The sequence below is a fragment of the Triticum dicoccoides genome, chromosome 3A (genome assembly GCF_002162155.2).
Source record: "Triticum dicoccoides isolate Atlit2015 ecotype Zavitan chromosome 3A, WEW_v2.0, whole genome shotgun sequence".
Taxonomy (NCBI): Eukaryota; Viridiplantae; Streptophyta; class Magnoliopsida; order Poales; family Poaceae; genus Triticum; species Triticum dicoccoides.
This window is the reverse complement of record NC_041384.1, coordinates 261967871-262039959: the sequence shown is the minus strand read 5'-3', so window position 1 is coordinate 262039959 and position 72089 is coordinate 261967871.

Here is a 72089-nt window from a genome sequence, read left to right as displayed (position 1 = left end):
AGAAGAACCTTCAGGAAGAAGCTCGAGGCTTGCGGCAGGGGCTGGCTCGACGAGGTCCAGTCCATACAGTGGTCCACCCGCCCCACCGCCACCAAGCCGACAGGCGAGACTCCATTCTTCCTCGTCTATGGAGCCGAGGTGGTTCTCCCTCATGAGGTCAAGCATCGCTCCATGCGGGTCTTGCCATTTGACAAGGCACACCAGGATGCCACGCAGGGGATGGACCTCGTGCTGGGGGAGGAACGTCACCGACAAGCTTCGCTCCGGGTAGCAAGTTACCAATAGGAGCTGCGGCGGTACCACTGCCGCAGCGTCCGCTCCAGGACTCTCGACGTGGGTGATCTCGTCCTACGGCGGGTGCTCTCTAGGGAAGGGCTGCATAAGCTCTCACCCATGAGGGAGGCCCCGTTTAGGGTCGCCGGCGTCTCCAGGCCTGGCACCGCACGTCTGGAGACGCAAGACGGCATCCCCATCCAGAACACCTGGAACATCCAGCACCTCCAGAAGTTCTACCCAAGAAGCAAGGCCTAGTGCCTGTGAAGGTCTCTGCTAGTGACACTCTCACGTAATAATGAGTGGGGTTGTACATGCCCAGGAGTCTCCAGAGAGCCGCCCTCTGGCCTCGGGGGCTCCCTCCCACGTCCTAGTGGCAGCACTTAGCACCGGGCTAGTGAGAAGACTAGACTAGGTGCTAGATGCGGCTGTTCATTTGCTTTCTTTCTGTAGTTGGTCTGCAACCTTTTAATGGAATTTGGAGTTCTCGCATTTATGTTCGCCGAGTTGGATTTCCCCTTTGTCTCTCTCTTGCCTTTTGGTCTTAGCCCAGGAGGAGCGGCAGTTGCCTGTCGCTCTTCCTGGCGCGTCTCGCGCACGGGGCTCCGTAGGTGTCGGCGTGCACATCAGGTCTGCCCCGTTCCGCGAACACACCTTGCCACAGCCCTATCCCCCAGGGCCACGACTTTTTCTATCCTCACGAGACGCTCTCGACCGAGCTTGTGGTTGGCGAATCTTCTTAAGTCCATGCCCCCCCCCAGGTACCGCGACGCGATGCACTAAGCCGCGACTAGCTCGCGCTTGAGGACTCACGCAAGGGAGAACAGGATACCCGACAAAAATTTCTTACAAGTCTGCAGCTTCACGATGCCCCCCCCCCGAGGCCACTAGAAAGGTGGTCTCATGAGACGCCGGAGGGCGCGCTGTCACAAGGCGCAAGGCTATCGCAAGTACATCAAGCTAAGATCCTATCACACCTACCTAGGGCATGAACTTCACGGCATATGTCAGAACGATAAACATAGCATAATGGCACAAGCACCATGGTTCATTACACGCCCCAGTAGGGCCCTCTACTTATTCAAAACGCAGGAGAAAGGAAAGGCTAAACAAAAGTGGCACAGGCGATGCTTAAGACACCCAGATAGATCCATGACATTGATGAAGGTGTCGCTAAAGGAGACGAAGATCCTGAGGCTGGGGTCCAGGGACCCCCGGGCTCAGCCCGAGCCTTCCTCCCGCTTCATCGAGGCATGGCGACAAGACGATCCGCCACCATCCTCGAAGCGACCCCAGCGGCAGGGTGGCTGGTCATAGCCACCATTGCTTGAGCAATCATCAGAGGAGGGGACACCACCACTTGGAGAGGCGCGGTCGTAGCCAAGGGCGAGCCCGAACTCATCTTCATCAGGTCATTGCCAAGGCCAGGCTCGTCGTCGCTGGTATCATCCTCGGGGCAGCACCCCGCGTGGCGGCCGTCCATCTTGAACATCCTCACATAGAGGGTGGCGGTGCCATTGTACCTGAAGTGGAGGGAGCACCTCCCGCTCAGGCCTCATGCGCAGGTGAACGCATGCCAACCACAGGTCAAGGTTACGCTGCCTCCGGCAATGATCTTGACCGCGACCAATGAAGCCTTGTTGCAGCAGCTGTCAGCCTGCAGCCAGAAGCCATCGAGCCTCGTGGCCGATAGCTCACCCATAAGGAAGCGGGGGAGTGGGAGGCAGGTGTTGGCCGGCCTGTCCGACCACACGACGAACTCCAAGAGCCCCTTTGCCGAGTTGAAGCGCGACCGAGGGGGCCAGGAAACCATAGCACGCCTCCCCTTGTTGTAGGGGCTGCCTCTCCCCTAGCGGCTCCTGCCACAGGAAGAAGCACCGCCACGGCCAGCAGTGGCACTCCCGCGCCCCTGGGGCACCGCCGGAGGAGTCACAACATGCTTGCGGGGGCGGCCTCGCCCTCTCTTGGGAGGTGGCGAGCCACGTCCCTCCTTGGGGGCCTTCCCCTTTTTGGCGGTAGAGAATCCCTCGTCGGCCCCATGCAAGCTACAACAAGGCCACAAGACAAGGAAGAAGAAGTAAGAGCGGGCGACGAGAAAAAGGAGATGGAGCAAAGGGGGCTCCGCCCCTCCTCTTATTTATAGCAAAGAGGAGGCCAACCGCCGTCCTCCACGATCACGCGTAATGATGGTTTTTCTTTGCATGCAGCAGAGTCTCGTCAAGTCAAACGGTTGCCGAGGCAGCATGGGGAATTGGAGGCGCCCACGTCCTATAAATCACCACACATCGACCAAGGCCATAGGCGGTTGGGGCCCGCGGTGCTCTGCACTTACCCTTTGGCTTTGCCTCGAAGCCAAGTTCGAGCGCGCCTTAGGCCCAGGGGCTACTGTCGGTTCCTTGGAACAGGGGTGCCCCTAGACTTGCCTGCCTGCGGCCCATGGCGTGGCTCCCTCAATGGCCTAGTACGCCCCTACTTCTGCAACAATGACCCTAGACCCTCGCCAGGCGGATGACATCAAGACCTCCTCAGGGGGGGGGGAGGCCTCACCAGGATGGCTCCCGAGGGGCGGAGTTATCAAAGTAAGATGCACCTCGCGAGGTTCTCATGACGTGAGCCATGACGACCAAGGCCAGGCGGGCACCAACGAGCGCATAGTACCAGTTTCCCCTTTGGTGCCAAGGAGGAAAGCGCAGGTGCAGAGTCCCGATGAATCAAGCAAAGGTTTCCATCGGTGCAACAAGACCAAGACCGCCAGGACGATGGGATGGAGGTCACCGTGGAGCCCACCACAGCGTCACCACTAGAGCCTTTTGTAGGTGAAGACTACTGTTTTTAGGATAACTTGTACTAGTTGTGTCCCTTCAAATTTGGTTACTGTGGGATCCCTTCCCGCCTACGTTTGGGAGGAGGACCAAGGCCACTATAAATAGGACCTAGCCACCACCATAGAGGGGGATCGGATCCATTCCACCCTAACCACCTCACTAGCTCATCGAGCTCAAGAACACCTCACCTTCTCAGGCTATTTATCGACTATACTAGTTCATCGTCAGCCCCTCGAGGCAATCCACCACAAAGCTGGAGTAGTGTATTACACCGCAAGGTGGCCCGAACCAGAACAAACTGATGTGTTCCTTGTCCCCTGGGTTTGTCAAGGTAGGCTATGGGATCATCGAGCAGGTAAATTGGGAAGAGGGAGTTCTTCGCACGCACCCTAGAGTTCGAACCTCTCAAGGGTCTGTGGAACCTCGAATCTGACACAAACCACGGCCATCTATAGGGCCATCAACCCCTTGTGATTCGACAGCGGGGATGAGCACATTGCACAAAGAGCGGAGAATTGTAGCACAGCATTGCAGAGATCACACGGGCAATTTTACCCAGGTTCGGGCCGCCGGGAGGCGTAAAACCCTACTCCTGCTTTGGTGGATTGATGGTGGATTGTGGTGGAAACGCAACGCTCTAGCCTATCAGGATTGCCTCGGGGTGAGGGCAGCTACGCGTGTATGAGTATACAAGGGTCTGAATCGTTTCTATGGTTGCCACGGGCCTCCTTTTATAGATCAAGGGCTCACCACAGTGTCAAATCAGTCGTTGTGCACTAATTAGATAGCAAATAGTGCTACCATACCTAACTCTGCAAACAGGGTAGGGCGCATTTAATGCGTCGCTTAGTGTCACATCATGGCATGCCCGACAAGCCTTCCCGGGCTGTTCAGCCAGCTTCTCTCCTGCCTGCATGACACGTCTCTGGACGGGTGCCATTTGTGGTGATTTCCATAAGAAGTGGATGCCATGTGGCAAGAAACAACCACTTAGTCACTTGGGGGCTTGATACCGCACCGATCAATAACTTGCATTGCTGTGAGGTGGTGGTGAAGCCTTGGCGGGGTAGTTCGCCCTTGGTGTCCCTGGCAAGCCTACCGGCACAATCTTGAGACTTGTCATTGAAGCAACCTCGACCTCGCCCGGCTCGCCTGCCCAGCAAGGGAGGCTTTCCATGAGTGCCATCTTGCTTCCTTTGGCTTGACTTGGTCTTCTTGATTTGCCCTCTAATTTCGCAAAGATTCTTTTGCTTGGTCAGGTCTTGGATGTCGCAACCTTGCTCTCTAGGCCTGTGGACGGTCTGGGTAATAGACACAGGGTTTGTTGGATCGACAGGGATCCGACACCTAACTGTTTATTCTTGGTAGCCTTCTTTATGGGGAAATGTCTCCTAGTGCTTCCACCGGAACACATGGATTGATCGACATGTGTCCTTCTTTGCTCCCGTGTCTATTGCTATGGGGAATGTCACGCGGTGTTTATCAGAGTATGATAGCTTGCTACCGCCCTGTTACACTCGCTACTAGCCGACATGTGCATTGCTGGGTTATGTATGCCTATCCCTGCAAGTTTGTGCCACCTTGGGTTTACTACTAGTAATGTCGACCCGGATTCTCTGGCATATGGTTGCTAGCGACACAATCATATATGTGAACCAAAAGGCATAAACTGTACCGGCCTACACTAGTACAGTCAGGTGCTATACAAACGGTTTTTAACCCCTTTCCGTGATGACATTTGGAACCGTCGCCAAGCGAGTGTGGGTGATAGGGGGTCCTTCCCATACGACCCAGAAACCGTTGTGGATAGGGATCCTTGATTCATATAGTTGTCCCTATATAACCATTTCTGATGTCTCGAGTATCCAAAACGTTTAATCCTTACTACTCGTTCATGCTCACATTGCCATCGTAGTCGGAGTTTTGTAGTTTTACCTAAAACCAGGCACATTCCAGGCACGGGAGTTTTCCAGGCATGTATTAAACTGGCTCTACATTTAGGATGCCTGGCACATCACAAACAGTTCATGATTGTAAACCGTGTATGATAGGTAGATAATCACACACATTTAGTTTGCCCGCACCATTTGTGATAGCCTCTCACATCACACACGCTTTGCAAACGATGACTATGTGCATTGTTACACACGTTTCCTCTTTGTCGTGGATTTTTCACGGCATATTTCCTCGTGAAAAGGACTTAGTCGTGAGGCCAATGCATCTAATTGGTAGCTTGAGAGGGGTTGAGCATGACGAGAGACGCAAGATTTTACCCAGGTAAAAGCATACATCCTGCTTGATTCCTGAAGATGATGACGATGTCGGTTACACGGGCGAGGTTTCGTTACCTTTATCTTGGGAGCATCTACTTTGACCTTGTCTAAGACCTGTCTTGTGGCACCCCGGCCTGCTCAGAGCAACCGGTTTACCTTGCATTGCCAGCCCAGAGATCAAGTCTTCTGGCAACACACAACATCTTGGTACCGAAAACAACCGCTTTATTGATACTAGCGGAACATAGTTCGGTGTTACAACAAGTAATGAGGCCAAGCGGCACACACGTTGCGTCTGAACAATATGTACATTATTTAGTGAACATAAAGGGGCCCTCGATCACGACAACTACGCGGTAGCGGAACGACAACGAAGCGGAACTCCATAGCACAGGGACACCGATGTGGACACGAGCTAGACACCGGCATCATTCGATTCAGTAAGACTTTCCTGAAATTTGGCATGACACACAAGGTCAGTACGTTGAATGTATTTGCAAGCTCACAACAAGCATAAACATAATGGCAAACAATATCATGATATTTAATCAAATTAAATGCAATGCAAAGGCACCCTACTGATGAAGTTAAAACAACTTGTGCAACAAGTCCCTCGGACTTTCTTACCGAACGGGTTACCTCGTAACCAAACGGTGATCTTACCTAGGTCACAAACGAAATCAACACGTTGGTTCCCACAACCATCATGATCTCTCATCAATCATCTCTCAACCAATGCCAAGTATATATATATTAGTTTGCATGATTAATAATAATGTTGATCCATGGTGTGACCCACTCACGAGTTCTTTTCGTAACCGAAGATGCGGCTATCGATAGACTAAATAACAGTTTGAAGAGGTTAGCACACTGTACCCACATCGTGGAATCCATGGCCTCGCATTCCCATGTGGGTGGACCAATGACATTCCGACAGAACCCTCCCATTGCCATGACACTCTCCCGGCCACTCCGACTAACTCCCCACTGGGCTAAGTCATGGGTGGCCCCATGCCTACCAGAGACATCAACGGCAACTGTCGTGGAAAAACATAAACGGTCCTAAATAGGGACAAGGTACCATAACACAAAATAGGTCAGGGTACCGCAGGCCCATAACCTTCCCTCGTTGGAGGTAGCGACTAGAGGCATGACAACGGACCGAATAAAGGCCTTCCCATAAAGGAAAATGTGGTTGCACTAGGAAAAACTCGATTTAGTGGCACCATGACTTGATCAACCTTGTGTTTGATTTGAATTACCATCAGTTTTAATTTGAAACAAAAATAACTTGAGTCACGATATGCCATGAATATGCAACCATCTGACATGCATCACATAACACTAAGAGTAACTGGATCAACATCATCAAGTTTTTCTACTGGCACTAGGCATCACCAAACCTCACTGATTCTACTTCACTACTTTTTAACACTCATCATTTTTAGTCATGACACTAGCTCATGAAAATTAATTTCTCGTATATGAAAATAATACCAATACTAGTCATGTGATGACCATATCATAAACACACAATCAGAATTACTTCTACTAACTCATACTTGCTTAGATATTCTAACACTACTATAAATTAAACATTTCAACCATAACAAAGTAACTACCATGAGAAATATTCATTTAAATAATTAAATGCATGAAATAACTCATGTTCAAGTTGGAAAATCATAAATATTGAAATGGCACCATGCAAATGTTGGTGTGGCTTGCCTTAGTGTAGAGGAGGTTCACACTCCTCCTGGTTATCTTCAAGACAAGATTCTCCTTCTGAAAATATTTAAAAACAGAAAAAATACCAAGAATCATTCTAAAAATCACCAGAAATTCTAGACAGTAGAGAATAATCTCCATTTTTGTGTGCTGCTAGAACTCTTCAAAACAAACACAATGCAAGAATAATCAATTCATTTGGACTTATGGTTTAAAATTTATGTTTAGTCAAAGTTTCTGGTCAAGATTTGAACTAAATTCAAATAGAAAGAAAATCTAGGGGGTGATATCGCAGGCGTATTTCAGGGAGGCGCCTTCACTTATACCTCTTCGGGTGCGGCCGTGAGGCTGACAGTGGGCCCCACTGTCAGGTTTAGAGAGAAGGAGAGAGAAACACAGAAGAGGCGGCGATGCATCGGCGTCTCTCTGGTGAGAAGAGGTCGGGCTCTACGGTGGATGGAGGGAATGGATGCGCAAGACCTCAAGGAGTCCGTACGTACCCGAAACGTGGCTACGGATGGACGGAAGGGCTCGGAATCTTCTTCTCCAATGGTTGCTACGGTCGGGGTTCGCCCGAGAGGAAGAAGACGGTGTGATGCATGATATGTCCATTTTGCATCATGTTTTCTTACTGTTATTTATAATGTTTTTATCCATAATAATGCTTTTTGGAGTAATTCTAATGCCTTTTCTCTCATAATTTGCAAGGAACACACCAAGAGAAATCTGGACCTGAAAAAGCTACGTCAGGTTACCTATTCTGCACAACTCCAAATAAGCTGAAACTTCACGGAGATTTTTTATGGAATATTTAATAAATACTGGAGCCAATAACCACCAGAAGGGGCGACCAGGTGGGCACAACCTACCTGGGCGCGCCAGGCCCCCAAGTCGCGCGCTGGTGGGTTGTGGCCTCCTCGGCCAACCTCCGATGCCTAGCCTTTGGTATGTAAGTGATTTTGACTTCGAAAAAATAAGCAGAGGAATTTCGGGACGAAGCGCCGCCGCCTCAAGGTGGAACTTGGGCAGCAGCACTTTTGCCCTCCGGCGGAGCGATTCCACCGGGGGAACTTGCTTCCTAGAGGGGGAAATCATCGTCATCATCATCAGTAACAACTTCCCATCTTAGGGAGGGCAATCTCAATCAACATCTTCAAAAATACCATCTCCTCTCAAACCCTAGTTCATCTCTTGTGTTCAATCTTGTTACCGGAACTATAGATTGGCGTGGGTGACTAGTAGTGTTGATTACATCTTGTAGTTGATTACTATATGGTTTATTTGGTGGAAGATTATATGGTCAGATCCATTATGCTATTTAATACCCCTCTGTTCTTGAGCATGATTATTATTTGTGAGTAATTAACTTTGTCCTTGAGGCCATGGGAGAAATCATGTTGCAAGTAATCATGTGAACTTGATATGTAGTCGATATTTTGATAGTATGTACGTTGTTATTCCCTTAGTGGTGTCATGCGAACGTCGACTACATGACACTTCACCATATTCGGGCCTAATGGAACACATTGTGGAGTAGCAATTAGATGGTGGGTTGCGAAAGTGATAGAAGCTTAAACCCCAGTTTATGCGCTATTCCGTAAGGGACCGATTGGATCCAAAAGTTTATTGGTATGGTTAGAATTTATTCTTAATACTTTTCTCACAGTTGCCAATGCTAGTGGGAGGGTTAATCATAAGTAGGAGGTTTTTTCAAGTAAGAACATCACCTAAGCACCGGTCCACCCACATACCAAATTATCAAAGTAGCGAACACAAACTGAACCAACATGATGAAAGTAACTAGATGAAATTCCCGCGTACCCTAAAGAACACTTTGCTTATCATAAGAGACCGTTTTGGCCTGTCCTTTGCCTCAAAAGGATAGGGCTACCTTGCTGCACTTCTGTTACTATTATCATTACTTGCTCGTTACAAATTATCTTGCTATCAAACTACTCTGCCACTTACAATTTCAGCACTTGCAGACAATACCTTACCGGAAACTACTTGTCATTTCCTTGTGCTCCTCGTTGGGTTTGACACTCTTACTTATCGAAAAGAGCTACAATTGATCCCCTATACTTGTGGGTCATCAAGGCTATTTTCTAGCGCCGTTGCCGGGGAGTGAAGCGCCTTTGGTTAGTGGAATTTGGTAAGGAAACATTCATATAGTGTGCTGAAATTTATTTTCACTTGTTACTATGGAAAACAATCCTTTGAGGGGTTTGTTTGGGGTATCTTCACCTTGTCTGGAACCACAATTAGCCACCCCTCAACCTACTGCGCCTACTTAAAATATTGAATATCAAATTCTTTTGGGTATGATCGAACAACTGCTAGCTAATCCTTATGTAGGAGATGGAACCGAACATCCTCATATGCACTTGATATTTGTGGAACAAATTTGTGGATTGTTTAAGATTGCAGGTTTACGCAGGGATGAATTGATCAAAAAGGTTTTCCCTTTATCTTTCAAGGGAAAAGCATTGGCATGGTATAGGCTATGTGATGATACTGGATCATGGAATTGGAATCGTTTGAAATTGGTGTTCCACCAAAAAATTTATCCTATGCATCTAGTTCATCGTGATTGGAATTTCATATATAATTTTTGGCCTCGTGAAGGAGAAAGTATCTCTCTAGCTTGGGGAAGGCTTAAGTCAATGTTATATTCATGCCCCAATCATGAGCTCTCAAGAGAAATTATTATTTAGAATTTTTATGCTCGGCTTTCTCGTAATGATCAAACCATGCTTGATATTTCTTGTGTTGGTTCATTTATGAAGAAGACTATTGAATTCTGGTGGGATCTTTTGGAAAGAATTAAACGCAACTCTGAAGATTGGGAACTCGACAAAGGTAAAGAGTCAGGTAATGAACTTGAGCATGATTGTGTTAAATGTTTTATGGATACCGATGTTTTTCAAAAGTTTAGCACTAAATATGGACTTGACTCCGAGAAGTAGCCTCCTTTTGTGAATCATTTGCTACTCATGTTGAAATCCCTAAGGAGAAGTGGCTTAAATATCACCCACTATTAAAGAACAAATTAAAAACCCAGTGCTAGTTAAATAAGAAACTATACTTTATAATGTTGACCCAGTTGTTCCCTCTGCTTTTATTGAGAAACCACCTTTCCCTGTTAGGATAAAGGAACATGCTAAAGTTTCAACTATGGTTAACAAAACTTATATTAGAACACCTAAACCTGATGAACAAATTAAAGTTGAACCTAGTATTGCTATGTTTAAAGATCTCTTGGAAGAAGATATGGATGGGCATGGTATTTACTTCTGTGAAAAAGCTGCTAGAATTGCTAAAACTGACAAAAGAGTTAAACATAGACCTGTAGTTGGCATGCCTGTTATTCCAGTTAAAATAGGAGATCAATGTTATCATGGTTTTGCTAGTGTGAGTGCTATTCCTTACACTTTATATGAAGAAATCATGAAAGACATAACACCTGCTGAGATAGAAGAGATAGATGTTACTATTAAACTTGCCAATAGAGACACCATATCACCAATTGAGATTATTAGAGATGTTGAAGTCTTGTGTGGGAAAATTAAATACCCTACTGATTTTCTTGTTCTTGGTTCCCCTCAAGATGACTTTTGTCCCATCATCTTTGGTAGACCTTCCTTGAACACAGTAAATGCTATGATGGATTGTAAGAAACAAACTGTTGGTGTTAGCTTTGGTGATGAGTCTCATGAGTTTAATTTTTCCATGTTTAGTAGAAATCATCATGAAAAAGAATTGCCTAGTAAGGATGAATTAATTGGTCTTGCTTCTATTGCTGTTCCACCTACTGATACTTTAGAACAATATTTGCTAGACCGTGAAAATGATTGGCATATGCATGAAAGAAATGAAATAGATAAGATTTTCTTTGAATAACGTCCTCTACTTAAACACAATTTGCCTATTTAAACTGTAGGAGGTCCTCCTCCACCTAAAGGTGATCCTGTGTTTGAATTAAAACAATTGCCAGACACTTTGAAATATGATTATCTTGATGAAAAGAAAATATATCATGTTATTATTAGTGCTAACCTTTCAGAACATGAAGAGGAAAGATTATTGAAAGTTCTAAGAAAGCATCGAGCTGCTATTGGATATACTCATGATGATTTAAAGGGCATTAGTCCCACTCTATGTCAGCACAAAAATAAATATGGAACCTGATGCTAAACCCATTGTTGATCACCAACGTCGGTTAAATATGAAGATGAAAGAAGTGGTAAGAATGGAAATATTAAAGCTTCTTAAAGCAGCTATAATATATCCCATAGCTGATAGTAGATGGGTAATTCCTGTTCACTGTGTCCCCAAGAAAGGAGGTATAACTGTTGTTCCTAATGATAAGAATGAGCTTATTCCACAAAGAATAGTTACAGGCTATAGAATGGTAATTGATTATAGAAAATTAAATAAAGAAACTAGAAAAGATCATTACCCTTTTCCTTTTATTGATCAAATGCTTGAAAGATTATCTAAGCACACACACTTTTGCTTCCTAGATGGATACTCTGGTTTTTCACAAATACCTGTTTCTCAACCTAATCAAGAAAAGGCTACTTTTACTTGTCCCTTTGGAACTTATGCTTATAGACGTATGCCTTTTGGTTTATGTAATGCACCTGCTATCTTTTCAAAGATGTATGACTGCTATATTCTCTGATTTTTGTGAAAAGATTGTTGAAGTTTTCATGGATGACTTTTCGGTTTATGGGAAGTATTTTGATGATTGTTTAAGCAATCTTGAGCGAGTTTTGCAGAGATGTGAACTAACAAATCTTGTCTTGAATTGGGAGAATGCCACTATGGTTAATGAAGGCATTGTCTTGGGTCATAAAATTTCTGAAAGAGGTATTGAAGTGGACAAAGCTAAGGTTGATGCCATTGTGAAAATGCCATGTCCTAAAGATATCAAAGGCATTCGTAGTTTCCTAGGTCATTCTAGTTTCTATTGGAGATTTATCAAAGACTTTTCTAAAATTTCTAGGCATGTTACTAATATTTTGCAAAAGGATATTCATTTTGTTTTTTATGATGATTGTCTTGAAGCCTTTGAAACTCTCAAGAAAGCCTTAATATCTGCACCTATTGTTCAAGCACCTGATTGGAACTTGCCTTTTTAAATTATGTGTGATGCTAGTGATTATGCTATTGGTGCTATTCTAGGACAAAGAGTTGATAGGAAACTTAATGTTATTCATTATGCTGGTAAAACTCAAGATAGTGCTCAAAGAAATTATGCTACTACTGAAAAATAATTCTTAGCAATGGTGTTTGCTTGTGATAAATTAGACATTATATTGTTGATTCCGAAGTAACTGTTCACACACACCATGCTGCTATTAAATATCTTATGGAAAACAAAGATGCTAAACCTAGACTTATTCGTTGGGTTCTCTTATTACAATAATTTGATTTACACATCATTGATAGAAAAGGAGCTGAGAACCCAGTAGCTGATAACTTGTCTAGGCTTGAAAATGTGCTTGATGACCCACATCTTTATAAAGAAGGATTAGATGGTATTATTAGACGTTGTGTACCTGCATGAATAGGGACAAATCATACGGAAATGTCACTCTGAAGCTTATGGAGGGCACCATGCTGGAGATAAAACTGCTCACAAGGTAGTGCAATCTGGATTTTATTGGCCTACTCTCTTCAAGGATGCCCATAAGTTCATCTCTTTTTGTGATGAATGTCAAAAGAATAGGTAATATCAGTAAGCGTCAGCAAATGCCTATGAATTATTCACTTGTTGTTGAACCATTTGATGTTTGGGGATTTGATTACATGGGGCCTTTTCCTTCCTCTAATGGGTATACACATATTTCGGTTGTTGTTGATTATGTTACTAAATGGTTAGAAGCCATCCCAACTAGTAGTGCTGATCACAACACCTCTATTAAAATGCTTAAGGAAGCTATTATGCCAAGGTTTGGAGTCCCTAGATATTTAACGACTAATGGTGGTTCACAATTTATTCATGTTGCTTCACGTAGAATGCTTGCCAAGTATTATGTTAACCATAGAATTGCATCACCCTATCATCCTCAGTCTAGTGGTCAAGTGGAACTTAGCAATAGAGAAATAAGATTAATATTGCAAAATACTGTCAGTAGGTCAAGGAAGAATTGGTCTAAGAAATTATATGATGTTCTTTGGGCTTATAGAACAGCTTATAAAAATCCTATGGGTATGTCTCCTTATAAAATGGTTTATGAGTTAGAACATAAAGCATATTGGGAAGTTAAAGAAATCAATTATGATTTCAAACTAGCTGGTGAAAAGAGGTTATTTGATATTAGCTCTTTAGATGAATGGAGAACTCGAGATTATGAAAATGCAAAGTTGTTTAAAGAAAAAGTTAAAAGATGGCATGACAAAATAGTCCTAAGCGTGAGTTTAAAGTTAGAGAATATGTTCTTTTCTACAAATCTCATTTTAGATTTTTTGCAGGAAAGCTCCTCTCAAAATGGGAAGGCCCATATGTCATCGAGGAGGTTTACCAGTGTGGAGCCATCAAAATAAATAACTCCGAAGATACTAACCTGAAGGCTGTCAATGGGCAATGAACAAAGCATTATATCTCAGGTACATCTATTAATGTTGAAAGTAATATTATGCAAACCACGACACCGGAAGAAAACATAAAAGAGTCCTTCCAAAACACTCCAGAATCGTGAAAATAAGGAGGTACGTGATACAGTCAGTAAACGAACTCTGAAATATCCGTAAAAATATTTTTTATCAGTTTTGGAATATTTTAGTATTTTGGAAATAAAGAAACTCCCAGGAAGCGTCCCCTGGTGGGCACAATACACCAGGGTGCGCCAGGCTTTCCTAGCGCGCCCAGGCGGGTTGTGACCACCAGGGACACCTCCCCTACTCTGTTTTTCTACCTTATACGTGTCCTCCAAGATAAAAAAATCTACATATACTTCCCGAACCTGTTGATCACCGTATCATGGAGAAATCCTCTATTCTCTTTTCGCTTGTTGTTTTCTGTCAGATCCCATCTACTATGGCCTCTTGAAGCTCCTCCAAGGACAAGTTCTTCAAGAACGTCATCAACCCATATCTGCTGGAACTGGTGCAGCACCCTCAGGTCATCCAGATGCATGAGGGGGTGCTTCACCTCCATGATGTGCCATGTCCCAAGGGGACGTGAACCATGGAGGCCAGGCTTGAATCTGTGGAGCAAGACGTCTTCCGGTGCAAGGGGATGGTGGAGCGTGGGCTCAATGCCAATCACCTCATGATCACGGACCTTTCCCTTGATCTCAAGGTGGATGGCAAGCCCATGAAGGACATCATCTTCACCTTTAACAAGCAAATAAACTACCTCCAAAGCCAGATCTATGATCTACAAAACAAAGTCTTTGAATATGAGGCGAGGTTTAAAGGTATGAGTTTGGCTGCTAGTGGAAGGACTTGTGAGACTCACTCTTCCTCTCACGATGGTGGACCACTGCCATGGAAATCCAAGGAAAATATCTCTTCTTCTCCACCACCATCATCATCTTCACCACCAAAGGAGAACTGAGTATCAAGTATGAGCACTCCCCTTGGCTTCTGCCAAGCTTGGGGAGGTGCCTCGGTATCATATCATCCCACTATCTTTTTGCTTTTACTTATTTTAGTTCGATCCTTTTGCTTTAGATGAATTAAATTTTAGTTCGATCCTTTCTTCTTTGAGAGTTTTCTTAGTGATCTATCATTGTAATCGTGTGCAAGTTATATAATAAAGTTTAGTATGAGTTTTTCTTTCTTTACTTTCATGTTGCAAATAAAATAAAATAAATAAGAAAGGAAACAAATATAAGAAAGGAAATAAATAATGAAAATATTATATATTAATCCTATGGTAGGTGATGGCACCACATAAGGAAAAGTATAAGTAGAAAATTTTATTAGCAATTGACAAACATAACATTAGTCTATGATGTAACTCATGAAAGAATTAATAAGGAAAGTAAAGATTGACATGTAGATATACTATCCTAGAAATATTTTGTGATTGTGAGCCCTCATCAAAATATTATATGCCAAAATTGTTGATGTTGGACAAGGAAGACAACTTAATGATTTATGTTTGTCCATATTCACATAGAAGTCATATTGTCGTAGATCCTTTAACATGTGATGCTTGCCCCTATCTTTGCTAGCCAAAAATTCCACACTAAGTAGAGATACTACTTGTGCATCCAAAAACCCTTAAACCCAAATCTTTTTCAAGTGTCCACCATACCTACCTAGGGTTTGAGCAAGATCCCTCAAGTAAGTTGTCATCGGTCTAAAAAGGCAATAAAAATTGCTTATAAAAGTGTGACATCATTTAGTGTAAGAGAAAATCGAGCATTGTATGAACTTGAATGACAAATAGTTTTTCAAGTGTCCACCATACATACATAGTGTGTTAGTTTCTAAAAGAGTTTTTGCTTTATACTTCGATTGTGTGATGAACTATTACATATTCATGAGAAGTATATGATAAAAGTTCTATGATAAATGTCCAATGTTAAATTTTGTTGCTGTTATAATAATCAACATGATGCTTCTATGTCCGTATTTTGTTTTTGTTGACACCTCTCTCTCCAAGCATGTGGACATATTTTTCGATTTTGGTTTTCGCTTAAGGACAAGCGAGGTCTAAGCATGGGGTAGTTGATACGTCCATTTTGTATCATGTTTTCTTACTGTTATTTACAATGTTTTTATCCATAATAATGCTTTTTGGAGTAATTCTAATGCCTTTTCTCTCATAATAATGCTACGCCAGGCTACCTATTCTGCACAACTCCAAATAAGCTGAAAATTCACAGAGATTTTTTATGGAATATTTAAGAAATACTGGAGCCAATAACCACTAGAGGGGGGCCACTAGATGGGCACAACCCACCTGGACGCGCCAGGTCCCCCAGGCGCACCCTGGTGGGTTGTGGGCACCTTCGGTGCCCATCTTCTTGTATATAAGTGATTTTGACCTAGAAAAAATAAGCAAATGACTTTTGGGACAAAGCGTCGCCGCCTCGAGGCGGAACTCGGGCAACAGCACTTTCGCCCTTCGGTGGAGCGATTCTGCTAGGGGAACATCCCTCCTGGAGGCGGATATCAGCGCCATCATCGTCACCAACAACTCTCCCATCTTGGGGAGGGCAATCTCCATCAACATCTTCAATAGCACCATCTCTACTCAAACCCTAGTTAATCTCTTGTGTTCAATCTTGTTACCAGAACTATAGATTGGTCCTTGTGGGTGACTAGTAGTGTTGATTACATCTTATAGTTGATTACTATATGGTTTATTTGGTGGAAGATTATATGTTTAGATCCATTATGCTATTTAATACCCCTCTGATCTTGAGGATGATTATTATTTGTGAGTAGTAAAGTTTGTTCTTGAGTCCACGGGAGAAATCATGCTGCAAGTAATCATGTGAAGTTGATATGTGTTCGATATTTTGATAGTATGTATGTTGTTATTCCCTTAGTGGTGTCATGTGAAAGTCGACTACATGACACTTCACCATATTTGGGCCTAAGGGAATGTATTGCGGAGTAGCAATTAGATGGTGGGTCACGAATGCTTGCGGGAGGGTTAATCATAAGAAAGAGGTTTGTTCAAGTAAGAACAACACCTAAGCACTGGTGCACCCACATACCAAATTATCAAAGTAGTGAACACAAATCGAACCAACATGATGAAAGTGACTAGATGACATTCCTATGTACCCTCAAGAACACTTTGCTTATCATAAGAGACAATTTTGTCCTGTCCTTTTCCTCAATAGGACTGGGCTACCTTGCTGCACTTTTGTTAGTATTATCGTTACTTGCTCGTTACAAATTATCTTGCTATCAAACTACTCCGCTACTTACAATTTCAGCACTTGCAGACAATACCTTATCGGAAACTACTTGTCATTTCCTTCCGCTCCTCGTCGGGTTCCACACTCCTACTTGTCGAAAAGAGCTACCATTGATCCCCTATACTTATGGGTCATCAATGCGGCGACTCCAGGGCTCCAACTGCACCAGCGGGCACCAGAGGTTCACTAGGGACATGCCGGATAAGCTGGGGAGCAGTGGAGGGGATCGACGGTGAACTTCGGCCGGGGACGGCGGCCAGAGGCCTGCCCGTCCGGGCTGTGGGTATCTACGTGGTCGTGGCAAGTGCGGGAGTGAGCGGCGATGCTCGGAGAGGCTGGGGTGGGGCTCTATTTATAGGCGAGGGAGGAGGGGTCTTGGGGCTCCGCCGGAGTTCTCTCGAGACGGCGCCCGGCGACGAACAACGTTAGTGGGAGGGCGAGAAGCATCCATGTCTCACGCGGCTACTGTGGGCAAGCGAGGACGAGCACAGGAGGCGGGTGGCGATGAGGGCAGGGGCACGGTCGTGTTGTCCACTTGGCCACGTCATGCCTGTGCTCACTACGGCGAGCTCAGGGGTTGGCCAGTGCTAGGGCGGAGTTAAGTGCATCAAGGCGATGATTGTGGCGTGGTTTGGCAAGGCACGACAAGCTGGGAAGCGAGCACACGTCGACGGCATCCAGAGCGCATCGCCACGCAGGCTGGCACGGTGCACATGTGTAGTCACCACGTGAACTTTGGCGTAGAGCAATGCCGTGCATTGAATTCATGTCTGGCAAGTAGTCCTTGGTGGTTTGGGTCGCTCCATATGTTTGAGTTGGTCACAGGTGTGCTGTGCGAGTGGGTTTCTTCCTGGCAAGTTTCTGGACAAAAACTTGTCAGGTTAACTGAAAGAGTTCTATAAAGATTTAGGGCTGATTCTTGGTGGTTAGTAGTTTCTTAGGAGGGTAATGAAGCCCGCAATTTTTTAGCTTCATTGGATCAAGGAAAAATGAACTTCTTGTAGAAACTGCATTTTCTGACCAGAACAGAAATGATTTTCTATAGAAAAATATTGCAAAAACCTATGCAATATTTTTGCTCATGGAGGTGTGCCAAGGTTCAAAGAATATTTGGGAATTTTCTCAGATTTTTGTGGGCAAGGAAAATGAGGGTTGCTTTGTAGCATACGTTGCTGAATTGAATTTCAGAGAGGGAAATCAATATTTTTCTTTTATGAAACATATTCCTTGTGTCATTTTGAGATTTTTCAGAGAAAGAATGATGAGTTTGAGAGCGGTCGTTCACTTGGGTGGAAATCAAGGTCATACCCAACTGTTTAAGTCCATGTGAGTAGATTCGAAAACTCAAATTCAAATCAAATGGCAATAAAATCCAGAAAATGAAAGAGGGCAAAAACCAGGGTATCACAAACCTACCCCACTTAGGATGAATCTCGTCCTTGAGATTCGGTTGCTCGGGAAAACAATTCTGGATAGGCTGCCTTTAAAAAGTCCCGTCTTTCCCAAGTTGCTTCTTCCTCGGTGTGGTGCTCCTTATAAAACTTTATCACTTCACTGCGAGTGACTCTTTCTGTTTCATCAAAGATTCTGAACAGTTTCTCCTCATAGGTTAAATCCTTAGCAAGCTCTATCTCTGCCATCTTAGTCCTTTTCACTAGTGGCTAGATACACCTTCCTAGCTGTGAGACACGGAACACATCGTGCACTCCTGACAATTATGGTGGCAATTCCGACTGATAAGCAACAGTACCAACTTTGGACATAACTAGGAACGAACCAATATATCTGGTTGCCAATTTTCCATGAGTATGGAATCTCTTGACTCCCTTCATGGGTGTGACTAGGAGGTACACATGCTCTCCGAGTTCAAAACTGACCTGACGGTGCTTTGCATCATAATAACTCTTTTGTCGGGACTTAGCCAACTGCAGTCTATCTCAGATCTCCTTGACTTGCCTTTTAGCCTCCATCATTAAATCAGTGCCGAAAATGCGGCTCTCTCCGGTTTGAGACCAGTTTAGCGGAGTCCGACACTTACGGCCATACAGAGCTTCATAAGGTGACATCTTCAGACTGATCTAGAAGTTGTTGTTGTAAGAGAACTCGGCATACGGCAGACAATCTTCCCATTTGGGTCCTCGGGCCAGAGCACATGCTCGAAGCATATCTTCAAGTATTTGATTTACTCGCTCAGTCTGCCCGTCTGTCTGAGGATGATCGGTTGTGTTGTATTATAGCGTGGTCCCCAAAGCTTGATGGAGACGTGACTAGAAAGCATAGTTAAAGAGTGACCCTCTTTTGGATGTGATAGTTCTTGGCACTCCATGCAAACTGACTATTCTGGACACATACAACTGTGCGAGCTGATCGGCTCGGTAGGTGGTTCGGATGGGAATGAAGTGAGCTACCTTGGTCAGTGTGTCCACCACGACCCATACTGAATCATTGCCTCGGTGAGTCCTTGGTAGTCCTGTGATGAAATCCATGCAGACATCATCCCACTTCCATTTTGGAATGGGTAGAGGTTGGAGAAGTCCGGCGGGTTTCTGTTGTTCTGCTGTCACTTTGTTGCATACATCGCAACAAGCAAAAAAATATGAGATGTCCTTCTTCATTCCTTCCCACCATAATATCAACCAAAGGTATTTGTACATTTTGGTACTCCCTGGGTGAATTGAATACGAAGATTCGCGCGCTTCTGCCAAGATCTTCTTTCTTAGGTCTGCTTGCTCAAGTACGCAAATCCGTCCCCAAAACCTGAGCGTACCTTGCTGATCCTTAGAGAAATCCTGGGTCTTGCCTTCTAGCATATGCTTGACATGTTGTTGTAGGACTAGATCGTCTAGCTGGGCCCTACGAATCTCATCCTCGAGGGTAGGGGTAACTACCCTCATATTAGCAAGACCTGCATCAACAATAACCAAATTGACCTGAGCGATCTCTTCTTGAAGCTTGGGAGGCAAGGACTCCATCATGGCTTTCAGACTGGCAGGCTTGTGACTGTGGGCATCGGCAACCACGTTGGCCTTAACTAGATGACAATTAATTCCAAGGTCATAATCCTTGACCAATTCGAGCCATCTTCATTGTCGGAGGTTTAAGTCTGGATGAGTGAATATATACTTGAGACTCTTGTGGTCAGTAAATATCTGACACCTTTCCCAATGAGGTAGTGTCGCCAAATTTTCGAAGCATGCACAACTACGGCCAACTCCAAATCATGTGTAGGATAGTTCCCTTCCTGGGGTCGTAGCTGGCGGGATGCGTATGCTACAACCTTGCCATCTTGAGTGAGTACAGACCCAATACCTCTCCTAGATGCGTCACAGTACACATCAAAGCTGCGGTAGATGTCTGGAAGCGTCAACACAGGTGCTGTTGTCAGTCTGGTCATCAACTCATTGAAACTTTTCTCACAGTCCTTAGTCCATTGAAATTTCTTATCTTTCCTGAGGAGCTCTGTCATTGGCTTGGCAATCTTAAAGAAACCTTCGATGAAATGGAGATAGTATCCGGCATGACACGCCAGGTTAGTATGTTGAATGTACTTGCAATCTCACAACAAGCATAAACATAATGGCAAACAATATCATGATATTTAATCAAATTAAACGCAATGCAAAGGCACTCTACTGATGCAGTGAAAACAACTTGTGCACCAAGTCCCTCAGACTTTCTTACCGAACAGGTTATCTCATAACCAAATGGTGATCTTTCCTAGATCACAAACGAAATCAACACTTTGGTTCCCACAATCATCATTATCTATCATCCATCATCTCTCAACCAGTGCCAAGTATATATATTAGTGTGCATGATTAACTATAAATGTTGATCCATGGTGTGACCTACTCCCGAGTTATGTCCGTAACCAAGGATGCGGCTATCGATAGATTAAATAACACTCTACAGAGGTTAGCACACTATACCCACATCATGGAATCCATGGCCTCGCACTCCCATTCCGGTGGACCAACGACATTCCGACAAAACCCTACCATTGCCATGACACTCTCCCCGCCACTGCGACTAACTCCCCATTGGGCTAAGTCATGGGTGGCCCCGTTCCTACCAAAGGCATCAACAACCACCGTCGTGGGAAAACATACACGGTCCCAAACGGGGACAAGGTACCACAACAACAAATGGGCACACAAAGTTATGTCTGCTTACCAGGCTAGGGTACCGCACGCCCATAACCTTCCCACGTTGGAGGTACCGACCAGAGGCATGACAACGGACCGAATAAAGGCCTTCCCATAGAGGCAAATGTGGTTGCACCGGGAAAAACACGATTCAGAGGCACCATGAATCCATCAACCTTTTGTTCAAGTTGAATTAACATCAGTTTTAACTTGAAATAAAAATAACTTGAGTCACAATATGCCAGGAATATGCAACCATCCGACATGCATCACATAACACTAAGAGTAAACGGATCAACATCATCAAGTTTTTCTACTAGCACTAGTCATCACCTAACCTTACCGATTCTACTTCACTGGTTCTTAACACTCATCATTTTTAGTGATGACACTAGCTCATTAAAATTAATTTCTCGCATATGAAAAAAATACCGATACTACTCATGTCATAACCATATCACAAACACACAATCAGAATTAGTTATACTAATTCATACTAGCTTAGATATTCTAACACTACTATAAACTAAACATTTCAACCATAACAAAGTAACTAGCATAAGAAATATTCATTTAAATAATTAAATGCATGAAATAACTCATATTCAAGTTGGAAAAATCATAAATATTGAAATGACACCATGCAAATGTTGGTGTGGCTTTCCTTAGTGCAGAGGAGGTTCACACTCCTTCTGGTTATCTTCAAGACAAGCTTCTTCGGAAAATATTTAAAAAAAGAAAAATAAAATATCAAGAATCATTCCGAAAATCACCAAAAATTCTAGACAGCACAGAAAAATCTCCATTTTGGTGTGCTGCTAGAACTTTTCAAAACGAACACAATCTAAAAAGAATCAGTTCATTTGGACTTATGGTTTAAAAGTTGTGGTTGGTCAAAGTTTATGGTAAAGATTTGAATTAAATTCAAATAAAAAGAAAATCTAAGGGGGGTGACATCGAAGGCGTATTTCAGCAAGGCGCCTTCACTTATACCGCTTCGGGCGCAGCCCTGAGGCTGATAGTGGGCCCCCACTGTCAGGTTTAGAGAGAGGGAGAGAGAAACAGAGAAGAGGCAGCGATGCGCCGGTGTTTCTCTGCGAGAAGAGGTGGGCCGCGCGCCGTGGATGGGGGGAATGGATGTGCAAGACCTCAAGGAGTTCGTACGTACCCGAAATGTGGCTAGGGATGAACGGAAGGGCTCGGAATCTTCTTCTCCAGCGATGGCTGCGGTCGTGGTTCACCGAAGAGGATGAAGATGGCACGATGCGGCGACTCCAGGGGCTCCAACTACACCAGTGTGTACCAGAGGTTCACCAGGGACATGCCGGGGAAGCTGGTTGAGCTCGAGTGGCTCTAGAGAGGTGGGGAGCAGTGGAGGGGATCGTTGATGCACCCCGATCGGGAACGGCGTCCAGAGGCCTACCCGGCCGGGCTGCGGCTATCTACGTGGTCATGGCAAGTGGGGTGGTGCGTGACAATGCTCAGAGAGGCTGGGGAGTGGCTCTATTTATAGGCGACGGAGGAGCGGGCTCGGGGCTCCGTCGGAGTTCTTTGGAGACGGCGCCTGACGATGAACGGCATCAGTGGGGGGAGAAGCATCCATGGTTCACGTGGCCACTTTGGGCAGGCGAGGACGAGCACAGGAGGCGGGTGGCGACGAGGGCATGGGCACAGGTGCACTGGATGCTTGGCCCTGTCGTGCTCGTGCTCACTACAGTGAGCTCCGGCGTTGGTGAGCATCAAGGCGGAGTTAAGGGCATCAATACGATGATTGTGGTGCAGCTTTGCAAGGCACAACAAGCTGGAAAGAAAGCACACACGAAACAGGACTGTCAGCGGCATCCAAAGCACATCGACACGTAGGCTGGCACGGTGCACAAGCATGGTCACCGCTTGAACGTTGGCATAGAGCCACGCCATGCATTGAATTCAAGTCTGGCATGTAGTCCTTTATGGTTGGTGTCGCTCCATGTGTTTGAGTTGGTCACAGCAGAGCTGTGCGAGTGGGTTACTTCCTGGAAAGTTTCTGGACGGAAACTTGTGAGGTTAACTGAGAGAGATATAGAAAGAGTTTAGGGATGATTTTTGGTGGTTAGTAGTTTCTTAGGAGGGTAATGAAGCTCTAAGAATTTCAGCTCCATTGGATCAAAGAAAAATGCACTTCCTATAGAAACTACATTTTCTAACTAGAACAGAAATGATTTTCTGTAGAAAAAATATTCCAAAAATCTATGCAATATTTTTGCTCGGGGAGGTGTGCCAAGGTTCAAAGAATATTTGGGAATTTTCTCAGATTTTTGTGGGCAATAAAAATGAGGGTTGCTTTGGAGCATATGTTGCCAAATTGAATTTCAGAGAGGGAAATGAATATTTTCCTTTTATGAAAGAATGATGAGTTTGAGAGGGATGGGTCATTTTGAGATTTTTCTGAGAAAGAATGATGAGTTTGAGAGGGATGGGTCACTAGGGTGGAAATCAAGGTCATGCCTAAGTGATTAAGTCCAAGTGTGTACATTCAAAAACTCAAAATCAAATCAAATGGCAATAAAATCCAGAAAATGAAAGCGGGCAAAAACTAGGTTGTCACATGTCTCTTGAGACCTATCTATCGAGACATCTAGAAAAACATTTTTCTCTTGGGACGCCCCGCCCCTCCTTATATAAGTTGAAGGGGCGGGTTACATGTAGATTCCAAGTCGGATTAAGACTTAAACTATGCTAACTTCTCACCGTGGGCTTCTTAACGTCTTGGAATTCTCTCTGTGGGCTTCTTAATGTCTTGGGCTTTTAAACCCCAAGCGTCTCATCTCTGAGACTCATCTCCGTGACTCCTTGCATCTACCACGTCACAATCTGTCTGTCGGGTCATAACTATCCGCCGGGTCATAACTGTCCACCGGGTCTCACCAGCCGGGTCTCACCAGCCAGGTCAGGATCTGATATGACATAACATCAAGACGACTTAAACCCAGAGATCACTTAAGCCTTAGGGCGTCTTATCCTTATGAGCAGGGTCTTAGTCACGGGGAATATCCCCAACACCCTCAATGAACCGTGTCGGATTATGATGTATATCGCACATGTTGTGATTTATAGACCGTGTGCGCCATATTGACCTGCATACCCTAACATCACCCTAATTTAATTGCTGCTATTTAAAATTGTAGTAAATTTGAACTTGAAAGTAGGCTATAGCTTTATTCAAATCCATCAGGTTCAAGCAACAAATGCATTATTCAATTCGTTGGTACATATGTTCAATAATTACATAAGCACCAAATAAAGAATGGTGAACCAGGGTTCTATACTTGCACTATTACATATGGTAAAGAAATAGGTGACATACATTCCTGTTGCTTAACAAGGTGAAGCTGAATGCCCTATTGTGCTCTCCTGGATGCAGAAGGCACGCATGACTCTATTCCAACTCCTTGTGATGGTCGGCCGCCAATCATGTAGTTTGAGAGGTAATCTTGAGTAAACTGCTTCAGGATCCAGTGCAAAGGAAAAAAGATTCAGACATTGTCATCTAACACAACTCATTACAGGCAGTAAAAAGAAGGCTACAAAAGTTCTTACTTACCATCCTGCAGTTCACTGTTGTCTTGCATAAAGTTTAAACAAATAGTTTGATTGACATCTTTTGACCCATTTTAGTAACGATCTTTATCAGTTTCCTCACTTGATGCTGGTTCATGAATATCTCATTGTCCCATATGTAGAAAGAGTCGAAGTGTGGATCTTTGGCAATGACATACATACCTAAAAGCACAAAGTTAATATTAGAAGCTAAAAAACAATTGCAAAATGATGTAGTACAACACTCACTACATCCCATTATATAATAATTTATTACATGAGTATCTAGAGATCATCAGAGCATTAAGGTAACTCTCTTCCTTGTTGCTATGTAGCGTGGGATTGCATATTTAGTCATCCAGTACAATGCATGTCGCTATGTAGCCTCTAATATATTAAATATGGCCACAGTTAACCTACTGATAGATGGGTTACAAATATATTCTGTGAATTGTCCAATTTGACGAGTAATCCCTTATCAGCCCCCAGGCTATATGGTACCAGCTACCGATATCCTGAATAGTGAGTACATATAAGCAAGGCGATGAAACTAACCTCGATGGGAAACAACATTGTTGTTAATATTGTCATGTATGAGTACATATGAATGCATGTTAAGCACAACAGGCTAAACATCAACGAAATATATCCATGGTAGACAACATAATCTACAAAGATAGCTTCAGTGTGCAGGTTTAAGCATGCTAGTTAAGCAAAACGAGAAGTGGAAAGGTGTGTTAACTGCATCAGGCATAACATTTAAAAACAAGCAAATAGTCATTCGAACTGGCATTGTGCAGGTCTAAAGTACACTAGTTATTGGTAAAAAAACGAAAAGGCATGTTAACTACGACATCCTTAAAAACAACCAAATACCGTAATTCATAGTGGCATTGTTGAAACTATTATTGATGAAATTTAACTACATGGCAAATAGTTGCACATATAGAGCATCACATTGTGAAGAACTAAAATAAACAAGGCATAAGTCCATCTCTAGCCGACCCTTTAAAAGTTAACGGACTAATCCCTTAGTGGATATATATATATATATACTCCAACAATTTTTGGTCATTTTTGGTCGTTCCCCTAGACTTATAGTTGTAAACTTCAATTTGATCAAGTTCAAAGCAGGTTGAACTAAAAGTAGCATGCATTCAGACATAAACATAGATAGTTTTGCATAACCGCACATAAAACATAAATTAAAACTAAGATAATCTACTTTCTATCGAAGTGGAGGTCGAGCCAATCCTTCCTCGTCAGGTACGGTGTGCCGCGAGCTTGGTCTTGGCCGGTGCCCTCGTTGGGGTCTTTGGGGAAGACACTCCTCCACTAGTCGACATTGATCTCCTCGTGATCGCTGCCCACCTTGATGCCCTCCGTGCCGCCGTCCTCGCCGCCGTCAACCTCATCATTGGAGGAGAGCACGATAACCTCGCCACCCTCCGAGACGGCAAAGATCACCCGCTCCTCCTCCACGAGCTCCGGGTGCTGCCGGCGGAGCTCTTGCATGTAGGCCTCGTCTTCGGCCTCGGCCTCGAGGCGCTCCCATGCCTCACAATTCTCCCGCGCCATAGCCGAGCTCACCTACCCTGGCTCCGGAGGAACAAGGTCGACCAGATGTGTGCTGAAGGGGAAATTCAGCCTAGCCGCCGTGCCATGGTAACGGACCTACCAGCGCCCGTACTCCATTGCCGCGAGCTTGGCTGTGTGGAAGCTACTGAGCCACCGGCGGGTGTGGGTCTCCGGATACGTAATCTCAGTGACCCACGTCCCCCATCGCCACTGCCGGACCCCGAGGTAGCACCACGTCGGTGGCCGGGCTCGAGGGAGGATGGGGAAGACCTCGAACCGGCATAGGGGCGCGGTGGCGGGCGGATCGGGCGACCGGTGACGGCGGATCGATAAAGAACCCATGGACGCTGATGGGGACACCTCGGCGGCCACCTTGCCGGTGTCGGGCGAAGATGCCGCTATAAACCTCTTTTTGGGCACTGGCTGCTCGAGCTCCCTAGCACACGGGCAGAGTTTGAGGATGGAGGTGGGGACGGCGGAGATGGCGGTGACCTACGAATGGTTTTGAACGAGGGAGTGGTGGTGTGTGTCTGTGTGAGCGGAGGTTTTCGGGAGTGTGTGGTGTGTGTGGAGGGGGGAGGGAGGTGTTTAAGGAAATACTGCGGCAACTGAAATTTTACCAGGCGGGAGTAACTATTAGGGAACATAGCATGCAATTTCAAAATTTCCTACGGTCAGGCAAGATCTATCTAGGAGATGCATAGAACCGAGAGGGGGAGAGTGTGTCCACATACCCTTGTAGAACTAAAGCGGAAGCGTTAGTTTAACACGGTTGATGTAGTCGAACGTCTTCTCGATTCAACCGATCCACTACCGAACGTATGGCACCTTTGAGTTCCACACACGTTTAGCTCGGTGACGTCCCTCGAACTCTCGATCCAGCAATGTGTTGAGGGAGAGTTTTGACAGCACGACGGCATGGTGACGGTGATTGTGAAGTGATCCACGCATGGCTTCGCCAAGCCACTACGACAATATAACCGAAGGAGTAAACGGTGGAGGGGGGCACCGCACACTGCTAAGAACAATTGATGTGCCTTAGAGGTGGCCCCTGCCCCTGTATGTAAAGGAGGAGAAGGGAGGAGGCCGGCCTAGGCACGCCCCCAAGTGGGGGGAGTCCTACTAGGACTCCAAGTCCAATTCAGACCCCCCCTTCCTTTTACCGGAGAGGGAAAGCGGGGAAGGAGAATGAGAAGGAAAGTGGGTGCTGCCCCCTTCCCCACTCCAATTCGGGCACCTTCCATGTGGGCGTGCGCCAGCCCCTTGTGGGCTGGTGTGCCTCCCTTCCAACGCACATGTGGCCCATTAGTTCCCCCGGGGGCCTCCGATAACCTCCTGGTACTCTGATAAATACCCGAAACACTCCGGAACCATTCTAGTGTCTGAATACTATCGTCCAATATATCACTCTTTACCTCTCGACCATTTCGAAACTCCTCCTCATGTTCATGATCTCATCCGAGACTCCGAACAATCCTCGGTCACCAAAACACATAACTCATAATACAAATCATCATCGAACGTTAAGTGTGTGGACCCTACGGGTTCGAGAACTATGTAGACATGACCGAGACACATCTCCGATCTATAACCAACAACGAAACCTGGATGCTCATATTGGTTCCTACATATCCTATGAAGATGTTTATCGGTCAAACGGCACTAACAACATACGCCATTCCATTTTTCATCGGTATGTTACTTGCCCGATATTCGATCATCGGTATCTTCATACCTATTTCAATCTCGTTACCAGCAAGTCTCTTTACTCGTTCGTAATGCATCATCTCGTAACAAACTCATTAGTTACATTGCTTGCAAGGCTTATCATGATGTGCATCACGGAGAGGATGTAGTGATACCTCTCCGATACTCGGAGTGACAAATCGTAATCTCGATCTATGCCAATCCAATAAACACATTCGGAGATACTTGTAGATCATCTTTATAATCACCCGGTTACGTTGTGACTTTTGGTAGCACACAAGGTATTCCTCTTGTATTCGAGAGTTGCATAATCTCATAGTCAAAGGAATATGTATAAGTCATGAAGAAAGCAATATCAATAAAACTTAACGATCATTATGCTAAGCTAAGGGATGGGTCTTGTCCATCACATCATTCTCGTAATGATGTGATCCCGTTCATCAAATGACAAAACATGTCTATTGTTAGGAAACTTAACCATCTTTCATTAACGAGCTAGTCCAGTAGAGGCATACTAGAGAGACATATTGTTTTGTCTATGTATTCACACATGTATCATGTTTCTGGTTAATACAATTCTAGCATGAAAAATAAACATTTATCATGATATAAGGAAATACAAATAACAACTTTATTATTGCCTCTAGGGCATATTTCCTTTAGTATCCCACTTTCACTAGAGTCAATAATCTAGAATACATTGTAATGATCCTAACACCCATGCACTACAAAAAAAGAAACATATGTGACATTTTGGGGTGAACAAATTTTTTTCTGTCATGCTTATGACCCTTCTATGACAATAATTGTGACAAAACCCGGTATCATCATAGATGTGGTGGGCTCCTACTTCTGTGATAAAAAATCATGACAGAAAATGGGCTTTTCGTCCTGGGTGGGTCGGAGACGCAGTTGCATGACATTCTTTGGGCCGTCCATGACAGAACATACCGTGGTAGAAGCGAGGGCGAGGAAAATATCGGGGAGTTCCCGGTTACGGTGGGTGGTCGGGGGCCGAGCGATGTGCGTTTATCTCGTACACGTACGCGCGTGGGTGCGAGGCGTTGGGCTCTAACTGAACCCGAGTGAGGTGTTCGCCTACTGAACCTGAGCGATAGCATTGCAGGCTACGCATTACTGAACCCGAGCGATCAATCAATCTAGCTGTTAACTGAACCTGACCGAGTGATTCCTTCGCTACTGCTGCTAACTAAAGCCGATTGAACCTGCTACCTCTTGATGAATAATGAGCATGGTTGGAGGGTTGGATGAACAGTTCTCGGTGGGGGTTAGATGAACAGGACTCCATGGTAGTAGAGGTTATTGCCGCTGGATGAACAGGACCCCGATTGATCGAGGCGGTTGGGGGTGGATGAACAGGACCCCATGGAGGGCTGGATGAAAAGGATGACCCTGTGGAAGGCTGGTTGAACAGTAGCCGGTGGAGGGCTGGATAAACAGTAGCCCGTGGAGGGGTGGTTGAACAGGACCCCGTGAAGAGGGCTAGTTGAATAGTAGCCGGTGGAGGAGCGGTGGAGGCTAGATGAACAGGAGCCCATGGATGAACAATGGTTGGTGGAGGCAGGAGGGTAGACACCATGGATGAAAAGTCGCAGGTGGAGACTGGAGGAGGTCGACGCTGGATAAACAGTAGCCCGTGGAGGCTGGAGGAGGTCGATGGTGCAGATGAACAGTAGCCCATGGAGTCCCGTTTTGCAGTAAGCCACACAGCTCCCGATGAACAGGATCCCCGTTTCGACCGCAGCGCTCCAACACAAATCTGTTTCCTCCATTTTGCGGTACACCACACCCCTCCTGATAAATAGGACCCCGTTCCGACCGTAGGAGGTCTAAGAGAAGTCTATTTCCTCCGTTTTGTGGTACGCCAGACCCCTCCCAATGAATAGGATCCGTTTTGACCGTAGCCAATCGAACACAAGGCCGTTTCCTCCGTTTTGCGGTATGCCAGGCCTCGTTTCGATTGGCAGTTTCGTCCAAGCCGGTTGGCTCCCAATGAACACACGGCATTCCGTTACCTCCCGATGAACACGAGATGCAATTTCTCCGTTCCGACCCAGCCGGTTGGCTGCCGGTGAACACGACGCCCTAACTGCCTCTCCATGTACATGAGCCCTGGTTGTACGTATGCGCGAGTAAGCATTCGAGACCCCGCCCGTACGTACGTATGTGGCCGTATTTTTTGGCATGTGGCTATATGTACATGTACACTATTTAGACAGGACATCCTGAACTGCTACATGGGGGGCTATACTATGACATGTGCCACTACTTACTTGGCCACGGTTCATCATGGCAGAGCGACCGATCGACTAGTATGTATGTACACGTTCACGACAAGACAAACAACGGTACGTACGCTATGACTGGGTGGGTCCCAGCTGTCAGGGAGGATAAGGACGCACTTCCTTGCATGCAAAGATATAGCTGCTGGGTCCTAGCTGTTAGGGGGAATCATTTTTTCCCCATAATAAGGACGCACTTCCTTGCGTGTGATGATGTAGCTCGTGGGTCCCAGTAGTCAGGGGGAGAAAAACATTATTTTTCAGGGTAAAAAGGATGCAGTTGCATGCATGCGTCCATGGGCGTGGTGTGTCCCCACTGTCAGCCTCTCACATACAGTCATCTTCCGATGACTCTCGTTTGTTGACCATGTTGACCACACCGTGCCGGGCGCACCAATGCCGGTGTAAGATAGCGAGGCCCCAGACTGAATGACCCGGAGTTGGGGAAGACACGGCAGTGGAGTTGCAGATGGAGAGGAGTGGGAAACTTGACTGGTTCGGGTGCACGACAGCACAGCCGCCCACGGGAGACAGGAGCAAGAATAGAGGTTGAAGAAGGAGCATGGTTGTTGGATTAACATCCAATGGTCCAACTGCTAGAATCATTTGTTGATTAAGTTGAGAAAGCCCCGTGTACACGTTCGCTTAGTAGGCCAACAAGTCAGCCACCAAATCTGCCGGGTCCCAGCTGTCATCGGGAGGAATAGTTGTTTTCACATGACAAGGAGGCACTTCCTTCCGTATGAAGATACAGCCAATGGGTCCCAGCAGTCAGGGGGGAAACATTTTTTTAGCTTAATAAGGAGCAACTTTCCTTGCGTGCGAGCACAGATGTCGTCGGTCCCAGCCATCAGGCTCTTCACGTACAGTCCTCTTGTGATGACTCTCGTTTGTTGACCACGCCGCGCCGAGCGCCGCGAGGCAGTGGACGACAGTGAGGCCCCGGACGGGAACGAACCGGAGATGGGAAGACTTGGCAGTGGAGTCGCATATTGAGAGGATTACAAGGGTTATAGCTGCTTCTGGTGTGGCGTGGGGCTGTAGTCGATGGAGAATAATAGAAGGGGTGGAGGGGTGGAGGATAGCCTGGCCGGCGGTGGGGTAGCGCTTCGCAGCGATGTGTGCTAAGCAGAACTTCTTGCCGCCGGAGGCTAGAGCAGGCGGTCCTGGTGACGCTGGAGGAAGAAGATGAGAGATTGAAGGTGCATGTCGGCCGTTGGATATAAATCTAATGGTTGTGGATGTCATAATCATTTGCTGACCAAGTTGACAACACCTTGCGTATGCTTCGACCTATTGGCCCACATGTCAGCTTGCAAAAATGTGGCATATATTTAACCCATGTTTTCTAGAACTTACTGTCCATTTGCTGGGCTGGGTGAACAAATAATATTGTGTCAATGCTGCCCATTTAATATTTTCTAAGAAATCCCAGCCCATTTGCACTTTCCTAAAATACACGAATTAGTTGGGCTCATTCTATATATAATGTTAGGTTAGAAGGAGCAATTAATTTCAAAAAATTAACCGGGGCGACACATTATATATATATGTATATATATAATTAACAAATTAGCGAGTTATTGCTCAAAACAAAAATAAGCGCGTTATTATTACATTGGTCCTTAAAATCTTCGCAAGCTTTTGTACGCATTCACCAGGATTTTCCTTGCCTATGAGTCAAAAACAACCAGGATTTTCCTTGCCAACTTCGGTTAAACATTTATTTTGTAAGTTAATAACACGTGGGATGTTTTTATAATGTATATATAAGTCTATACAAAATATACGATAATAGTAATAATATAAATATATATAATGTGGTTAGAAGGGAAAACATAAATTGGACACATCATTATTATTCTTATTTATAGATAAATAGAACAGAGATCTGTATTTTATTAAAAAAATACATTGGGCTGCCGATCTTAAGGAAAAGTAAAACCTACGCAGGGAGGCCTATAGGCCGGTATGGACCTTGAAAAATAAATTGAAACCACTGTCTCTGTATGTTGTGGGCTACGCATGTCAAAAACAAAACCTAGGCCTAGCTGATACTTGTTCGCCCTCTGAAAAAAATGATACCAGCTGGATCCCTAATATCCCTTTCTTGCAACAACAAAAAAAAAAAAAAAAAGATCCCCGATACCCTTGAAAAAAAGCACCCCGATGGCAATCATCGTTGGAAATTTATTTTGTTTATTGACTAAGGTTGACAAACCTATGGGCCCCAACGTCATTATACAATTAGGAGGAAGCTTTTTTCCAATGGGGCACTTGCTTGCGTACGGCTTGGACTTGGTGGGTGAGGGAGTCCTGGATTAGGGGGTCTCCGGACAACCGGACTATATCCTTTGGCCGGATTGTTGGACTATGAAGATACAAGATTGAAGACTTCGTCCCGTGTCCGGATGGGACTCTACTTGGTGTGGAAGGCATGCTAGGCAATACAGATATGTATATCTCCTCCTTTGTAACCGAACTTGTGTAACCCTAGCCCCTTCCGGTGTCTATATAAACCGGAGGGTTTTAGTCTGTAGGACAACATACAATCATACCATAGGCTAGCTTCTAGGGTTTAGCCTCTCCGATCTCATGGTAGATCAACTCTTGTAATACCCATATTATCAAGTATAATCAAGCAGGACATAGGGTTTTACCTCCATCAAGAGGGCCCGAACCTGGGTAAAACATCGTGTCCCCTGCCTCCTGTTACCATCTGTGTTAGACGCACAGTTCGGGACCCCCTACCCGAGGTCCGCCGGTTTTGACACCGACATTGATGCTTTCATTGAGAGTTCCTCTGTGTCGTCGCCGTTAGGCTTGATGGCTCCTTCGATCATCGATAGCGATGCAGTCCAGGGTGAGACTTTTCTCCCCAGACAGATCTTTGTATTCGACGGCTTCGCACTATGGGCCAACTCGCTTGGCCATCTGGAGGAGACCGAGAGTTACGCCCCTGGCCACCAGGTCAGGTTTGGAAGCTTAAACTACACGGCCGATATCCGTGGAGACTTGATCTTCGACGGATTCGAGCCCCCGCTTAGTGCGCCACACAGTCACGATGAGCATGATTTAGCTCTACCATCGGACAGTGTCTAGGAGATCACGCCGGTAACTGCTTTGACCCTCAATTCGGAGCCAGTTGTGCCATCCATGGACGGGTGGATAGACCCCGCCACGGAGGCCACACTCTCATCGGCGATCGAGCCGAGTATCGACCTTACCCTTCACGGGAGCCGTGACACAGAACCACCGGATCCCTCCCCGGCCACGGACTCCAAACCGCATGCGCCCGTGTCTATCGAATCCGATTGGGCGCCGATCATGGAGTTTACCTCCGCGGATATTTTTCAGCACTCGCCCTTCGGCGACATACTGAACTCATTAAGGTCTCTCTCCTTGTCAGGAGAGTCCTGGCTGAACTACGTCCGGCGGGATTGGGATGTGGATGACGAAGAAATTCGCCGCCCACCCACCACCCACTTAGTAGCCATTGTCGAAGGCTTAACCGACATGCTCGACTTCGACTCCGAGGACATCTACGGTATGGACGACGATGCGGGAGACGAAGAGGAACCACTGCCCACAGGGCACTGGATAGCCACCTCGTCATATGACATATATATGGTGGACACACCCAAAGAAGGCAATGGCGACGGGACAGCGGAGGATGACCCCTCCAAGAAGCAACCCAAGTACCAACATTAGCGGTGCCGCTCTAAGTCTCGCCAAAGAAAAAGTGGTAACACCGGCACAGAAGATAATAGCACTCCAGATAGTGCCGAAGACGACAACAATCCCCTCCAGCAAGATTTAGGGCAGGAGGATGGAGAAGCCATCCCTCCTGAGAGAGCGGCAGATGGAGAAGCGGAGGATGATAATTACATGACTCCCTCCCAAGACGAGGCAAGCCTCGACGATGACGAATTCGTCGTGCCTGAGGATCCCGTCGAACAAGAGCGCTTCAAGCGCCGACTTATAGCCACGGTAAATAGCATTAAGAAAAAGCAACAGCAGCTTCAAGCTTATCAAGATTTGTGAGCTGATAGATAGACTGAAGTCCTTGCGGCCGAGGAATATAAACTCGAACGCCCCTCCAAGAGTTACCCAAAGGGCAGGTTGCTACCCCGACTAGAGGAGGAAGCACCAAAACCTACATCTCCAGCGTATGATGCGGTTGATCGTCCACCTCATGGCCGCGACAAAGAGTCATTCCAGCCAAAACTTCAGCCCGCACCCCGATGCCACTCAAATAAAAATGTCAAGGGATGGGGAAATACGCCAGACCTGCGAGACGTATTGGAGGACAAAGCAAAACATGCAAGATCGATCTACGGATCGCGAGGGCGCGCCACTATACGAGACGATCACCGTCACGCTGGATACAGTAAAAGTAAGTCCGGCCAGGCCGAACACAGCGGACAAGACTCATTCAACTACGTCGCGATATAGCCCAGTACAGAGGCGCTGCACACCCCCTATGCTTTACAGACGAAGTAATGGATCATCAAATCCCAGAGGGTTTCAAACCCGTAAATATAGAATCATACGATGGCACAACAGATCCTGCAGTATGGATCGAGGACTTCCTCCTGCACATCCACATGGCCCGCGGTGATGATCTACACGCCATCAAATACCTCCCACTCAAGCTCAAAGGACCAGCTCGGCATTGGCTCAATAGCCTGCCAGCAGAATCCATTGGCTGTTGGGAAGATCTGGAAGCCGCATTCCTTGACAACTTCCTGGGCACTTATGTGTGACCACCAGATGCCGATGACTTGAGCCACATAATTCAGCAGCCAGAGGAATCGGCTAGGCAATGCTAGACACGGTTCCTAACAAAGAAAAATCAAATCGTCGACTGTCCAAATGCAGAGGCCCTAGCATCTTTTAAGCACAACATCCGCGACGAGTGGCTCGCCCGGCACCTTGGCCAGGAAAAGCCGAAATCTATGGCAGCCCTCATGACACTCATGACCCGCTTTTGCACGGGAGAAGACAGCTGGCTGGCTCGAAGCAATAACATACCAAAGAACCATGGTACTTCGGATACCAAGGATGGCAATGGCAGGTCACGTCGCAACAAACATAAGCGCCGCATTAACAACGACAATACCGAGGATACAGCAGTCAATGCCGGATTTAGAGGCTCTAAACCCGGTCAGCGGAAAAAGCCATTCAAAAGAAGCACTCCAGGCCCGTCCAGTTTGGACCGTATACTCGATCACTCGTGTCAAATACACGGTACCCCCGACAAGCCAGCCAACCACACCAACAGGGATTGTTGGGTGTTCAAGTAGGCCGACAAGTTAAATGCCGAAAACAAAGATAAGGGGTCACATAGCAATGACGAGGAGGAGCCCCGGCAGCCGAACACCGGAGGACAAAAAAGGTTCCTCCCCACAAGTGCGGACGGTGAACATGATATATGCAACCCACATCCCCAAGAGGGAGCGGAAGCGTGCGCTAAGGGACGTATATGCGTTGGAGCCAGTTGCCCCAAAGTTCAACCTATGGTCCTCCTGTCCAATCACCTTTGATCACAGGGACCACCCCACTAGTATCTGTCATGGCGGATTCGCCGAACTGGTCTTAGACCCAATCATCGATGGATTTCACCTCACTCGAGTCCTTATGGACGGTGGCAGTAGCCTGAACCTGCTTTATCAGGACACAGTGCGTAAAATGGGCATAGACCCCTCAAGGGTCAAACCCACAAAAACAACCTTTAAAGGCGTCATACCAGGTGTAGAGGCCCATTGCACGGGGCTCAGTCACGCTGGAAGTGGTCTTCGGATCCCCGGATAACTTCCGACGCGAGGAGTTAATCTTCGATATAGTCCCGTTCCGATGTGGCTATCATGCACTGCTCGGGCGAACCGCATTTGCAAGATTCAATGCGGTACCGCATTATGCGTACCTCAAGCTCAAGATGCCAGGACCTCGGGGGGTCATCACAGTCAATGGAAACACAGAGCGCTCTCTCCGCACAGAGGAGCACATTGCGGCCCTCGCAGCAGAAGCACAAAGCAGCCTCTTAAGGCAATCACATAGTTCGGCGATTAGAGACCCGAACTCCTTCAAGCGCGCCCGGAGTAATCGGCAGCAAGACCTCCTGGCACATTCTGAGCTCGCATAGCAATGCGGCCCCCACCCTAGTCCCAGCCAAACGGCAAAATCCGTGCCCCATGTACACAATTACGCATTGAAAATACCATGGGCACAGGTGGGAAGGGGGGCACGACTACGGCACGCCCCAAGACGCGGCTCAACCACACTAGGGGCTTCCCGCCTTATTTTTTCTCTCTCTTTCAGGACTTTAATCTCTGGAAACCCCGTCCGGCAGTACGGTTGCCGGACACACGATGCAACAACCAAGGAGGCAGAAAGCTACGTCGCACCACGGAACTCCCAGGTGGTCTCTGACAACGAGTGAAATACCTGCTTTACATACCATTCCTCAGCTTGCCCTTCGAGGGTACATGTCAAATAGTCCTACTTTTTGCTTATCGCACTACTTGTATCATTCTGCTTTAACGCACCCTTTTGAATAAACAATGCATAGCGCTAGACTATTATCGCATTCTCTATTTTTCTTATTTTATATATATGTTCATTCATGACATTCAGCACCCGTACACTCTGGTACGGCCAATACGCCAGGGGCTTAAGCATACCCCATAATATGCCATGAGAAGTCCGAACACTTTGACAGTTCGGCACCCCGAACTTATAGCATTATATGCATCAGCTCCGAATCATGTCTTGGGTCAATAGTTGGGTTTGCCCGGCTCCCATGTTTTGGTACCTTACGTTCCACTATATCGGCTAATGTAGCACTGGGAGAACTACTGCGATTGTGCCCCGGTTCAGCTAGGCTAAGCACCTCAGTAGAGAAAGCTAAAACTGACTGTCATGATAAGGCGAGAGCCTGGTCGCTGTTCGAGAGGTTTCGAGTCCCTAAAGACTTATGCCGCTTAGAGCGAGGAGTCGGCTTTGTCCGGCTTAAGGCGTGTATAGCACCCCGAATTCAGCCTTCTGAATACTAGGGGCTTCGCCAAAATTTAAAATTATAGAATTCTATGGCTAAGTGAGAGTGATAAAGCATGAGAGTCCGATTGCCTTGTTCGTTGTGCTGTGCACCTCCCTCTGTATGGATAGAGGTCACCGGCACGGGCGTTTTACCCCTTTTGGAAGGGGGCCGCCTGCCCGAGTCCGAAACCACTAGAGGTTCCGGCATGGTGTTCGGCTGAGAGCCGAACTTGGAGTCCCCAGGAGCCTTGCTCCCTTTGCTCCTGGAGTCCGGAAGGTCTCCTTGAGGCGCCTCTAGGACTGTCTCCCCCCGGGTCGGTGCCCCTTGAGACAATACCTCGGCATTGTCCGTAGGGCAAGGGGAGGAGGCGGTCGGAAGTGGATCGCTATCCATATCCGACGAGTCCAAGGAACCGTCCGATGAGGATACGTCGATATGTGCTTGGGGCGGTCTCCATAATAATATTCGGCATTAGGAGAAGCAGTGCGACAAAGGTATGCTATGAGTTACTCTGGTATCCGAATACTTACGACTTCGCAAGGGGCTTGGCCCTGAGCAGCCACTCGTCTTCGCCTTCGGCGGCGGTGGTGGAGCAGTCCGGAAGGAGAGTCCTTCCTTTCTTGGACCCTTCGGCCTCCCCGGTTGGGGCGGCCTTCCTTTTCTTGTCTCCCCCGGCTGGAGGGGGACCATCTTCATCTTCCTCCTCGTTTTCATGGGAGGAGTGCGTCGTGGAGTTATCGAACGATGAGTCCGATACCACCTGGCGCCGGGAACTCTTTAGGGTTCCCTTGGCCTTCTTCTTGGCCTTATCCGGCACCTCATAAGGAGCCGGAGTCAGCATCTCCTTCAGGAGAGCGTCCGCAGTGTCTTCGGGTAGAGGGGCCGGATAGTCAATCTGCTCCAATGCCCCCACCCAGTCCTGTTAAAGGCATGGGAGCTCAGACCCCGCACATGGTTAAGCTATGGGAAATAAATATCCTACCAGGTGTATAGAACTTATCGGCTTCGCAGGGCGCTTCGCGCTTAGCCCGCGGTCCTTAGTGAGAGAGGGAGGGACCTCGGCGCCCTTGAACAGCACCCTCGAGACCTCTTTGTGCGTCGTTTCGAAGAGCTCGCTTAGAGTCTAGTGTCGGGCGTGGTCGAACTCCCATAAGTTGAAATCCCGTTGTTGACACGGGAGGATCCGGTGGAAGAGAATGACCTGGACTATGTTGACAAGCTTAAGTTTCTTGCTTGTCATGTTCCGGATACACTTCTGGAGTCCGTCCAGCTCCAGCGATGAACCCCGGGACAGGCCCTTCTCCTTCCAGGAAGTGAGCCGTGTGGGGATTCCGGATCGAAACTCGGGGGCCGCCACCTAGTTGGTGTCACGTGGCTCGGTGATGTACAACCACCCCGATTGCCACCCCTTTACGGTCTCCACGAAGGAGCCCTCGAGCCATCCAACGTTGGGCATTTTTCCCACCATGGCTCCGCCGCATTCCGCTTGTTGGCTGCCTACAACCTTCGGCTTAATATTGAAGGTCTTCAGCCATAGGCTGAAGTGGGGCCGGATGCGGAGGAAGGCCTCGCACACGACGATGAACGCCGAGATGTTGAGGATGAAATTTGGGGCCAGATCATGAAATTCCAGCCCGTAGTAGAACATGAGGCCACAAACGAATGGATGGAGGGGAAACCCCAATCCACGGATGAAGTGGGGGAGGAAAACCACCCTTTGGTGAGGTTCCGGGGTAGGGACCACCTGCCCCGCGGCTGGCAGCCGGTGCGCGATGTCCGCGGCTAAGTATTCGGCTCCACGTAACTTTTTGATGTGCCCCTCCGTGATGGAGGAGGCCATCCATTTGCCTCTCGCTCCGGACATGTTTGGAGTGAGTTGAGGAGGAGGATGCGGACTTGGGCGCTGGAGCTCGAGTGCGTGAGAATGGATGAGAAAGGAGGAAGAAGGCGTGGGTAGAAAAAGGTGAGATCTTATCCCTTTATAAGGGCGGACTAAACTATGCGCCCCCACTAGCCTGGTAAAACTCGCTCATCCCCCAAGCGTCGTAATTGATGGCGCAGTTGGGTTACCCACGTCCGTATTGATGAGAATCCCGTAATAAGGGGAACACGATCTCTCCTTTGACAAGACGTGTCAAGAAACCACCTCGCGTTATGTGCGGGGCTGGTTAAAGAAAAATGGTTCAAATAATTACCGGGCCATGACATAATGTCATGCTGCCAAAACGTGTCAGCATATTAGATTTGTGAAAATTTTATTCTCTCTAGGGTGGTATGTGGAACTTATTTTGCAGGGTCGGACACTATCCTTGTATTCAAACTCTTCCATGGTGTATTCGGAGGAGGAACCCCCCTTGCAATGCCGAAGACAACACTGCGCGCCGGACTCATCGTCATTGAAGCCTGGTTCAGGGGCTACTGAGGGAGTCCTGGATTAGGGGTCTCCGGACAGCCGAACTATATCCTTTGGCCGGATTGTTGGACTATGAAGATACAAGATTGAAGACTTCGTCCCGTGTCCGGATGGGACTCTACTTGGTGCGGAAGGCAAGCTAGGCAATACGGATATGTATATATCCTCCTTTGTAACCGACCTTGTGTAACCCTAGCCCCTTCCGGTGTCTATATAAACCAGAGGGTTTTAGTCCGTAGGACAACATACAATCATACCATAGGCTAGCTTCTAGGGTTTAGCCCCTCTGATCTCGTGGTAGATCAACTCTTGTAATACCCATATTATCAAGTATAATCAACCAGGACGTAGGGTTTTACCTCCAACAAGAGGGCCCGAACCTGGGTAAAACATCGTGTCCCCCGCCTCCTGTTACCATCCGCCTTAGACGCATAGTTCGGGACCCCCTACCTGAGATCTGCCGGTTTTGACACCGACAGTGGGTCCCTACTGTCAGTCCCTCATCATACAGTCCTCTTCGGATTCCTCTCGTTTGTTGAGCATGTTGACAACGACATATGGCAGCGCCACGGCGAGCGCACACTGACGTGAAAGAACCGGAGCCGGGGAAGACGCCTTCATCCTTCCAAACACACCACAGTGGCCCGGTGGCTGCACATCTCACCCAAAAGTTGTACTGCCTGGGTTCGATTACAACTGGTGCATTTGAAAAATATATAACACTTGCCAAAATTTTCTCCCTAGTTTACCCAGTTTGAAAAAAACATTGTCTTGCTATTTTGAAAATAGCATATAATTTTGACTTTGCATCATATGAAGATGTGCTATACATGAATGTTGATCAGCATGATGTTAAGTTGTTGTTAGTTCCATTTTTTACCATGAATAAAATTTCCAAAATTTTGTTATCGATGTTTGAAAAGTGCATGTTGTTTTAAATGCTCTGCCTCTGAAACATGCAGTTTCTTATCTGAAAATCACTTGGACAAGCAGCCATCACAGGTGTTGGATTCAATGTCGCGCTTCTTCAATCCCCCGGCAAGCACGAGGGTGAAATAAACTTCTGTCCCGTGCTGCCGGTTGGGGAATGGAGCGAATTGGATTAAAGAGGGGGCTAGCAGCACGACTGAAGAAGCACATCAGACGTGTTTCTTTTTAAGTTGATGGCTCTCGATGGAGTTTTTTACTTGCCTCTGCACCATACAACTTGTATTTTTAGACTCCCAATCCGTGGTGGACTAGCAACCCATTTTCTGGGCGGGCTAACCTACAGAAACCAGCACTCGATTTTCCATCAAGCCCTAGAAACAATGCAATACTATGTTTCTTTTGTGGCCGAAAACATTATGGCGGGGGTTGAGCGGGGGAGGGGGAAGATAGAGCAAAAAGATTAAAAAGAGCTGATGCACCATTGCTACCCTAACAAAGCAGGTGCAATTCTTCTTGGGAAGAAGGTGTGTTGTTAACACCCACACGTCACAAATCCCACAGTAAACATACTAACAAGTTCACACACAAGTACAACAGAAAAGGTAAACATACTATCAAACTCGGGTTCACAGGACACGTTCATATTCATGGCCAACATTGACAATCAAGAACTCAAAAGATTCATATATACACAAGTTCAGCATGTCTATGCATCTAAATGATTGATACATCAGAAGACAATATTCATAGATAATTCAAAAAAAGATTCAGATATACACATGTTTAGTATGTTTATGCATCCAAATGATTGAGATCACAGCCAATATCATCCATGGACGAACTTTAATTACCTAGGGTACAGACTGGTAAATGGTGTTCAGTCGAGGGTACTTCTTGCTAAAATTAATGCTTGTACAAGTAAATGTTCGAGTACATAAGAGGCATCACAGACAATCTGAACTTTGCTTGTAGGTTTATCCTCAAATAGTGGCCTTGAGTCGAGAGAGGTTTGAGCAACTTGGCCACTACTTTCATCCAACTAGTTTACTGGCTCATCTTGGTCCTGTAGCTCACCAAAATTCTACATTGCAGATAAGAAAGGAGGTGGTTGAGAAAATGAACCACCCAAATTTTTTGTGCAGTTCAAATGAAATGGAGCATCCCCGGCGTGCAGACTGTTTAAGTGCCAGATGAATATTCATGTCAACCAACTTGTCTGGAATGTTTAGAGTCCATGCCATACAGTTCGCTACCATATGTGCTGATAACCAAAAGGCACAAGTTGGGACCAAAGACTGGACCGCATTTTTCTGGGCTATGTGCCAAGCAATATTTATTTAACCGTGAACAGTTGGAAAGGCTCCTACTGTGCTAATATATTAAGATAATAATCAAACTATACAATGGGTACTTACATGGGGGGGTCGGGGTACAACTTGCCAACTTTGTGACAAGTGAGCTAAGAAAGCAGAGAGCAACAACTATAGGGAGTGTACAAAGTTCAGCACAAAGAGCCTATGCTCCTCTTTAACTCTATGTTGGAGAAGCCCAAAATATTTCTTGAATCTGTCCAGCCAGGAGTTGAAGGATGGTGTTATTGCTCTAATGTGTTTTTTATTCCTCTCCTTCCAAATTCTCCAGGCTGCCACAATGAATTTCTCTAAGAACATGGGAGTGGGATTATTGTTTTTTTGAGCAAAGCTTAATCCAGCAAAGCTTACTGAAAGAACATGTGAAGATCATGTGTTCCACCATTTCCTCGATATTCATTCCACATAAGAGGCAATTGTGGTCATCCACTATGTTGTAGAGCCTCCTTTTCAACATGTTCCTCGTATTGAGCTTGTCATGGAAGAGCAACTAGGAGAAGACCTTCAACTTCATCGTGCATTTTGATTTCCAAACCCAGCAGAACACTTCGAGTGGACGGATGCGGCTACGGCCGGATTGGAAGAAATGAAAGCTGCCTTGGCCAGCAACCCAATCTTGGCCGCACCAAATATTGGCGAACCAATGCTGTTATATATAGCGGCAACACACCAGGTTGTAAGCGCAGTGCTCGTCGTCGAACGAGAAACGGACGGACATAAGTTCCCGCTTAAAAAGCCGGTATACTACGTGTCTACTGTCCTCACTCCATGCAAATCCCAGTACCCACATTATCAAAAGATAGCATACGCGGTCTTCATGGCATCCCGAAAACTACGACACTACTTTCAAGAGTGTTCAATTACGGTGGCCTCCGAGGTTCCACTCAATGACACTATAAACAACCGCGATGCCACGGGTCGGATTGCTAAATGGGCTATTGAGCTGCTCCCATTCGACATATCATACAAACCACAGTGAGCCATTAAGTCACAAGTATTGTCCGATTTCGTCGCCGAATGGACAGAAGCCGAACTCCCTAAAGAATACGGCGCGTACTCCCATTGGATCGTGCACTTTGACGGCTCTAAAATGCTGGCGGGTCTGGGGGCAGGCGTCGTCCTAACATCCCCAACCGGAGATGCAATCCAATATGTACTCCAAATATTATACACAGACTCCAACAACACAGCCGAATATGAGGCCCTGTTGCATGGTCTCCAGATGGCAGTCTCCATGGGCATTCAATGCCTAGAGGTGTGTGGGGATTCGAACCTTGCAATATCCCAGATAAATGGAGATTTTGATGCCAAGGACACAAAAATGGCGGCTTATCGCAATGTTGTACTCAAAATGTCAGCTCAATTCGAGGAGCTCGAATTCCACCATGTGGTCCGAGAAAACAATCAAGCGGCGGATATCCTCACCCGAATCGGCGCTAAGCGTGACCCTGCCCCACGTAATATTTTCTTGGAAAGGTTGTTTAAGCCATCCATGGTGTGGGAAGGGGAGACCGGCAACAATAGTCCGGATCCGGCCACAAAACCAGCCCCCGAACACTCTGACGAAATCGGAGGCTCCGCCACTGAGATAACACCTTCGGCCCACGTGATTATGGTTGTCATCGCCCTGTGGACAGAACCCTTCTTGGCTTACCTAAGTAGGCAAGAACTCCCGGAGGACCAAAACGAGGCACGTTGCATTATGCTGCTGTCTAAAGCCTACAAGATCCACGAGGGAGAGCTTTATAAGAAAAGCGCTACCGGAGTACTGCGAAGGTGCATCTCCAAGGAGGAAGGATGGCAACTTTTGGTAGAAATTCATGCTGGACTTGGCAGCCATCACGCCGCAGCTCGGGCCCTTTTAAGTAAGGCCTTCCGTACAGGTTTCTACTAGCCAACAACTCGAGTAGACATACAGGACCTCGTTCAACATTGCGTTAGTTGCCAGCTCTTTGCAAACCAAATCCATATGCCACCTACCTCTCTCCAAACAATCCCCATTACTTAGCCCTTTGCGGTCTGGGGGCTTGATATGGTCGGACCCCTTAAAGGAGGAAGCCATAAGAAAAAGTACCTATTGGTCATGGTGGATAAATTCACCAAATGGATAGAGGCCGAACCAGTTAAAACGGCCAAATCCGGACCAGTGATAGATTTCATATCCGGGGTTGTACACCGCTATGGTGTCCCCCACAGTATCACCACCGATAATGGCTCGAACTTTACAGCCGATGAGGTAAAAACTTGGTGCAGCAAAATGGGCATTAAGCTCGATTATGCATCTGTCTATCACCCTCAAACTAACGGTCAAGTAGAACGAGCAAATGGTCTTATAATGTAACGCCCTCGATGCGGCTATATCTCCCACGTGTCGAAGCACGACTTAGAGGCATAACCGCATTGAAAGCAATGTCGCAAGTGAGGTAATCTTCACACAACCCATGTAATACATAAGGGAAAGAGATACATAATTGGCTTACAATCGCCACTTCACACAATTACATGAATAAAGCATTACATCATCCAAATACAATCAAGATCCGACTAGGAACCAAAATAAAAGAAGAACCCCAAATGCGACAAGGTCCCCGATCGACCCCAACTAGGCTCCACTACTGATCAACTAGAACGAAACAACACAAAGGAAAAAATCTTCATCGAGCTCCTCCTGAGCTTGGTTGCGTCATCTGCACGGTCTCATCAGCACCTGCAAGCTGGTTTTGGAAGTATCTGTGTGCCACGGGGACTCAGCAATCTCGCACCCTCGCGATCAAGACTATTTAAGCTTATGGGTGAGGTAAAGGTATGAGGTGGAGCTGCAGCAAGCGACTAGCATATATGGTGGCTAACATACGCAAATGAGAGCGAGAATAGAAGGCAAAGCACGGTCGATAAAAGTATGATCAAGAAGTGATCCTAAATCAACCTACGTCAAGCATAACTCCAACATCGTGTTCACTTCCCGGACTCCGCCGAGAAGAAACCATCACGGTTACACACGCGGTTGATGTATTTTAATTAAGGTCAACTTCAGGTTTTCTACAACCGGATGTTAACAAATTCCCATCTGCCCATAACCGCGGGCACGACTTATGAAAGTTCAATCCCTGCAGGGGTGTCCCAACTTAGCCCATCACAAGCTCTCACGGTCAACGAAGGGTATTCCTTCTAGCGGGAAGACCCGATCAGACTCGGAATCCCGGTTACAAGACATTTCGACAATGGTAAAACAAGTCCAGCAACACCGCCTGAATGTGCTGACAAATCCCTTTAGGAGCTGCACATATCTCGTTCTCAGGGCACACTCAGATGAGACAAGCTACAAGTAAAACCAAACCTCAAGTTGCCTCGAGGTGGCCCCACAGGTAGCTCAGTTCGGACCAACACTTAGAGGAGCACTGGCGCTGGGGGGGTTAAAATAAAGATGACCCTCGAGAGAGCAACTCCCAAGGGAAAATAAAATGCTAGGTGGCGAATGGTAAAACCAATGTTGGGCATTGCTGGAAGAGTTTTATTCAAGGCGAACTGCCAAGGGGTTCCCATAATAGCCCAATCGCGTAAGGAACGCAAAATCCGGGAACATAACACCAATATGACGGAAACTAGGGCGGCAAGAGTGGAACAAAACACCAGGCATAAGGCCGAGCCTTCCACCCTTTACCAAGTATATAGATGCATTAATAAAATAAGATATATTGTGATATCCCAACAAGTAAACATGTTCCCACAAGGAACAACCTCTCCATGTTCCAACAAGGAACAAATGCAATCTTCACCTACAAGTAACAACGCTATAAGAGGGGTTGAGCAAAGCGGTAACATAGCCAAACAACGGTTTGCTAGGACATGGTGGGTTAGGGGCTTGGCTTAACACTATGGGAGGCACGATAAGCAAGTGGTAGGTATCGCAGCGTAGTCATAGCAAAAGAGTGAGCAACTAAGCAAGCAAAGATAGAAGTGATTTCGAGGGTATGATCATCTTGCCTGAGATCCCGCAAGTAAGAAGAACGAGTCCACGAAGAAGACAAACGGACGTAGTCGAACGGGTCCTCACAAACGCAACGTTATCGGAACCAACCCGAAGAAGCAACACCGGAAAGAAGCACACAACATAGTAAACAACCACCACATAAGCATGGCATGATACGCAAACAAGTATGATGCATGTCCAGTTTAATGATACATGTCATGGCATGGCAAAGTGCAACAAACAACACTACAAATTAAGTGGAGCTCAATATGCAACGAGTTGCATATTGACAAAACACCACAACACGTTATTTAGTTTGATCTCGTTTATGTACCCAACAAGATTAAATGTTGTTAGCATGGCAAGAGGGTGAAGCAAATGAAAACTACCTATCTAGTCAAGTTTAAATGAAGCCGGAAACAACGAACAACAATTCCGGTAAAACCACATGAGCATATTATATATATTTGGTACTGTTCTGCCCTAAGCCATATTTTGAGTTGTTAAACATGCAAGATGATGCCACCATGTTAAACTAGGCAAAATTCTACCCCATTTACATATAAAGTTTATTAGGTTTGGAGCTACGGTTATTTAGTTATGAGTTAAATCATTTTAGCAAGGAATAGGAGCAAATTTAAACAAACATCATTTTAGACATTTTAAACATAGATGAAAGTTGCATATTATTAAACTAGACAAAATTCTAAGCAACTTTCATATTAAGTTTGTTTTAATCCGATGCGCGGTTATTAAGTTATTATATGCATGATCTACAAGGGGTTTTCTATAAAACAGACAAAATCTGGAAATTAGACAAATTCGCAGCGAGGAAAAAACACCTCGGGCCGAATCTGCAGGCTGGCCCAATGGAGAGAAAAAAGAGAAAACGGTGGGGCGCTGTGGTCAGATCACCCAGTGGGCCTGGCCCCGTCGGAGGGAGGCAGGGCTAGGGCTAGCAGGCCTCTGGACTGGTTGGATCGACGAGGAGGTGGAAGGGGTGCAGTCAACGCGAGCGGTTGCCTCGCTCGTTCTCCTCTGGATGCAGGGGAGGCAGAGGAGGTCGCAGGCAGGCGACACATCAGAGAGACTTGGTGGGGCGGCGGAGAGGCGCAGGGCTTGATGCACGACGGCAGCGCGAGGACTAGCTTGGTGGCTGGAGACGCAGATCCGGGCCAGTTCGGGTCGGTGAGGCGAGGTAGCAGGCCGGCATGGAAGAACTCAGGCGATGTAGGCGCAGCGGCGACAGTCCTTGGCGAAGACGCAGGCAGCGTGGTCGCTGGAGATGGGCCAACTCGAGCAGCAGGCCTCGGGTGGCGTGGCTCGAGTCCACGCGGGGTGGGTGTGTTTGTCCATGGTTCGACAGGGGCAGAGCTGCGGCATCATCAGGACTTCGCCACGCCGGAGGCAGGGACTTGAGGCGACGGCAGCGGTGGGCTTGAACGAAGACGAGGGGCAGCAAGGAGGAGGTCCTGGGCGGCAGGGAGTTGGCGTCACGGACGGAGCTCGGGACGGTGCTGCATCTTCGATTGGTGGCGATCTCCTGGTGAAGATAAGAGAGAGAGAGATGAGAGAGAGTTGAGAGACGAGGACAACAAGAGAAGGAAAAGTGTTGTGTGATGCTCATCTGTGGCGGGAATGGAGAGGACGGAGCTGATCTTGCAAGTGAGGATGGATCGAGGCGCAGAGGGCATCGGGCTCCTGCGGGATTTGAGCGTTGGCGCTCGTTGACTGAAGATGGATCGAAGGGATGGATGATGGATCTGAAAATGGGGAAGGGGGGTTGGCTGCGCGTGGTTGGCTGGATCAGATCTGGGAAGATCCCGAGAGGGGATTAGGTGGAGAGTGCGGCGGCGGGTGAAGGGACAAACCTCCTAATTTCTAGTGTTTGACCAAAAAGGACTAGTGGTGGACGAATATATACACCACGGGTTAGGTTAGGGGCTCTCTCGACCCTATGATCGCAATCAGACGATCGCGGATAAAATAGCTAGGGAGTCCAATTAACAAAACGGAGATGTTTTGTAGATGTTTGGGGATGATCCGGATCCAACGAGACGACTGTCCGGGTCGGGTCCGGGACAGCTTTCGGACGCGCGCGCGAGGAGGCCCGGTGCACTGCGCAAAGAGGGGTATGCATGGGCCTAGGTGGACTGTGGAGAGCGGGTTGGGCTGAGACGAGAGGAGAGGAGTGCAGCCCGGCAACTGTTTTCGGAGACCGAAAACGTCCAATGAAGACACCAGCTATACTACCGCTATAGTTAATCGTTGGGGCATCAAACGAACTCCAATTGCGATGAAACTTGGCAGGCGGTCTACCTACACTATAACAAGACCGCACGCCAACTCTCATCCCATTCCGAGAATATTTTCTGGCCACTTATAAAATATTATTTCGGACATGCCGCGGGCGCGTGCAAGTGCGGTTGGGCTCAGGACGGACAATGGACGGAACTGGGGAGACCCGGACGGATGCAAGTTTTGAAAACATGATGATACAATGCACATGATGACATGACAAGATGCAACACGCAAGCGAATGACATGGCAACAACGGCGAATAACTGGACGACACCTGGCGCAACGGTCTCGGGGCGTTACAACACTCCACCACTACGAGAGGATCTCGTCCCGAGATCTAGAATGGCACCGGGAGGACAAAGGAAGAGAAGGAGAAGAGCTAAAACTAAGTTGCTTCTTTGACCAATGAGTGAAACCAAAGAACCTTGGAAATGTTAAGCCATTTTGAGAAAAGAATACAACAGAGATGACGAAGTTGAAAACACTCCGTTTTAAAAGAGGAACAAGGGAGAACAACTTCGGGCAGCACTCCGATTGAAAAGAAAAGGAATTTAATAAGAAGTTGGCCAGATGAGAACATACTTGATGAGATCAACAACACCTTGTCTCCAGAACTATTGAAAGAATGGCACAATTGTAAGAAGGATCTCAGACAGCACTTTGGTTGAGAAGGGAGTCAAGATTTCATAAGATGAGAGAGCTCGAATGAAAACATGACACTCCGATTGGATGGATAAGCAAAAGAAAGAACATGAACTTCACAATACGAGATGACGAGTTGAAAAGAGTAACATCAGAATGCCTCCGGATGAAAGAATCAAAGGTAGATCATCGAAACAAAAGAACGGAGAATAAAATGGCAACTCCTACCACAATTGAACTTGGAAAGCATCCTTAGGAGAGGGGTCGAACGTAATTGTTGGAAACCCAACAACTAAAACATAGGCTTGAAGTGGGCTTATGGAAAACATCTCGAAATCTTGAGGTGAAATTCTGCCACTCACGGAAAAAAGAATTGGATTGGTATGAACAAAGAGTCGAGAAAGCTATTTCACCGGGAGGATAGATGAAGAACTTGGGTCATTTATGAGCACCATATAGCAACAATCCTTAGGGAAAGCTTTAGGTGAAAATATTACCCTAGATAACTCGAATGGCGAGATTGATGGATTTAAAATATCTCATTCTTGATAACTTGTGAATCACGGAGCACGACGGGAAATTATCACGAATGACATAATACCACCTCCAATGATACGGTTGAAAGAATTGCACTTTGAAATGCAAGATAAAGAATGCTTGAGCTCCTCTGAAAAGAATCTTGATGAACACTTCGAGAAGGAAAAAGATGTTGAAAACACAAGGTGAAACCTTGCAATGATTTAGATGAAGCTTTGCGAGGAGATAAAGTGGAAACTTGGAACTCTGGAAAAGAAAAGATGAAACAAGTGAAACCGAGAATTTGATGGGCCTCCGGAATAAAGAATTAATCACTTGGAGGAAAGAAGAATAAGAATTACATTATGTGTATCCTTCACCAATTTAGATTGATGATAAGCAACGGATTTGGCACACTACTTATTCTCATAGAAAGGATTAAGAAGAGATATGGCGCAAACTTGGGAAGGTCTTTAACGGGTCACCGGTCGGGTCGAAACAACGAATAAATTGATATGATAACGAAGGAAAAGAAATCTTGAATGAACCGCCGTAAGAATTAAAAATGAACAAAGAAAAGATAAGGAAAACACCGGGAAGAATTTAGCAAATGAACGAAGATGCTTGAGAGAATTTAGATACATGAGAACGGAGAGATAAAGAACTGATTAGAGGATATTTGAGTGATGCACCGGTAAGATTTAGAGAAAGAGAGCTGAAGCTAGAATGAATGATATTTGAAAAAATGACCTTCGGAGGAAAGAAATGGAAACAACTCGTGAAATGATCCGGATGGGTGAAAAGAATTCTCATAATCAAAAACAATTATGAGAGGATGGCAACAAGCTAGAATGACGAATCTTTGAAGAAGGATAAGATTTGGAGGAAAACTCTTCTTTGGTCTTTCAAAATCCGAGAATGACGACGAGAACACCACCATGAATTGTTGATACACTCTGGAATTATTAAAAGAGGAGAGGTTGAGCCAAAGATGAAAAGAATTTGTAAGCGATATTGGAGAAGGCAATTGACTGATGATAATTCATTCTTACGTCAAACTTTGAAAAGAATTTTAAGGATATATCTGGGAAAATTAGAAGAGTCAAGTAAGATCCTGGAAAAAGACCTGTGGGTTAGGGCCCACTCAAAAGAAACACTGTTGAATGATTTAAAAGATAGATTGCGCCGGTTGAATTAAATGGCTTGAATGAGATAACAACCTCAAAAGATCTTCAACGAATGCAGAGTGGAAAACACGAATCTTCGAGATATCTTGAGCACTCCGGAACAATTGAATAGCGAGAAATGACTGAATATAAGGTGCACCGGCATGAGAAGGCATTTGAAATAAGGAAAAGAATATGATCAAACACCAAAAGATTGCATTGAACACACCAGGGAAGATAAAAGAACAAAGAATTATAAACTTGAGGCTCCGTTAGTATCTTCCTGAGAAACACCAGGTAAGAACATGAAGGAGAAGAATGGAGAGGCTTCACATCAATAAGATGGATACTTGATCAAGAAATCTGAATCCTTCAAGGAAAACAAGGGTGGGAGGGTGGGAAAACACCGTTGAGCAAGCTGAGATTGAATCTTGCAAATGTTGAAAATGAACGGATCCACTTGAAGGGAGACACACCGGTTGAAAAGGATTGCCATGACAATCTTGATGATCAAGAAGGATTAGTATTCACATGGGAACATGAGAACACCATTTCGGGAAGGTATGGAATCAACATTTGACATTGAAGCAACTCGAATACCACAACTAAAAACAAAACAAAGGATTGGCTTGCAGTATAAGCCGGAACAAACATATGATAGAGATTTCGTCCGAAGTTTTCGTGGTGGGGCCTACATTGGCTCGATCGTACAACACCATCATGTAGAAGGCAGTGCACATGACATACAAAGCGTCCCCGAGTCGGCATAGCCAAGGACTCTTTAAGACACAACGAGACCACTGTAAAACTGACCGTGAATAGGCGGACCACTAGACGTTGAACCCCAATTTCATATCATACATCTATCGGAAAGATATCCTAAGAGCTACTTGAATTCCCACTTATAAACTCTTGAACCTTTCCGGTTATGCAATCAGGTGTTGGGGATACAGGGGAAGCATAATATCTCACCCAAAACTAGCAAATCCTACATCCAGCTGTATCCATCCTTCAACACATAACCAAGAAACCTTCGGAAATCGTCTACCTCAACCTTCGAAAAGCATCCATTATACAAGTTATGGAAATACTCCCGAACTCCCGCCCCAGTACTGGGTGGCGTCGAGGTTATCTCACCAACAACTGCATAAAAGAGATTTTCGATGTCGGCGAAACTAAACTCAGGTATTCCAGAACTGCAACGATAAAATTGTGACGACAACACCTCGGAGCTCAACTCCCCGGGACACTGCCACAACCCCTAAATGACAGGAGGCACCAAGAACAATGTTCTCGTCACAAATCGATCAGAACGATTCCAAGATACCCGCGTGATCCTAAATTTTTTTTAGTGAAATTTGATAAGAGAAGAGTCAAAACTCTACGTCAGGGTGCCTCACCAGAGCGATGAAGGGACTGGGGAGTAAAAAGAATTCCTAAACTCTCCGATATATAATTCCTAAATGACTCAAAACATTTTTCTAGACTCAACAACGGCAGCTAATTCGGTCAAGCAATGGGGCTCCTAAGGTCGGGGAAGGCTCTGATTACCAACTTGTAACGCCCTCGATGCGGCTATATCTCCCACGTGTCGAAGCACGACTTAGAGGCATAACCGCATTGAAAGCAATGTCGCAAGTGAGGTAATCTTCACACAACCCATGTAATACATAAGGGAAAGAGATACATAATTGGCTTACAATCGCCACTTCACACAATTACATGAATAAAGCATTACATCATCCAAATACAATCAAGATCCGACTAGGAACCAAAATAAAAGAAGAACCCCAAATGCGACAAGGTCCCCGATCGACCCCAACTAGGCTCCACTACTGATCAACTAGAACGAAACAACACAAAGGAAAAAATCTTCATCGAGCTCCTCCTGAGCTTGGTTGCGTCATCTGCACGGTCTCATCAGCACCTGCAAGCTGGTTTTGGAAGTATCTGTGTGCCACGGGGACTCAGCAATCTCGCACCCTCGCGATCAAGACTATTTAAGCTTATGGGTGAGGTAAAGGTATGAGGTGGAGCTGCAGCAAGCGACTAGCATATATGGTGGCTAACATACGCAAATGAGAGCGAGAAGAGAAGGCAAAGCACGGTCGATAAAAGTATGATCAAGAAGTGATCCTAAATCAACCTACGTCAAGCATAACTCCAACATCGTGTTCACTTCCCGGACTCCGCCGAGAAGAAACCATCACGGTTACACACGCGGTTGATGTATTTTAATTAAGGTCAACTTCAGGTTTTCTACAACCGGATGTTAACAAATTCACATCTGCCCATAACCGCGGGCACGACTTATGAAAGTTCAATCCCTGCAGGGGTGTCCCAACTTAGCCCATCACAAGCTCTCACGGTCAACGAAGGGTATTCCTTCTAGCGGGAAGACCCGATCAGACTCGGAATCCCGGTTACAAGACATTTCGACAATGGTAAAACAAGTCCAGCAACACCGCCTGAATGTGCTGACAAATCCCTTTAGGAGCTGCACATATCTCGTTCTCAGGGCACACTCAGATGAGACAAGCTACAAGTAAAACCAAACATCAAGTTGCCTCGAGGTGGCCCCACAGGTAGCTCAGTTCGGACCAACACTTAGAGGAGCACTGGCGCTGGGGGGGTTAAAATAAAGATGACCCTCGAGAGAGCAACTCCCAAGGGAAAATAAAATGCTAGGTGGCGAATGGTAAAACCAATGTTGGGCATTGCTGGAAGAGTTTTATTCAAGGCGAACTGCCAAGGGGTTCCCATAATAGCCCAATCGCGTAAGGAACGCAAAATCCGGGAACATAACACCGATATGACGGAAACTAGGGCGGCAAGAGTGGAACAAAACACCAGGCATAAGGCCGAGCCTTCCACCCTTTACCAGGTATATAGATGCATTAATAAAATAAGATATATTGTGATATCCCAACAAGTAAACATGTTCCCACAAGGAACAACATCTCCATGTTCCAACAAGGAACAAACTTCAATCTTCACCTGCAACTAACAACGCTATAAGAGGGGCTGAGCAAAGCGGTAACATAGCCAAACAACGGTTTGCTAGGACAAGGTGGGTTAGGGGCTTGGCTTAACAATATGGGAGGCACGATAAGCAAGTGGTAGGTATCGCAGCATAGGCATAGCAAAAGAGCGAGCAACTAAGCAAGCAAAGATAGAAGTGATTTCGAGCGTATGATCATCTTGCCTGAGATCCCGCAAGGAAGAAGAACGAGTCCACGAAGAAGACAAACGGACGTAGTCGAACGGGTCCTCACAAACGTGACGTTATCCGAACCAACCCGAAGAAGCAACACTGGAAAGAAGTACACAACATAGTAAACAACCACCACTAAGCATGGCACGATGCGCAAACAAGTATGATGCATGTCCGGTTTAATGATACATGTCATGGCATGGCAAAGTGCAACAAACAACACTACAAATTAAGTGGAGCTCAATATGTAACGAGTTGCATATTGACAAAACACCACAACACGTTATTTAGTTCGATCTCATTTCTGTTCCCAACAAGATTAAATGTTGTTATCATGGCAAGAGGGTGAAGCAAATGAAAACTACCTATCTAGTCAAGTGTAAATGAAGCCGGAAACAACGAACAACAATTCCGGTAAAACCCCATGAGCATATTATAGATTTGGTACTGTTCTGTCCTAAGCCATATTTTGAGTTGTTAAACATGCAAGATGATGCCACCATGTTAAACTACAAAAAATTCTACCCCATTTACATATAAAGTTTATTAGGTTTGGAGCTATGGTTATTTAATTATGAATTAAATCATTTTAGCATGGCATAGGAGCAAATTTAAACAAACATCATTTTAGACATTTTAAACATAGATGAAAGTTGCATATTATTAAACTAGACAAAATTCTAAGCAACTTTCATATTAAGTTTGTTTTAATCCGAAGCACGGTTATTAAGTTATTATATGCATGATCTATAAGTGGATTTCTGTAAAACAGACAAACTCTGGAAATTAGACAAATTCGCAGCGGGAAAAAAACACCTCGGGCCGAATCTGTAGGCTGGCCCAATGGAGAAAAAAAAGAAAAGGGTGGGGCGCTGGGGTCAGCTCACCCAGTGGGCCTGGCCCAGTCGGAGGGAGGCAGGGCTAGGGCTAGCAGGCCTCTGGACTGGCTGGATCGACGAGGAGGTGGAAGGGGCGCAGTCAATGCGAGCGGTTGCCTCGCTCGTTCTCATCTGGATGCAGGGGAGGCAGAGGAGGTCGCAGGCAGGCGACGCAGCAGAGAGACTTAGCGGGGCGGCAGAGAGGCGCAGGGCTTGATGCACGACGGCGGCGCGGGGAGTAGCTTGGTGGCTGGAGACGCGTATCCGGGCCAGTTCGGGTCGGTGAGGCGAGGTAGCAGGCCGGCGTGGAAGAACTCAGGCGATGTAGGCGCGGCGGCGACAGTCCTTGGCGAAGACACAGGCAACACGGTCGCTGGAGATGGGCCAACTCGAGCAGCAAGCCTCGGGTGGCGTGGCTCGAGTCCACGCGGGGTGGGTGTGTTTGTCCATGGTTCGACAGGGGCAGAGCTGCGGCATCATCAGGACTTCGCCGCGCTGGCGGCAGGGACTTGAGGCGACGGCGGCGGTGGGCTTGAACGAAGACGACGGGCGGCGAGGAGGAGGTCCTGGGTGGCAGGGACTTGGTGTCATGGATGGAGCTCGGGACGGTGCTGCATCTTCGATTGGTGGCGATCTCCTGATGAAGATAAGAGAGAGAGATGAGAGAGAGTTGAGAGATGAGGATGACAAGAGAAGGAAAAGAGCTGTGTGATGCTCATCTGTGGCGGGAATGGAGAGGACGGAGCTGATCTTGCAGGTGAGGATGGATCGAGGCACAGAGGGCATCGGGCTCCTGCGGGATTTGAGCGCTGGCGCTCGTTTACTGAAGATGGATCGAAGGGATGGATGATGGATCTGAAAACGGGGAAGGGGGTTGGCTGCACGTGGTTGGCTGGATCAGATCTGGGAAGATCCCGAGAGGGGATTAGGTGGAGAGTGCGGCGGCGGGTGAAGTGACAAACCTCCTAATTTCTACGGTTTGACCAAAAAGGACTAGGGGTGGACAAATATATACACCACGGGTTAGGTTAGGGGCTATCTCGACCCTATGATTACAATCGGACGATCACGGATAAAATAGCTAGGGAGTCCAATTAACAAAACGGAGATGTTTTGTAGATGTTTGGGGATGATCCGGATCCAACGGTGACGACTGTCCGGGTCGGGTCTGGGACATCTTTCGGACGCGCGCGCGAGGAGGTCTGGTGCACTGCGCAAAGAGGCGTAGGCATGGGCCTAGGTGCACTATGGAGAGCGGGTTGGGCTGAGACGAGAGGAGAGGAGTGCAGCCCGGCAACTGTTTCCGGAGACCGAAAACGTCTGACGTAGAGACCGGCTATACTACAGCTATAGTTAATCGTTGGGGCGTTAAACTAACTCCGATTGCGATGAAACTTTGCAGGCGGTCTACCTATACTATAACAAGACCGCACGCCAACTCTCATCCCATTCCGAGAACATTTTCCGGCCACTTATAAAATATTATTTCGGACATGCCACGGGCGCGTGCAAGTGTGGTTGGGCTCAGAACGGACAACGGACAGAACCGGGGAGACCCGGACGGATGCAAGTTTTGAAAACATGATGATGCAATGCACATGATGACATGACAAGATGCAACACGCAAGCGAATGTCATGGCAACAATATCGAATAACTGGATGACACCTGGCACAACGGTCTCGGGGCGTTACATGTAATGAGCGACATTAAACCCAGACTAGTGCGGTCCTTGAAGGAATCAGATACGCACTGGGTCGAGGAACTCAACTCCGTACTATGAGGGATGCGGACCATGCTAAATCACACTACCGGATACACACCTTTATTTATGGTGTACGGCGCAGAGGAGGCACTGCCCTGCGACATCATTCATGACTCACCTTGCGTGCGCATGTACGAAGATAAAGAAGCCAAGCTAGATTGGCAGGATAGTTTGGACGCCCTGGAGGAGGAGCATGACGTGGCAAAAGCCCGATCCGCATTCTATCAACAACAGGCTCGACGATATCGAAGCAGAGAAGTACGGGCCAAAACATATAATGTTGGTGAACTCGTTCTACGCCTACCAGAGAAGAAAAAGGATAATCTCAAACCCAAATGGGAAGGTCCCTTCATTATTGACAAAGTTCTGACCGGTGGAGCGTACCGTCTGCCGGATGCATCGGACAATCGACTCGAGCCAAACCCATGGAACGCGGCCAGACTCCGAAGGTTCTACGCCTAGCGCCGGACTCTTTGTTCGTCTCCTTACCTCCGTCAATTATATATATATGTTATCTATATTTTTCTGTCTTTCTTCCTTTTCTTTGTGGCCTTCAAAGGTTAAACTGTGTCTTGATTGCACAATTTGTACACGCTAAGCACGCTCATTATACCTGGGGGTTTCTTATACAGAAGCTGAATATAATTATGATCCGGGCTCTATGCCTGCCGCATATGTGTTATTTTTACACATTCACCTTTTCTGTGCCATTATATGCATCGATATTACTTAAGTTTTGGCCAAGCTGGGTTGCCTGGCTCTTGTGTTTATGCCCTACGTTCACGTTAATTCGGCTAGGGCATAAGGGGAGCACCCCTGCGATTGTTACTGCCGGGTCAGCTGGATTTGTACCTTAGACTGGGTGAAGGCGAAAGCTAGCATTCTTAAGGGAATATTCGGTCGGCGAACAAAGGATGACTTTTTTACTTATGAGAATACATACCCCTAGATGTTTATATCCTGCGTCTCTTGTCGCAGTTCGGACATGCACATTAATGCATGCGTACCCAGGGAAAGGAACCCTAACGGAACTATTCTCCCTGGAAGATGTTTCTTACTATGCATGTAATATAACATAACTAGTTGGGTACTTGTCTGTTCAAGCACTTATGACCCCTACACCTGGTTTCCACGCGTACCCTGGTTTTTACATAACTGAGCGGGTATTCTGATACACTCTGGACCATTGGGTCCGAAGGTCGAAGCAAAAAGGTCCGCCATGACAAATGATTTACAATCCGGCTAGGGACAATATATGTCACTCGAAGTACAAAGTCACTTAGACTGACTAAATTCTTCTTCTATACCATCCAACAGGCTGTCTAGCCTACAATCATGTTGGGAATACTTTGCGGCTAATTTCACCTGGTCATACACCAAGCTGACGGGGATCTCTTTCCCGTCAGGCCCTACAGGTCCGACCTCGACCATATGGTTCGGGTCAGCCTTGGTATATCGAGTGTTGACCATGGCCCAGGCTTCCCTTGCACCTTGTCGATAGGCAGATATCTTCCATAATTGGAAGCGCTGTCGTGCTCACTTGAGTATGTCTACAAGCTCTCCCATGCCTCCTGGCAGGGAGGCGGATGGCCACAAGGCCTGGGCAAGGTCCTGCATCACCTGCCGAACTCGTTCGTGCAGTTGTGAGAGCTCTGGCAGAAGATCTCTCGCAGACCCGGGCATCTCCTCTCCAGGACGGCCCGTCAGCATACCTATAGATATAGCTCTATTAGCTGGTTTCTTCGCCGAACTCTATAGGAGTTCGCTCAAGCACTTACTAAAAATGCCGTGTCAAAGCCTTTTATTATCCTTTATGAAGTCAACCAGCTGGGCCCGAACATCCTTCAGTTCAACATCCAGCCGGGTATTGGCATCTTGGGGATCGTTTTTCTCCCACCTTACTTGTGTAAGCACGCGCTCGTCAGCCTTCAGCTATTGTCGAGCATGTTGCTCCTCCGGATTCACTCCGGGATCATCTGCAGAATCTATTGATTAGATTAGCATGCAAGCCAAATATTAATCGGTACATCTCGTTCTTTTCGATAGGAACAAGGGTTACCAGATGGGGCCTTCTAGGACTCCTCCATTTTGGCAACTACGGCCCGTAGCTGGGCTTTGCACTCCTCTAGCTCTTGAGACAACTAGGTATTCTTCTTAGTAAGAACCTATGCAAATAATGATCCTTAAATCACTTATAGCAATTGTTTCAAGTCTCAGGGGCTACTGATATATATATATATAATTTCCAGATTTTTATTACCTGTATGTCCTTTACCGAAAGTCTGTATAAAACCATACGCTTTGATCACACTATCAAAGCGTATATTCCAACTCCGAGATGCTTGCACCATCCATAAATGGGTCACTGGAGCTTGCACACTTTGTTAGAACCTTTAGGATCAACAAAACCTTCTGGTTGCATCATATACAACTCTTCATTAAGACATCCATTAACGAATGTAGTTTTGACGTCCATATGCCAGATTTCATAATCATAAAATGTGGCAATTGCTAACATGATTCGGACAGACTTAAACATCGCTACGGGTGAGAAGGTCTCATCGTAGTCAACTCCTTGAACTTGTCGAAAACCTTTCGCAACAAGTCAAGCTTTGTAGATACTAATATTACCATCAGCGTGGGTCTTCTTCTTGAAGATACATGTATTCTCTATGGCTTGTCGATCCTCCGGCAAGTCAACAAAAGTCCACACTTTGTTCTCATACATGGATCCCATCTCATATTTCAAGGCCTCAAGCCATTTCATGGAATCCGGGCTCATCATCGCTTCCTCATAGTTCATAGGTTTGTCATGGTCTAGTAACATGACTGCCAGAACAGGGACAACGTACCACTCAGGTGCGAAACGTACTCTGGTTGACCTATGAGGTTCAGTAGTTACTTGATCTGAAGTTTCATGATCATCGTCATTAGCTTCCTCAATAATTGGTGTAGGCATCACAGGAACAGTTTTTAGTGATGAACTACTTTCTAATTCAAGAGAAGGTACAATTACCTCATCAAGTTCTACTTTCCTCCCAATCACTTCTTTCCAGAAAAACTCCTTCTCTAGAAAGGATCCATTCTTAGCAACAAATATCTTGCCTTTGGATCTGTGATAGAAGGTGTACCCAATAGTTTCTTTTGGTTATCCTATGAAGATGCACTTCTCCGATTTGGGTTCGAGCTTATCAGGCTGAAGCTTTTTCACATAAGCATCGCATGATAGCTTAGGTTTATTGCCAAACCATAGTTCATACAGTGTTGTCTCAACGAATTTAGATGGTGCCCTATTTAACGTGAATGCGGCTGTCTCTAATCCATAACCCCAAAACGATAGTGGTAAATCGGTAAGAGACAACATAGATCGCACCATATCTAACAAAATATGGTTATGACGTTCGGACACACCATTGCGCTGTGGTGTTCCAAGTGGCGTGAGTTGCGAAACTATTCCACATTGTTTTAAATGAAGACCAATCTCGTAACTCAAATATTCGCCTCCGCGATGTGATCATAGAAACATTATTTTCTTGTTACGACTATTTTCCACTTCACTCTGAAATTCTTTGAACTTTTCAAATGTTTCAGACTTGTGTTTCGTTAAGTAGATACACCCATATCTTCTCAAATCATCTGTGAAGGTCAAAAAATAACGATACGCACCGCGAGCCTCAACACTCACCGGACCGCATACATCGGTATGTATTATTTCTAGTAAGTCAGTTGCTCGCTCCATTATTCCGGAGAACGGAGTCTTAGCCATCTCTCCCATGAGGCATGGTTCGCAAGCGTCAAATGATTCATAATCAAGTGATTCCAAAAGTCCATCTGCATGGAGTTTGTTTAAGCGCTTTACACCAATATGACCTAAACGGCAGTGCCACAAATATGTTGCACTATCATTATCAACTTTGCATGTTTTGGCATCAATATTATGAATATGTGTATCACCACAATCGAGATTCAACAAAAATAGACCACTCATCAGGGGTGCATGACCATAAAAGATATTACTCATATAAATAGAACAACCATTATTCTCTGATTTAAATGAATAACCGTCTCGCATTAAACAAGATCCAGATATAATGTTCATGCTCAATGCTGGCACCAAATAACAATTATTCAGGTCTAAAACTAATCCCGAAGGTAGATGTAGAGGTAGCATGCCGACGGCGATGACATGGACCTTGAAATCATTTTTGACGCTCATCGTCACCTCGTCCTTAGCCAATCTTCGTTTAATCCGTAGCCCCTATTTCGAGTTGCAAATAATTAGAATAGAACCGGTATCAAATACCCAGGCACTACTACGAGCATTGGTAAGGTACACATCAATAACATGTATATCAAATATACCTTTGTTCACTTTTCCATCCTTCTTATCCGCCAAATACTTGGGGCAGTTCCGTTTCCAGTGACCAGTCCCTTTGCTGTAGAAGCACTTAGTTTCAGGCTTAGCTCCAGACTTGGGCTTTTTCCCGGGAGCAGCAACTTGCTTGCCACTCTTCTTAAAGTTCCCCTTCTTTCTTTGCCCTTTTTCTTGAAACTATTGGTCTTGTTAACCATCAACACTTGATGCTCCTTCTTGATTTCCACCTCTGTAGCTTTGAGCATTGTGAAGAGCTCGGGAATAGTCTTTTCCATCCCTTGCATATTATAGTTCATCATGAAGCCTTTGTAGCTTGGTGGCAGTGATTGAAGAACTTTGTCAATAACACTATCATCCGGAAGATTAACTCTTAGCTGACTCAAGTGGTTATGGTACCCAGACATTCTGAGTATTTGTTCACTGACAGATCTGTTCTGCTCCATCTTGCAGCTATAAGACTTGTTGGATACTTCATATCTCTCAACTCAGGCATTTGCTTGAAATATTAACTTCAACTCCTTGAACATCTCATATGGTCCATGACATTCAAAACGTCTTTGAAGTCTCCATTCTAAGCTATAAATCATGGCACACTGAACTATCAAGTAGTCATCAGATCGAGCTTGCCAGACGTTCACAACGTCGGCAGTTGCTCCTACAGCAGGCCTTGCACCTAGCGGTGCATCAAGGAAGTAATTGTTCTGTGCAGCAATGAGGATAATCCTCAAGTTACGGACCCAGTCCGTGTAGTTGCTACCATCATCTTTCAACTTAGCTTTCTCTAGGAACGCATTAAAATTCAAGGGAGCGGTTGTGACGCCCCGAGGCCGCTGCGCCAGGTGTCTTCCAGTTATTCGTTGTCGTTGCCATGTCATTCGCTTGCGTGTTGCATCTTGTCTTGTCATCATGTGCTTTGAATTTTCATGTTTTCAAAACTTGCATCCGTCCGGGTTCCCCCAGTTCCATCCGTTGTCCGTTCTAACCCAGACACACTTGCACGCGCTCGCGGCACCTCCGAAATATTATTTTATAAGTGGCCGGAAAATGTTCTCTGAATGGGTTGAAAGTTGGCGTGCGGTCTTATTATAGTGTAGGTAGGCCGCCTGCCAAGTTTCATCGCATTCGGAGTCCGTTTGATGCCCCAACGGATAACTATAGCAGCATTATAGCCGGTCTAAGGTCAGACGTTTTCGATCTTTGGTAACTATTGCCGAGGGCTGCACTTCTCTTCTCTCCTCTTAGTCCATGGCCCTCTACACAGCCCTTCTAGCCCAGCTACCTAACCCCCTCCGCTGTGGAACGTCCGATTGCGATCGAACGGCTCCGAAACGGGTTAAAACCCCCCTCTCCTAGCCCCCTGCCTATAAATGGACACCCTACCCTTCCATTTTTGAAACCCTAGCCCCTCCTCCTCGTTTTCTGGCAGCCACCCTCTCCACCGCCGCCACTTGTCACGCCCCCATCGGCCAGCCCGCCGCCGGCGACGCGCACAACCAATCAGGCGCTGCCACGTCGCGCCCAGCGCCTCCACCAGCCCCACGGCCCACCTAGCCCAACCAAGGCCCGCCCGGGCCAGAGCCCCTTCGCTCGCAGCCGCCAAGGCTGTTCCTCCTCGATTCGACCTAGATTGGGAGGGAGCCGGAGCGCTACTCTTCCCCGCCGCGTCGGCGAGTCCGCCTGCCTGCGGCCGTCGTCGGAGCCGTCGGCCGCCGCCGCCCCAGGTCATCAATGCTGCCGCCCGGCCCTTGATTCCTCTCTGCTCCTTCTCCTCACCAGCTCTCTCTCCCTCGCAGCAAGGTGCCGCTGCTGGTGCCCGCCGTCGACCTCGTCGTCGTAGCCCAAGTCTCAAACCCCGTCGGATTCGGCTGGTCCCCGCCTCGCCTCGCCGCTGCTCTGCCTCATCGTTGCCGGAGTCCAAGCCGCGCCCGCTGGCTCTCTCTGCTTCGAGCAACAGGACGAGCCTCGCCCCGCATCGAGAGAGACAAGCGCATCTCTTGGGCCTTGAACCGCCAGCCGGCCCAGCTCCCTCGCGCGCTGCCTAGCCCACCTCCGAGCCGGCCTATGGGCCCTCTGGTGAGGACGCGCCCAGCCTCTCTCCTTTTCCTATCGGGCCAGCCAGATTCGGCCCGAGATGTGTTTTTTTTCCACAAAATGTTTTAGCTAATTTCCAGAGAATGCAGATTTGCAAAAAAAAACCTTTTAGTTCATGCATTTAATAACTTCACAACCGTGTATCGGATGTAAATAATTTATATATGTAAAATGACTAGAATTTCATCTAGTTTCATAATATCCAATTTTCATACATGTCTAAAATGTGTAAAATGTTGTTTGGTTAAATTTGCCCCTATGTCATGTTAAAATGCTTTAATTCATAACTAAATAACCGTAGCTCCAAACCTAATAAACTTTATATGTAAATGGGGTAGAAAAATGCCTAGTTTAACATGCTGGCCTTACTTTGCATGTTTAACAACTCAAAAATATGGTTTAGGGCAGAACAGTACCAAACCTTAAAATATGCATATGGGGTTTTACCGGAATTGTTGTTCGTTGTTGCCGGCCTCATTTAAACTTGCCTAGATAGGTACTTTTGTTGTGCTTCACCCCTTGCCATGTTAATCAAAATTTAATATTGTTGGGTACATAAACGAGATCGAACTAAATAACTTGTCGTGGTGTTTCGCCAATATGCACCGTTGCATATTGAGCTCCACATAATTTGTAGGATTGCTTGTGCACTTTTGCCATGCCATGCTTCATTAAACCGGACATGCATCATACTTGGTTGTGCATCATGCCATGTTCATGTGTTGGTTGTTTACTATGGTGTGTGCTTCTTTCCGGTGTTGCTTCTTCGGGTTGGCTCCGATACCATCGTGTTTGTGAGGACGCGTTCGTCTTCGTCCATTTGTCTTCCTCATGGACTCGTTCTTCTTCCTTGTGGGATCTCAGGCAAGATGACCATACCCTCGAAATCACTTCTATCTTTGCTTGCTAGTTGCTCGCTCTTTTGCTATGCCTATGCTGCGATACCTACCACTTGCTTATCATGCCTCCCATATTGTTAAACCAAGCTGCTAACCACCTTGTCCTAGCAAACCATTGTTTGGCTATGTTACCGCTTTGCTCAGCCCCTCTTATAGCGTTGTTAGTTGCAGGTGAAGATTGGAGTTTGTTCCATGTATGGAACATGGATTTTTGGTTGGGATATCACAATATCTCTTATTTAATTAATGCATCTATATACTTGGTAAAGGGTGGAAGGCTCGGCCTTATGCAGGGTGTTTTGTTCCACTCTTGCCGCCCTAGTTTCCGTCATATCGGTGTTATGTTCCCGGAATTTGCGTTCCTTACGCGGTTGGGTTATAATGGGAACCCCTTGATAGTTCGCCTTGAATAAAACTCCTCCAGCAATGCCCAACCTTGGTTTTACCATTTGCCACCTAGCCTCTTTTTCCCTTGGGTTTCCGGAGCCCAAGGGTCATCTTTATTTAAACCCCCCCAGGCCAGTGCTCCTCTGAGTGTTGGTCCAAATGAGAGCCCTGTGCAGCGCCCCCTCGGGGAAACTTGAGGTTTGGTTTTAGTTGTATGGAGAGCTCATCTGAGTGTGCCCTGAGAACGAGATATGTGCAGCTCCTATCGGGATTTGTCGGCACATTCGGGCAGTGTTCCTGAACTTGTTTTACCATTGTCGAAATGTCTTGTAACCTGGATGCCGAGCCTGATCGGATTGTCTTGGGAGAAGGAATATCCTTCGTTGACCGTGAGAGCTTGTGATGTGCTAAGTTGGGACACCCCTGCAGGGATTTGAACTTTCGAAAGCCGTTCCCGCGGTTATGGGCAGATGGGAATTTGTTAATGTCCGGTTGTAGAAAACCTGAAGTTGATCTTAATTAAAATACATCCACCGCATGTGTAACCGTGATGGTCTCTTTCCGGAGGAGTCCGGGAAGTGAACACGGTGTTGGAGTAATGCTTGACGTAGGTTGTTCTAGGATCACTTCTTGATCATAGTTTCTCGAACGTGCCTTGCCTTCTCTTCTCGCTCTCATTTGCGTATGTTAGCCACCATATATGCTAGTTGCTTGCTACAGCTCCACCTCATACCTTCTACCCTACCTATAAGCTTAAATAGTCTTGATTGCGAGGGTGTGAGATTGCTGAGTCCCCGTGGCTCACAGATACTTCCAAAACCAGCTTGCAGGTGCCGTTGAACCTGTGTAGGTGACGCAACTAAGCTCGAGGAGGAGCTCGATGAAGATTGTGTTCTCTATGTTGTTCCGTTCCAGTTGATCAGTAGTGGAGCCCAGTTGGGGTCGATCGGGGATCTGTGTAGCTTTTGGGGTAGTCTTCTTTTATTTTGGTTCCGTAGTCGGACCTTGATTGTATATGATTGATGTAATGCTTTATTCATGTAATTGTGTGAAAGTGGCGATTGTAAGCCAACTATGTATCTCTTTCCCTTATGTATTACATGGGTTGTGTGAAGATTACCTCACTTGCGACATTGCTTTCAATGCGGTTATGCCTCTAAGTCGTGCTTCGACACGTGGGAGATATAGCCGCATCGAGGGCGTTACAGCGGTAGCACGGGCCATTGATCTACAACATATATGTGCTAAAACTATCAAGACTAATTTCATGATAAATTTAAGTTCAATTAATCATGTTACTAAAGATCTCCCACTTAGATGGACATCCCTCGAGTCATATAAATGATCACGTGATCCATATCAACTAAACCATGTCCGGTCATCACGTGAGATGGAGTAGTTTTCAATGGTGAACATCTCTATTTTGTTCATATCTACTATATGCTTCACATTCGACCTTTCGGTCTCAGTGTTCTGAGCCCATGTCTGTACTATCTAGGCTCATCTAGTTTAACCCGAGTATTCCACACGTGCAAAACTGTCTTGCACCCATTGTATGTGAAAGTACAGCTTATCACACCCGATCATCACGTGGTGTCTTGGCACGACGAACTATCGCAATGGTGCATACTCAGGGAGAACACTTATACCTTGAAATTTAGTGAGGGATCATCTTATAATGCTACTGCCGTACTAAGCAAAATAAGATGCATAAAAGATAAACATCACATGCAATCAAAAATATGTGACATGATATGCCCATCATCATCTTGTCCCTTTGATCTCCATCTTCAAAGCAGTTCATGATCTCCATCGTTACCGGCTCGACACTTTGATCAACATCGTAGCGTCGTGATCGTCTCGCCAACTATTTCTTCTACAACTATCGCTACCGTGATAAAGTAAAGCAATTACATGGCGATTACATTTCATACAATTAAGCGACACCCAAAAGGCTTCTGCCATTTGCTGATAAATTTTTACAAAACATGATCATCTCATACAACAAAGTATATCACATCTTGTCTTGACCATATCACATCACAACATGCCCTGCAAAACCAAGTTAGACGTCCTCTACTTTGTTGTTGCAAGTTTTACGTGGCTGCTACGGGCTTCTAGTAAGAACCATTCTTACCTATGCATCAAAACCACAACAATGTTTCGTCAAGTTTGTTGTTTTAATCTTCAACAAGGACCGGCTGTAGTGAAATTCTATTCAGCTAAAGTTGGAGAAATAGACACCGCCAGCCACCTTTATGCAAAACAAATTGCATATCTGTCGATGGAACCGGTCTCATGAACGTGGTCATGTAAGGTTAGTCCGGGCTGCTTCATCCAACAATACCATTGAATCAAAATAAGACGTTGGTGGTAAGTAGTATGACTATGATCGTCTACAACTCTTTGTGTTCTACTCATGCATATCATCTACGCATAGACCTGGCTCGAATGCCACTGTTGGGGAATGTATCATGCAATTTCAAAATTTTCCTACGATCACGCAAGATCTATCTACAAGATGCATAGCAATGAGAGGTGCAGAGTGTGTCCATGTACCCTTGTAGACCGAAAGCGGAAGCGTTAGTTTAACACGGTTGATGTAGTCGAACATTGATGTCTACTACACAACCTTCTTCTTGTAGACGTTGTCGGGCCTCCAAGTGCAGAGGTTTGTATGATAGTAGAAAATTTCCCTAAAGTGGATGACCTAAGGTTTATCAATCCATGGGAGGTGTAGGATGAAGATGGTCTCTCTCAAGCAACCCAGCAACCAAATAACAAAGAGTCTCTAGTGTCCCCAACACACCCAATACAATGGTAAATTGTATAGGTGCACTAGTTTGGCGAAGCAATGGTGATACAAGTGCAATATGGATAGTAGATATAGGTTTTTGTAATCTGAAATATAAAAACAGCAAGGTAACTAATGATAAAAGTGAGAACAAACGGTATTGCAATGTGTTGAAACAAGGCCTAGGGTTCATACTTTCACTAGTGCAAGTTCCCTCAACAATAATAACATAAATGGATCATCCAACTATCCCTCAACATGCAACAAAGAGTCACTCCAAAGTCACTAATAGCGGAGAACAAACAAAGAGATTATGGTAGTGTACGAAACCACCTCAAAGTTATCCTTTCTGATCAATCTATTCAAGAGTCCGTAGTAAAATAACATGAAGCTATTCTTTCCGTTCAATCTATCATAACACCTTAAGACACAAATCAACCAAAACCCTAATGTCACAGAGATACTACAATGTCACCTCAAGTATCCGTGGGTATGATTATACGATATGCATCACACAATCTCAGATTCATCTATTCAACCAACACAAAGTACTTCAAAGAGTGCCCCAAAGTTTCTACCGGAGAGTCAAGACGAAAACGTGTGCCAACCCCTATGCATAGGTTCATGGGCGGAACCCGCAAGTTGATCACCAAAACATACATCAAGTGGATCACGTGATATCCCATTGTCACCACAGATAAGCACGGAATCAAGTGCTCTTAAATCCATAAAGACTCAATCCGATAAGATAACTTCAAAGGGAAAACTCAATACATTACAAGAGAGTACAGGGGGAGAAACATCATAAGATCCAACTATAATAGCAAAGCTCGCGATACATCAAGATCGTACCACCTCAAGATCATGAGAGGGAGAGGCCAAACACACAACTACTAGTACATACCCTCAGCCCCGAGGGAGAACTACTCCCTCCTCGTCATGGAGAGTGCCGACGTGATGAAGATGGACACCGAGAGGGATTCGCCCCTCCGGCAGGGTGCCGGAACGGGTCTAGATTGGTTTTTGGTGGCTACAGAGGCTTTTGGCGGCGGAACTCCCGATCTATTCTCTTATTCTATGTTTGGGGGTATATTGATATATATAGGAGGAAGAAGTAGGTCAGGGGAGCCACGAGGGTGGGGGGCGCGCCTCCCTGCCTCATGGCCTCCTCGAAGCTTCCCAGACGTAGGCTCCAAGTCTCCGGGATTGCTTCTGTTGAGAAAATCACGTTCCCAAAGGTTTCATTCCGTTTGGACTCCGTTTGATATTCCTTTTCTTTGAAACCCTAAAATAGGCAATAAAATAGCAATTTGGGCTGGGCCTCCGGTTAGTAGGTTAGTCCCAAAAATAATATAAAAGTGTATAATAAAGCCCATAAACATCCAAAACAGGTAATATAATAGCATGGAATAGTAAAAAAATTATAGATACGTTGGAGACGTATCAACATCCTCAAGCTTAATTCCTGCTCGTCCTCGAGTAGGTAAATGATAAAAAAGAATTTTTGATGTGGAATGCTTTCTAGAATATTCTTCAATGTATTTTTCTCTATTGTGGCATGAATGTTCAGATCCGAAAGATTCAAGATAAAAGTTTAATATTGATATAAAAATAATAATACTTCAAGCATACTAACTAAGAAATTATGTCTTCTCAAAATAACATGGCCAAAGAAAGTTATCCCTACAAAATCATATAGTCTGGCTATGCTCTATCTTCACTGCACAAAATATTTAAATCATGCACAACCCCGATGACAAGCCGAGCAATTGTTTCATACATTTGATGTTCCCAAACTTTTTCAACCTTCATGCAATACATGAGCGTGAGCCATGGACATAGCTCTATAGGTGGAATAGAATGGTGGTTGTGGAGAAGACAAAAAGGAGAAGATAGTCTCACATCAACTAGGCGTATCAATGGGCTATGGAGGTTTCCATCAATAGATATCAATGTGAGTGAGTAGGGATTGCCATGCAACGGATGCACTAGAGCTATAAGTGTATGAATGCTCAAAAAGAAACTAGGTGGGTGTTCATCCAACTTGCTTGCTCACGAAGACCTAGGGCATTTTGAGAAAGCCCATCATTGGAATATACAAGCCAAGTTCTATAATGAAAAATTCCCACTAGTATATGAAAGTGATAGCATAGGAGACTCTCTATCATAAAGATCATGGTGCTACTTTCAAGCACAAGTGTGGAAAAAGGATAGTAACATTGTCCCTTCTCTCTTTTTCTCTCATTTTTTTATTTGGGCCTTTTCTCTGTTTTTTTATAGCCTCCTTTTTTCGTTTTTTTTTATTTTTCGTCCGGAGTCTCATCCCGACTTGTGGGGGAATCATAGTCTCCATCATCCTTTCCTCACTTGGGACAATTCTCTAATAATGATGATCATCACACTTTATTTACTTACAACTCAAGAATTACAACTCGATACTTAGAAAAAGATATGACTCTATATGAATGCCTCCGGCGGTGTACCGGGATGTGCAATGATTCATGAGTGACATGTATGAAAGATTTATGAACGGTGGCTTTGCCACAAATACAATGTCAACTACATGATCATGCAAAGCAATATGACAATGATGAAGCGTGTCATAATAACAGAACATCGGAAAGTTGCATGGCAATATATCTCTGAATGGCTATGGAAATGCCATAATAGGTAGGTATGGTGGCTGTTTTGAGAAAGGTATATGGTGGGTTTATGGTACCGGCGAAAGTTGCGCGGTACTAGAGAGGCTAGCAATGGTGGAAGGGTGAGAGTGCGTATAATCCATGGACTCAACATTAGTCATAAAGAACTCACATACTTATTGTGAAAATCTATTAGTTCTCGAAACAAATTACTACGCGCATGCTCCTAGTGGGATAGATTGGTAGGAAAATACCATCGCTCGTCCCCGACCGCCACTCATAAGGAAGACAATCAATAAATAAATCATGCTCTGACTTCATCACATAACGGTTCACCATACGTGCATGCTACGGGAATCACAAACTTTAACACAAGTATCTCCCAAATTCACAACTACTCAACTAGCATGACTCTAATATCACCATCTTCATATCTCAAAACAATCATCAAGTATCAAACTTCTCATAGTATTCAATGCACTTATATGAAAGTTTTTATAATGCCATGTTGTTCTAAAGGACTCTCAAAATAATATAAGTGAAGCATGAGAGATCAATTATTTCTATAAAATAAAACCACCGCCATGCTCTAAAACGATATAAGTGAAGCACTAGAGCAAATGATAAACTACTCCACAAAATATAAGCGAAGATCAATGAGTAGTTGAATAATTATGGAACTATGTGGAGACTCTCTAACATTTAAGAATTTCATATCTTGGTATTTTATTCAAACAACATGCAAAACAATATAAAATAAAATGACGCTCCAAGCAAAACACATATCATGTGGTGAATAAAAATATAGCTCTAAGTGAAGTTACCGATGAACGAAGACGAAAGAGGGGATGACATCCGGGGCATCCCCAAGCTTAGGCTCTTGGGTGTCCTGGAATATTACCTTGGGGTGCCTTGGGCATCCCAAGCTTAGTCTCTTTCCACTCCTTATTCCATAGTCCATCGAATCTTTACCCAAAACTAGAAAACTTCACAACAAAAAACTTAACAGAAAACTCATAAGCTCCGATAGTATAAGAAAACAAACCACCACTTCAAGGTACTGTAATGAACTCATTCTAAATTCATATTGGTTTAAAATATACTGTATTATAACTTCTCTATGGTTCATACCCTCCGATACTACTCATAGATTCATCAAAATAAGAAAACGACACATAGAAAACAGAATCTGTCAAAAACAGAACAGTCTGTAGTAATCTGTATCAAACGTATACTTATGGAACCCCAAAAATCTTGAGAAATTATTAAGTCCTAGGAAATTTGTATAATGATCTATTTCAGTTGGAATTGGTATTTTATCTCTCTCTGGTAAAAACTGAAAATTATTCTCGTGAGCGCATACTTTCTGTTTTTTACAGCAAGATCAAATAACAATCATCCAAGAAGATCCTAAAGGCTTTACTTGACACAAAGACTAATTAAAACATAAAAAACACAACCAAAAAAGAGTCTAGATAAATTATTTATTACTAAGCAGGAGCAAAAAGCAAGGAACAAAAATAAAAATTGGGTTGCCTCCCAGCAAGCGCTATCGTTTAACGCCCCTAGCTAGGCATGATGATCTTAATGATGCTCATATAAAAGATAGGAATTGAAACATAATGGGAGCATCATGAAGAATATGACTAGCACATTTAAGTCTAACCCTATTCCTATGCATAGGGATTTTGTGAGCAAACAACATATGGGAACAATAATCAACTAGCATAGGAAGGCAAGACAAGCATAACTTCAAAACTTTAAGCACATAGAGAGGAAACTTGATATTATTGCAATTCCTACAAGCATATATTCCTACCTCATAATAATTTTCAGTATCATAATAAATGAATTCAACAATATAACAAGCACCTAAAGCATTCTTTTCATGATCTACAAGTATATAATTTTTACTACTCTCCACATAAGCAAAATTCTTCTTATTCGGAATAGTGGAAGTATCATAAGAGACTCGAATACTATAAATTGTTTCCACATTAAATGAGTAATTTCAGAAAAATGGTAATCATAATCATGACAAGTTTTATAAATATAATCATCAGTACTTTTCATAGCATAAGTTTCATCACAATAATCATCATAAGTAGCAACTTTGTTCTCGTCATAATCAATTGAAACCTCTTCCAAGATAGTGGAATCATTACTAAATAAAGTCATGACCTCCCCAAATCCACTTTCATCAATATAACCATCATAAGTAGGAGGCATGCTATCATCATAACAAATTTGCATATCAAAACTTGGGAGACTAAAAATATCATCTTCACTAAGCGTAGCATCCCAAAGCTTGGGACAAACATTAATTGCAGCAAATACATTCTCAAACATGTCATTCTCATCAAAACATAGCATCCCCAAGCTTGGGACTTCTCA